General features: G+C 42.0%; 1 protein-coding gene across 1 annotated transcript; it reads left to right on the top strand.

Annotated features, from left to right (window-relative positions):
- Positions 1-7,338: 7,338 nt before the first annotated feature.
- MYL3 (myosin light chain 3) lies at positions 7,339-38,349 on the top strand. The gene is made up of 7 exons (XM_070729811.1): positions 7,339-7,439; positions 20,977-21,004; positions 27,028-27,177; positions 28,396-28,569; positions 29,379-29,456; positions 31,697-31,733; positions 38,021-38,349. The coding sequence occupies exons 1-6, from the start codon at positions 7,416-7,418 to the stop codon at positions 31,723-31,725; spliced, it is 483 nt and encodes a 160-aa protein (XP_070585912.1). The 5' UTR covers positions 7,339-7,415; the 3' UTR covers positions 31,726-31,733; positions 38,021-38,349.
- Positions 38,350-71,873: the final 33,524 nt, after the last annotated feature.

Raw genomic sequence — 71,873 nt, forward strand, 5'->3', positions numbered from 1 at the left:
ACCCGTAGCAACTGGCTCACTTTTATGACAGTTGTGGTGCCTGGGGGTCATGTGATTCCGTTTTGTGACCTTCTAACACAGCAAAGTCCACAGCCAGATTCACTTAACAACCGTGTGACTCACTTAACAACGGTGGCAAGAAAGGTTGTAAAATGGGACGAAGCTCACTTAACAAATGTCTCACTTAGTAACAGAAGTTCTGCTTGCAACTCGGGGACCCCCTGCATTTAATGACATATTTTTGAGTTTTGGGACACGCATCCCAGCCAGTCTAGGATGATTCGAAGAGCACATTTTTATTTTTATTTTTCTGCAGTTTTGCTCTGTAAGCAAGAACTAATCCCACTAAGTACATCTCCGAATAAGGAAATGCAAGATTGATTCTCTTTAGTGGGTTGGGGCCGTATCTGGCTTGACTCTTTCTTCCCATTAAAAAAAAATTCGATAGCTACATCCTTTTTTGATCTGCGCTAACTCTGTTTATCCGCTGTTATCAGCCGGTGGAACAGACTGATCTGGTTGTCTCATGGGGAACTGTTTAGAAAGCAGAGTAAACTTAAAAAGACAAGTTGCATTTTAATCATGAGTTATGGCCAGATGGCCAGGGGTTTGGGGGCAGCTGGGTTGAGATATCCCAGGGTTCACTAAAAATATGTGGAGAGAGGGGGGCAGAGAGAGAGAGAGAGAGAGAGGAAGGGAGGGAGGAGGAGAGGGGGAAAGAAAGGGAGGGAGGGAGAGGGTGGGAGAGAGGGAAGAGGAGAGAGAAGGAGGGAGGGGAAGGGAGAGAGGGGGAGGGAGATTGAGAGAGAGAGGGAAGGGGGGAGAGAGGGGGAAAGTGAGAGGGAGAGAAGGGGAGAGAGAGGAAAGGAGACAGGAAGAGAGGGAGAGAGAGAGAGGGAGAGAGAGAGGGGGGGAGAGAGAGGGAGGGAGGGAGAGAGGGAGAGAGAGAGAGAGAGAGGGAGAGAGAGAGGGAGGGAGAGAGAGAGGTAAAGAGAGAGGGAGAGAGAGAGGGAGGGAGAGATGAAGAGAGGGAGGGAGCAAGGGAGACATCTAAGATTAAAAAAACATACATATTTTCCTGCATAAATCATATTATCTGCCTTAAAGGCAGACTCCCCAAGTTCAAATCTAGGAAAGGGTATGGCTAACTGACGAGAGCAAAATAGCTTGAAATAGATCTATGCTAATCTGTATATATAATCATGATTTATGTAGAAAAGGAAGTACATTTCTCTCTCTCTCTCAGATGCTGTTTAAGACAGCCACCTTCAAATCTGCAATAACGAAATGATTTGATCGGAATACAATACTCCTCAACTTACAACAATAACCCAGCCTCAAATTTATGTCACTAAGTGAGTTTTGTCTCATTTTATGACCTTCCTTCTCAGAGTTCTTAAGTGAATCATTGTGGATGTTAAGTGAGCCTGGTTTGGCCATTGACTGACTGACTTAGTTATTGTTGTGGTTAGCTCTGGCCCAGCTCCTGCCCCAAGGACTGTGGATGTGGGGGAGACATCCACATGCTGCAGGCCTGTTTTGCCCCCCGGTGGAATCTGCTGATGAAGGCTCCTCTGACCAAGAAGACATGAGTGACAGGGAGGAGGAGAGTGGGGCAGACAGCTCAGAAGGAGATCATTTCTCTAGCTCCTCCTTGGATTCAGAACAAGAGTTAATGATACAGCCACGCATGCGGAGAGCGATGCATAGGCAGCAACAACTGAGACATTATTATCAAAGAAAATGAGGTCACCTGTGGTTGGGTGGGGCTGTGGTCATTAGTGAGGCTGCTATAAAGAGCAGCCTGTGGGTTTGGCCATTGTGGAGGATTATCTGATCCTTGTGTTTCGTGGCTGCTTTACTGACTTTGACCTTTTGTGTGCTGATTTTTCCCCACTTTGAAACTAAACCAGAGCAAAGTGTGTGTCACTTTGTGAAAGAAGAAGGACTGTGAATTGTCTCACAGCTGCAAGCTAAGTATCACAGAACTGATAAGGGACTTGTACAAATTACCTGTTTGTTTGGAGACGAGGGCTCTTTGCTATACCAAAAGAGGGCTTGGTTTAAGGGAATTTTCATTATAAAGAACATTGTTTTGAATTTTCAAACGTGTGTGTATCTGAAATTTGTACCTGTGAATTTTTGGGAGGATTCTACCAGAGAGCCCGACAGAACAGTTATATATTTATTTATTTGTTTGTTTATTTAGAAACATAGAAACATAGAAACATAGAAGACTGACGGCAGAAAAAGACCTCATGGTCCATCTAGTCTGCCCTTATACTATTTCCTGTATTTTATCTTACAATGGATATATGTTTATCCCAGGCATGTTTAAATTCAGTTACTGTGGATTTACCAACCACGTCTGCTGGAAGTTTGTTCCAAGGATCTACTACTCTTTCAGTAAATAATTTGTTTAGCTTTCTATGCCGCCCCTCTCAACTGACTCTTTGCTGGCCAGAAGGTCGCAAAAGGGAATCACACGACCCCACACGACCATCATAAATATGAGTCTGAAATAAAACAGCATGAATTTTGACCTCACAACAGTTGTAAGTATTAAAACAATGGTCCCAAATCCCTTTTTTCAGCATCGCCGTAACTTTGAACGATCACTAAGTGAACTGTTGTAAGTTGAAGACCAACTATAACCAGGGGTGGGTTCTAACTTACCTCGCTGCTGGTTTGCTTCCTCCTGCACCGCGTGGCTGCCGAAAAATCCCAAAAAGATTTTTTTTAAAAGAAAGCCGAAAACAAGATGGCAATGTATGCGCAGTGGTGGAAATTTGGATGTGCAAAAGAAAAAAAAAGCTGGAAAAAATTCACCCCCCCCCCCCAAAAGATGGCATTGACCACGGACCGGCACCGACAGAACTGGTCCCGTCGACGAAACAATGTCATTTGGCAGGGCCTAGGGGAAGAGCCTTCTCTGTGGAGGGCCCGGCCCTCTGGAATTGACTCCCCCCGGAGATTCACACTGCCCCCACCCTTCTTGCCTTTCGTAAAAACTTGAAAACGCACCTATGTCATCAGGCTTGGGGTCACTAGACCCCCAGCCTCTGCTCAGTAAATGTATTGAATGTGGTAGTATGGATGTGATTGTTCGTTTTTAATATGACTAGTTTTTAGAATAGAATAGAATAGAATTTTATTGGCCAAGTGTGATTCGACACACAAGGAATTTGTCTTAGGTGCAGATGCTCTCAGCACACACAAAAGAAAAAGAGACATTTGTCAAGAATCATGTGGTACAACATTTAATGATTGTCATAAGGGTCAAATAAGCAATGAAGAAACAATCAATATTAATAATTAATTATGTCAAGTTGGCCACCTTTAAGCCAGTCACAAGACCTTTAAGCCACCCCGTCACATGATTGCCAAGCCACTCCCACCCAGTCACATGGCTGGCAAGCCACACCCACAAAATAAGCCACGCCCACAGAGTGGTAGTAAAAAATGTTGCAGCCCTTCACTGCTTAGCGACTGTGTGACTCACATAATAATAATAATAATAATAATAATAATAATAATAATAATAATAATAATAATTTATTCGATTTGTCTGCTGCCCCTCTCCGAAGACTGTAGGGATTCACTGAACAACAAACAGTGGTGAGGAGGCCGTAAAATGGGGCCAAAGTCACTTAACAACTGTCTGGTGTAGCAACAGAAATTTTGGGATTGATTGTGGTTGCAATTTGAGGACTGTGAGTGGTTCAGATGGGCATCGTTGTTTGTCGCAACACAACACTGTCCTTCGGTCAAAGGATGCTGTGCAACATTTGATTTTTTTTTCCCACATAGGTGTTGCTTTTTCTTAGAGATTTCCATTTCTTCTTAATTCTGGAAAATAACTGGATTGATTTAAATTTTTGCAGCAAGGGGCAATGGTGTCCATCAGTCTTTAACGGTCCACGAATCCTATGTTGTCCTGACTTGACACAGCTGTTAAACCGTGTTCAGCTCCAAACCGCGGTAACTGAAACCTTAGATGTAAACATTCCATAGTAAGCCATTTATTAATACATTTAAAAAATAAATAAATTATTCACCTGCCATTTTATGCTGAACGGCAGCTGTTTGAGAAAGGCTTGGAAGTTGGCATGGTCTCTACTAAGAAGCTACTAAGTGAAGAATTCAGAATCCTAGGGCTAGTAGGGTCTGTGGAGGTCTGAGAATTTCCTGGTCAAATGGTTGTCTGGTCTATTTTGCAAAATTCAGCAGCCAATAGAGCAGCACCAGGGAGCATGTTGTTTAATTATCAATTTATTTCACTGTCAGGAAATTTCTCTTTAGCTCTAAGTTGGTTGTGTGTGATTTTTCCTTCCTTCCTTCCTTCCTTCCTTCCTTCCTTCCTTCCTTCCTTCCTTCCTTCCTTCCTTCTTCCTCCCTCCCCTCTCCAAAGACTTGGGGAGGCTTACAATATATAATTAAAATATTATTTGTGATTTGTGATCTATCTATCTATCTATCTATCTATCTATCTATCTATCTATCTATCTATCTATCTATCTATCTATCTATCTATCTATTTGATTTCTATGCCCCTCTTCTCCTTAGACTCAGGGCAGCTCACAACAAGGCTTTATACAAAAACATGTAAGGAATCTCAATTAAAACACTCTAAAAACCCCAATACTTAAAATTAATCAATCACATTTATCCCATCATGCCTCAACACTGTCAGACTTTTTACTAAATCTGCACTTCTATTTCTACTAGTTTTTCTCATCACTCCTATCATCCTTTTCCTCCCACTTAGGACTATATGGCTGTCACCTGTTGCTTGTATCCTAAGATTTTTATTAATATTGATTGTTTCTTCATTGTTTATTTGACCCCTATGACAATCATTAAGTGTTGTACCCCATGATTCTTGACAAATGTATCTTTTTCTTTTATGTACGCTGTGAGCATCTGCACCAAGACAAATCCCTTGTGTGTCCAATCACACTTGGCCAATAAAATTCTATTCTATTCTATTCTATTCTATTCTTTACCTCCTTTTTTCTTTCTTCCACCTCCTCCCTGTCATCTCCTCTTTCTTCTTCCTTTTTGTTGTGTTCCATTTCTTCTTCTTCCTCCTCCTCTTTTTTCTCTTCCTCCTTCTCATCTCATCTTTCTTCTCTTCCTCCTCCACCACCTTTTCTTCCTCCTCCTCGTCTTTCTGCAATCAACAGAAAGCCAGGTTTGCTAAGCCTAGTGAAAAAAAAAAATCCGGATTCTGACCACCCTCGGTAATAATAATAATAATTAAAATAATAATTAATTAGATTTGTATGCCGCCTCTCTCCAAAGACTCGGGGCAGCTCACAACACAATACACAATGTACAAATCCAATACTAAAAAACAGATTAAAACCCTTATCATAAAAATTAATCACACAACCCAAACAAACCATACATAAATCATAGCAACTAAGGAGAATATCAACTTCCCCAAGCCTGGCGACATAGGTGGGTTTTTAGGAGCTTGCTAAAGGAAAGGAGGGTGGGGGCAGTTCTAATCTCCTGGGGGAGTTGATTCCAGAGGGATGGGGCCACCATAGAGAAGGCTCTTCCCCTTGGTCCTGCCAGACAGCATTGCTTAGTCGATGGGACCCGGAGAAAGCCGATACTGTGGGACCTAATCATGCGGCAGAAGGAGGTCCCGAAGGTATTCTGGTCCAATGCCATGAAGGGCTTTATAGGTCATAACCAACACTTTGAATTGTGACCGGAAACTGATCGGCAACCAATGCAGACTGCAGAGTGTTGGTGTGACATGGGCATATTTGGGGAGGCCCATGATTGCTCTCGCAGCTGCATTTTCTTCAGTAGCTGAAGAAAACCTCCATTAAACCAAGGTTTGTCTCAACTTCCCCTTTTGGGTGGCAAGTCGGAGAAATTTAATTCGTGGGTCAATGGTGTTTCCGATTTCACAACTTTCCAGTTTGTTTTTCAGTTCAAAACATCTCCAAGGCAGTTTGCAATTAGGCGTCTTAAGAAATTAATTAAAAAGAGATGGTTGAATACGACTTTTTAAAAAAGAGTAAAACGGCAACAGCAAATTGCCACGAAAACAAATCACGACATTTTTTCCTAATGAAAGACTCTAAATTCCATGATTATCATTTGTTAAAAACCCAGAGAGATTTGGCAGCCAAATCAGTCAAACTCAAATATTTTCCATTCTGTTTGTTGACAGTTTTGCCTCTAAAGCCAGATCTAAATAGGAGGGGAGGACTTCAGTTCTCAGAATCCCCCAAGCAGTTTGCTGGTTTGAGCCCTCCCCCTTTAAAGCATCCTGGCTGGGGGATTCTGGGAGTAGGGAGTCCTCCCTACTTATAGTATGCTGGATGGTGGGATTCTGGGAGTGGAAGTCCTCCCCCCTTAAAGCATCCTGGCTAGGGGATTCTGGGAGTGGAAGTCCTCACCCCTTAAAGCATCCAAGGTGGGTGGATTCTGGGAGTGGAAGTCCTCCCCCCTTAAAGCATCCTGGCTGGGGGATTTTGGGAATGGAAGTCCTCACCCCTTAAAGCATACTGGCTAGGGGATTCTGGGAGTGGAAGTCCTCCCCCCTTAAAGCATACTGGCTAGGGGATTCTGAGAGTGGAAGTCCTCCCCCCTTAAAGCATACTGGCTAGGGGATTCTGGGAGTGGAAGTCCTCCCTCTTAAAGCATACTGGCTAGGGGATTCTGGGAGTGGAAGTCCTCCCCTCTTAAAGCATACTGGCTAGGGGATTCTGGGAGTGGAAGTCCTCCCCCCTTAAAGCATCCTGGCTGGGGGATTCTGGGAATGGAAGTCCTCCCCCATTAAAGCATACTGGCGAGGGGATTCTGGGAGTGGATGTCCTCCCCTCTTAATGCATGCTGGATGGGGGGATTGTGGGAGCTCCCACTGCAGTGTCATTTACCTAGCAGGCTTAGTGAAGGCTTCCAGGCCATGTGGCAGCAGTGGGGGTGGGCTAGCTATCCTCAAGGGGCCCCTCTGAATTCCAGGATTCCGCAGCCTAATTTTTGACCTGGGTATTATGGGATGGCGTGTCCTTTAACGTATCCGATGCACTGTCAGGAAAAATGAAAGGAGGATAAACAGTTGCAACCCCCATGAGGAATTTTTCATTAAGAAAGGATTGGGGTTCAAAACTCAGTGGAGGGGAGTTGGGGCAGCAGAAAAACGCCCTGCAAAAAATGAAATTTAAATCTGGATAATCAAGGCCGGGCATCTCTGATTCTCTCTTCTTGCTTCCCAACTGGCAGCAATCAAGAATTATGAATGCTGTGGGTTTTTTTCTTCCTTTCACCTTAATCAAGGCTTATTCTTACAAAAAAGGTGGGGGGGGGGTTCATCCAAGGCCCCCCTGGCTGGGAAGTTCAGCCTCCTATTGTGGCTCCTGTTTTTAAAAAGAAGTCCAGAAGAGAAGAAAATGATTGGGAAAAATATTGGCAAGGTAGGACCAATGGGGCAAAACTCACAGAGCCATTGTCTTGCTTAGCAACGGAAAATTGTGGCTTAATTGTGGTCATAAGTTCAGGACTAACTTTATAATATGGTCTTTCTTTGTTCTTTTCTCTTCCCTTACTTTTCCTTACCTTTCTTCTTTTCCCTCCTTTCCTTTCCCTTTCCCTAACCTTCCCTTCCATCTTCCTTTCCCTTTCTTTTCCTTCTTTCCTTTCCTCCTTTCTTTTCCTTTCCATTGCTTTCCTTTCCTTCCCTTTCCTCCTTTCCTTTCCTTTCCTTCTCTTCCCTTTTCTTTTCTTTCCCTTTCTTCTTCTTTTCTTTCATTTCTTTTTGTTTTTTCCTTCTTTACCTTCTTCTTTTCTTTTCCTTTCCTTTCTTCTTTTCCCTCCCTTCCTTTCCCTTTCCCCAACTTTCCCTTCCATCTTCCTTTCCCTTTCTTTTCCTTCTTTCATTTCCTCCTTTCTTTTCCTTTCCTTTCCTTCCCTTTCCTCCTTTCCTTTCCTTTCCTTTCCTTCTCTTCCCTTTTCTTTTCTTTCCCTTCCTTCTTCTTTCCTTTCATTTCTTTTTGGTTTTTTCCCTTCTTTCCTTTCCTCCTTTCTTTTCCTTTTCTTTGCTTTCATTTCATTCCCTTTCCTCCTTTCCTTTCCTTCCCTTTTCTTTTCTTTCCCTTCCTTCTTCTTTCTTTTCATTTCTTTTTGTTTTTTCCTCCTTTACTTTCCTCCTTTCTTTTCCTTTCCTTTCCTTTGCTTTCCTTCCCTTTTCCCTTCTTTCCCTTCCGTCTTCTATTTCCTTTTCTTTCTCTCCCCTCCCTCACCCTTTCTTTCCTTTCTTCTCCTTTTCCCTTTCCCTTTCCATTTCCTTTCCTCTCCTCTTCTCTCCTTTCTCCTTTCCTATCTCTTCCTCCTTCTTTCTTTTCTTTCTCTTCTTCCCTCCCCTCCCCCCCTCTTTAAATTTCCTGCTCCCTTATAGCCTATTTCCGTAGCCTTGAATTCAAAGCTTTGCTGCCCCTAGCTAGGGAGGCTCTACTCTCAGCCTTTGGGGCGACCTCCGCAGGTATTTTCCCCAGGGGCACCAAAGGACTTCAAACAGGTGGGTCTCTCTGCGGATGTCTTTTTAAAGCCCGGCTTCGCTGCCCAGGTCCCAAATCTGTCCTATGAGGTCACACCTTTGCAGGGACTCAAAATATAGCCTCCTTTTATATTGGTTGAAACGTTACACGGCCTGGAAATAGGATCTGATTGTTAGCTGCCCAGAGAAGGCTGCAGAACAATGCTTGCCCGGTGACGTCTCTTTTCCCGGAAGGGGGTAGGGGTGGGGGCAGATCCTAGAGGACCCCAGAGAGAACTATATTAAGGTGACAATGAAAAGGAGGACAAAAAAAAAAGTGCAACGTAAATAAATGAAACGTTTAGGACATTATGAATAAATAAAATTAATAAAACTATAACTTTAATAACAAAAGCCATAAGACTTTACTAAACCTATATTTAAATTATTTTACACTTGTGTTGAAATCAAGGGTGTATGAAATAGAATGAATGGATTATTTTTTTCAAATTATATTTATTGATTTATGTATATATGTTTTCGTAGATTTTCACGCGTATATGTATGTAGATTGTTCTGAGTTCGGGTTTTGCCCCGTATAATATTTTGAGTGTCTATGCGATGTTTTGGTGAAATCACATTCACCATCATCAGGCTGAATTTGTAAGCTTTGTGCTGCTGTAAATATAGTTTATATTTATATTAAACTATATTTACAGCACATGTTTTTTTGCTGAATTTGAAAATTAAGGGAGAATAGGATAGATCTATTTCGGCCTTATTTTGGCCTCATCAGCTAGCCATACCCACTGGGACTTGAACCTGCAACCTTTGCCTTGTAAGGCAGAGAATTATCCTCTAGGCTACAGTATCTAATCCCTTCAGTTCTGCACCAGGGAAGGGTTACATATTTTTGTGTCGAATCACCCTGATGTATTGAAGGAACATCATACACACATATATATGTATATATATAAATATATATATTTACATTTTTATATTTACATTTTTTAAAATTTACATAATAATTTATTAGACTTGTATGCTGCCCCGAGTTTTGGGAGAATAATAAATTATTATTATTAAATTATAATGCTTACAGGTGGGTCAACATCCATATATTTACATTCATCTCAATATGTTCTATAATTATACATTTGTACATATGATTCTTTATACTATTCCATCTCTTATTGTGAATTCGCATTCCATTTTTGCATCCATATGTACCACTTTGTCCCGATTGAATAGTAATTAGAGTCTTTTTGATCATTTAACTCCATAGTTGTTATTATTATTATTATTATTATTATTATTATTATTATTATTTATTATTATCTATTAGATTTGTATGCCGCCCCTCTCCGTAGACTCGGGGCGGCTCAGAACAATAACAAAGACAATGTAAGAACAAATCTAATAATTTAAAAAACACTAAAAAACCCATTATTAAAAGCAAGCATACACACAAACATACCATGTATAAACTGTATAGGCCCGGGGGAGATGTCTCAGTTCCCCCATGCCTGACGGCAAAGGTGGGTCTTAAGAACTTTACGAAAGGCAAGGAGGGTGGGGGCAGTTCTGATCTCTGGGGGGGAGCTGGTTCCAGAGGGTCGGGGCCGCCACAGAGAAGGCTCTTCTCCTGGGTCCCGCCAAACGACATTGTTTAGTCGACGGGACCCGGAGAAGGCCAACTCTGTGGGACCTTATCGGTCGCTGGGATTCGTGCGGCAGAAGACTGAGATATTCTGGTCCGATGCCATGAAGGGCTTTATAGGTCATAACCAACAATCTGTCCATTTCTGCGCATTCATATATATTTTTTGATTACATCCTTATCGTCAGGTACCTCTGGGTTCTGAATGAATGAATTATTAAAACGTGAATTGTACTTACCTGAGTATAATATTCACTGGGAAAGAAATAATTTTGTATTTCTATTAGAAGTAAACACATATAGAGAGGCAATTGTAGGAGACAAGAGCGAGACACATGAAGTTCTCCTGCGCCCTGCGCATACATTTCATAATTGCGCCTATGACGTGTAACAGTTCAGTGCGGCATCTCTGATTACACAGATTAACAGATTAGTTTTGAAATATCAAAAGCGAGGACAGGTAGGAAAGAGAGAACCAGCGGTGGGCTAAGAGCCAGAATGCTAAATTGCGCTCACCGCGGCGGCTCATAAGTTCTTGTGGGAACAGCGCGATTTTGCTGCTGCACCTGTGGAGGTAGCAAAATTGCGCCTGTGTTTCGGTGAGGTTTTACCTGCGGCTTCGCGTACGATTTTGCTACCTCCACAGGTGCAGCAGCAAAATCGCGCTGGTCCCGCAAGAACTTATGAGCCGCCGCGGTGAGCGCAAACAAAAAGAGCCAGGGTGGCGCAGCAGGTAGAGTGCAGTACTGCAGGCCTCTAAAGCTGACTGTAGATCTGTAAGTCAGCGGTTCAAGTCTCATCACCGGCTCAAGGTTGACTCAGCCTTCCATCCTTCTGAGGTGGGTCAAATGACGACCCAGATTTTGGGGGCAATAGCCTAGCTCTGTTAAAAAGTGCTATGGCTAACATGTTGTAAGCCACCCTGAGTCTAAGGAGAAGGGCGGCATAAAAAAATTGAATAAATAAATTTAGTGTTCCAGCTCGTAGCCCACCTCTGGAGAGAACCTATAAAAGAAGGACCTATGATTGCTCACCTTTTCTATATGTTGTTTGCTCCCAAAGGAAGCCTTACTACAGTTAGTCCTCAACTTACAACTTAGTCCTCAATTTACAACCGTTCATTCCGTTACCGTCTGCAATGATATTAGAAATTTATGGAGGTTTTTTTTCCTTTTGGTTTCTTTATCAAAATGCCCATGGGCTCCAATTCTTTGCATCTTCCTACCCCCCTAAACTTAATCTTCGACTTACAGCAGTTCATTTCCTTGGAAGTTACAATGGCATTGGGGAAAAAAACAGACTTATGATCCTTTCCCACACTTGTGACCGTTGTAGCAAATCGATCAAAATTTGCAACTGACTCGTATTTATGAGCGTTTTGGGGGTGGCCACGTGATCCACTTTTGTGAGTTTCCGATGAGCGAAGTCCTTGGAGTAGCCAGGTCATGAAATGGGGCAGAACTCAACCAAGGCCTTGAATCCGCTGCGGTCGTAAATCAAGGACTATTTGCAAAGTCCACTTTTCTGCCACCTTAAAACATCCTTCAGTTTTCATGAGTGCTGATTAATTATGAGTTCCTCTGCATTCTTCATCTCCGGGGTGACTTTGCTAGCTGCTACAGAGGTAGTGTGTTGCTACTGGTATGGTAGGGGACGGCGCACCGATTGCGCAATTTGCGTGTGACTGCCTATAAGAGCCGCCATCTTTTTCCTCCAATTTTTCATATTTTTGTTTTGTGCACATGCGCAGAAGCAAAATCTTGCGAGGGGATGTGCGTGTGAGCAAAATTTCAGTGGTTTTTTTGCTTCTGCACATGCGAGAAAGCAAAAAAAAAATTGCCAAAATCTCTTGTGTGTGCATCTCCTTGTGAGATTTCAGTGCGTTTTTGTTGCCTGCTCATGCGCAGAAGCAAAAATGCGCTGGGACACAGCACGCACATGAACCAAAGCTGTGCATGCAACGCCCTAGTAGCAGCGGTAATGGCAATCCGCCCCAGTGCTACATGCAGTCCTTGACTTACAACCTTTTGTTTAGTGACCAAAGTTGCAACAGCACTGCGGAAAAAACAATGACTTGTGAACGTTTTTCATGCTTCCAATAGCATCACATGCAGAAGATAATTCCTCCCGGTTTGCACAAATTCTATAGAACTGATAGTAAACTGGTAGTATGTCACAGAGCCCTTTCTGTCAGTGCTAATAAAGAATTCTATTCTATTCTATTCCATTCCATTCTTGACAAATCTGTATTTTCTTTTATGCACACTGAGAGCATCTGCACCAAAGATAAATTCTTCGTGTGTCCCATCACACTCGGCCAATAAAGAATTCTATTCTGTTCTATTTATCTGGATATTGTAAACTGCAGGCAATGTCCACCCTAATTGGGCAACAGATTATGATTTTCATGTTCAAAAAGGTGTACAATTGTTCTATTCTGTTCTATTCTCCGAGTGTTAGAGATGGGCAGCATACAGATCTAATTAATAATAATAATAATAATAACAACAACAACAACAACAACAACTTGTACCCTTTACCAGTGGCAAAGAACTGGTGGGATCATAAGCCTGAAAAAGTGGTTGAAAATGAGCAAGCAAAACTACTGTGGGACTTCCGACTTCAGACTGACCGAATTCTGAAGCATAACACACCAGACATCCTGATTGTGGAGAAAAAGAAAGTATGGATCATCGACATCGCAATCCCAGGAGACAGCAGAATTGAGGAGAAGCAGCTAGAGAAATTAGTGAAATACGAAGATCTAAAAATCGAGCTGCAACGACTCTGGCATAAGCCAGTGAAAGTGGTCCCAGTGGTACTTGGCACGCTGGGCGCAGTGCCAAAGGATCTCAGCGGACATTTGAAAACCATCGGAATTGACAGAATCTCCATCTGTCAATTGCAAAAGGCCACTTTACTGGGATCGGCAAACATAATTCGCTGCTACATCACGCAGTCCTAGGTGCTTAGGAAGTGCCCGACTGGTGAGGAAATACGAAATCCAGCATAGTGATCTCGTTTACTGCATTGTATTGACATAATAATAATATTCTATTCTAACTAAAATACCCAGGAATACAGAAAGTCCTTAACTTGCAACCGTTCGTTTAGTGACTGTTCAAAGTTACAACGGAACTGGGGTGGGGGAAATTGGCTGTAGTTATTCCTGGGAACAGAGGCCTCCCAGCCACATTGCTCAAGGCATGGGGGTCTGCAACCACACCCTCCCCCTCCTCCTCTCTCCCTCTGCTGTTGCATTGTCTTTCCAAACCCCATTTGGGTGCCCTTATCCGAAATAGCCGAGCTCCCTGCCTTTCCCTTTTATAGCCAGGTTGCTATTGTGTGACCTGGTATGTGGGATGCCTGACGGGGAGGGGGCTTTGGGAAGGGGCTGGAGGCCAACTGACACCCGCCTGCCGTGACATTCAGGGGCCGGGAGGCGGATAAAGACCCTGGGCCAGGGGGCTCCCAGCTGCCTTGCCTTCTGCCCCTCGACGTGACCAGCTTTGCCTTCCTGTGGCCCCGGCCCCCCAGTCTCCGGCACAATGCCCCCCAAAAAACCCGAGCCCAAAAAACCCGAGCCCAAAAAACCCGAGCCCAAAAAGGAGGAACCCAAGGCCGCCCCAAAACCAGCTCCTCCACCTGAGCCACAGCGCAAAGAAGTGGAGTTCAACCCTGCCAACATCAAAGTAAGGGGGTCTGGAGAGTGGGTGGAGGGCGGTGGAGGGGAGGGGGGTTGGGTTTTAAAGGGGTGAATTGATGGAGGTACAGTGGGGTCTCCAGTGCCTCCACTGCGCTTCAGTTCAGGAGTCTGGCAAGCAGGCAGTGGCCGGTTGGGATGGATGATCTCACGGGGACCCCAGGCGGCTCTTAAGATTCCGTAGGTCAATTTACAGAGGAGATTCCAACGTGGCTTTAGATTATTCTGGGCAGTTTCAGGAGTGACAGAGCAATCATTGTCAATGTCTGTCTGTCTGTCTGTCTCTGTATGTGTGTGTGTTTGTGTGTGTGTGTGTGTGTGTGTGTGTGTGTGTATACAGAGAGAGAGAGAGAGAGAGATCTGTCTCTCTGTCTCTCTCTCTGTATATATGTGTGCTTTTTAGATGTTTTTTAATATTAGATTTGTTCACATTGTAACACTGTTATTATTGTTGTTGTGAGCCGCCCCGAGTCTTCAGAGAGGGGCGGCATACAAATCTAATAAATTATTATTATTATTATTATTGTTATTATTGTTATTATTATTATTAATAATAATAATAATAATTATTATTATATATACACACACATACTGTACACATGCATCCTCTACTGACGTCGTCATAGTGTTAAAATCCCCATTGAAGAAAGTTGGGTTAAAATCAATGGGGATTTTAACACTCTGACAATGTCAGTAGAGGACTAACAAAGGCTTAGTTAATTTTAGTAGTTTTTAATAAATTTTAAATGTTCCAGAAATCGCAATGGCTGTTGCCTCTTCCTTTATAAATACACCCGGAACTCACATTTTTAGGACAATTTCTTTCTTTCTTTCTTTCTTTCTTCCATCTTTCTTTCTATTTCTTTCTTTCCTTCCTTCCTTCTTTCTTCCTTCCTTCCCTCTTTCTTTCTTTCTTTCTTTTTCTTTCTTTCTTTCCTTCATTCCTTCTTTTTCCTTCTTTTCTTCCTTCCTTCTTCTTTCTTTCTTTCTTTCTTTTTCTTTCTTTCTTTTCTTTCTTTTTCTTTCTTTTTCTTTCTTTCCTTCTTTCTTTCCTTCTTTCTTTCTTTCCATCCATCCATCCATTCATCTACCTACCTACTTCTTTCATCATTATCATCATCGTCTCTGTATTTCTCTCTGTTCATTCCTCTCTCTCTGGCTCTTATCTTTGTATCTCTCTCTCCATCATTCCTCTGTCTGACTTTCTGTCTTTCTATCCATTCTCCCCCTCTCTATCACCTCTGCCAGAAATTTTGACGTCCATTGTGGTGGTAAGTAGAAGACGACCTGCATTCCCTCTTAAATATTCTTCCAACAGACAGACCAGTGAGCTTATTAGAAATCCTGCATCTCATCAGGATTGGAATCCAGATCCCCTTCGTTCTAAGCCAGCCCTTTCACCCCTTATGGGTTTCTCAAGTCCTCCCGTTGACCCAGTCAGAGATAATGCGGTGTAGTGGTTAAAGCCCTGAACTTAAAAATGGGGAAGACTCCGCCTCCTTATTCATTCCTGATATCTGATTGGGTGCCACTGCCCAGCCTACCTCGCAGGGGTGTTAAGGGGATGAGATGAGGGCAGTGTAGAATACAAAGTACATTTTCATTTTTAAAAAATATTTCTTTTCATTGATCAGATTTATTTTTCGTGGCAGAAGGAAAACATTAAAGACGACAAAGTTAATCACAATTTCTTTCCCCCCTCCCCAAACCAACCAGAGCAAAGGGGGCAGGATAGGTGCAGGAAATGCATATTCAAAATTCCATAATTTGAGCCCCGTCCACCATTTTGACTTTTTTGACTCCTTGTCGGTCAGTCTGCAGGGAGGAATGGCAGCTATTTGGCACAGGCTCTTAACACCCGACAACTGCTGGGTGGAGGGAGAGGGGGGCATTGTCTTCCCGATTACCTGATGCCTGTTGGCTTACCTTGACCTTTGTCGCTGTCCAAAATAGAACCATGGTTTATTAAGAGCGCCATCAGCGCATTTTCTCCAACATTGATCCCTCAGGGGCTTCTCTGGTTTCCTCATTGCAGCTGTCCTTTCTTTGTCTTGATGAAGAGGGTGGGGGTGAGTAGTAGCCTTTGTGGGGAAGGGAAGGAAGATGGAGGAGGAGGAGGAGGAGGAGGAGGAGGAGGAGGAGGAGGAGATAGAGAAGGAAGAGAAGGAGAAATTGAGAACAAAAAGAAGATGAAGAAGAAAAGATGGAGAAGGAATAGATAGAGGAGGGAGGAGAACAGACAAGGAGGAAGAAGAGAATGAAAAGATGAGAAGGAGGAGAAAGAGAAAAGAGGAGGAGAAGATAGAGAAGGAAGAAAAGGAGAAAAGAAGAATGAAAAGAAGAAGATGATGGAGAAATGAGAAGATGGAGAAGGAGTAGACAGAGGAGGGAGGAGAACAGACAAGGAGGAAGAAAAGAAGAAGAAAGAAAAGATGAGAAGGAGGAGAAAGAGAAAAGAGGAGGAGAAGATAGAGAAGGAAGAAAAGGAGAAAAGAAGAATGAAAAGAAGAAGATGGTGGAGAAAGGAGAAGATGGAGAAGGAGTAGATAGAGGAGGGAGGAGAACAGACAAGGAGGAAGAAGAGAATGAAAAGATGAGAAGGAGGGGAAAGAGAAAAGAGGAGGAGAAGGAGGAGATAGAGAAGGAAGAGAAGGAGAAAATGAGAAGGAAAAGAAGAAGATGGGGAGAAAGGAGAAGATGGAGAAGGAGTAAGTAGAGAAGATGGAGGAGGAGAACAGAGAAGGAGGAAAAAGAAGAGAAAAAGAATGTAAAGATGAGAAAGAGGAGAAAGAGAAAAGAGGAGGAGGAGGAGATAGAGAAGGAAGAGAAGGAGAAAAGAAGAATGAAAAGAAGAAGATGGTGGAGAAAGAAGAAGATGGAGAAAGAGTAAGTAAAGAAGATGAGGGAGGAGAACATAGAAGGAGGAAGAAGAGAAGAAAAATGAAAAGATGAGGAGAAAGAGAAAACAGAGGAGGAGGAAGAAAAAGAGGAGATAGAGAAAAGAAGGGAAAAGATGAGAAGGGGGAGAACATAGACAAGGAGAAGGAAAAGATGAGGAGGAGAAAGGGAAAATTGAGGAGGAGGAACAAGGCAAGAAGGAGAAGGAGAAGAAAAGTAGAAGGGAAAAAAGATCAGAAAGGGGAGGAGAAAACAAGGAGAGAAAAAAAGAAAAGATGAGAAGAACAAAAAGAAGGAAAGAAGAAGGAACTGAAGGGGAAGAAGAAGGAGAAGAAAAAGGGGAAGGAAGGGAGGAAATAAAGAAAGGAAGAAGAAAGGAAGAAAGAAAGAAAGAAAGAGAAAGAAAGAAAGAAAACCAAATCTCCCAATTATCTATAAATCCCAGTGGAAAATATTTGCTGGGGTTTTGCATTGTGTGTCCCTGAGACAATTACAAAGGTGTGTATCTAAAGGCCACAAAGCCAGCTTTCAAGCTTAAGGTAGAACTTTCTATCACCCAGTCTCTAAATTCCCAACTTATCAGAAACTAGAAAGGTAACCACAAAAACATCCCACACATCAGATAAACAATGAATCAAGGCTAGTGTAACTTAAAAAAACCCAAAAACCTTTTAAAAACTTCCCTACTTTACCTGGCAGGAAAAAAACCCTCCCTTTTGCCGTTGTCGTTGTGTAGAAATTTTGCTGGCACCTGAGGAAAACGAACAACAACAACAACAACAAAAATCCACTGAGTCAGTGGGAGATGGCAGACCGTGTTAATACTCATTTGGTTTGGATAAACATGATTGTCCTGTAATTATTGCTCCATTTAAAGCAAAAATTAGCCACCATCAGCTCTTTTGGAGCACAACAATCTGTTTTCCCTTTTATTGAATGTGTAACTCTAATTAAAGCTTAATAATGTCCTAGAATAAGTCGTCTTATTATTCAGTGAGCCCCTTGATCTAATGACCCAATTTTTCTGGGGCATCTAAAAAAATGCAAGATCTTCATAATTTTTCCAATTTATTAATTTAATTTCCATGTTTTTTAAAAAATAGTCCAGGTAGATTTCTCCTGGGGCAGAAATAGGGATTTTAGGAGGTTCCCAGGGCTGCATCAGGTCCTTTTATCCTGGATGGCCCTTGTGAGACCAAAAAATTGAAATTTAATCTAAATAAATGTCTGTTATTTAAGCCATACAACTGCACTGGTTCTGGAGGTGGTCCTAGATTTATTATTATTATTATTATTATTATTATTATTATTATTATTATTATTATTATTATTTTATTAGATTTGTATGCCACCCCTCTCCGTAGACTCGGGGCGGCTTAAAACCACATTAAAATATTTCTGTTGCTAAGTGAATCAGTTGTTAAGTGAGTGTTGACCCATTTAACGACCTTTTTTGACACATTCGTTAAGTGAATCATTGCAGTCCTTTAAGTTAATCACACGGTTGATAAACGAATCTGTCTTTTAACTTTGAACGTCACTAAATGAATGGTCATAAGTCGAGGACCAATGACTTTTTTTTTTTTTGCTAAAAATGACTTACCTGCAGTGCCCATAATTTGCAAAAGGACTGTAACCAGTCCAGATTTAGGAAAAGTTAACATTCCTGGAGTCAAAAATGAGAATAAAATTAGCTAGAAAAACAGACACAGATCTCTGCAGATCAAAATTCTGCAAAATTCTTGTTTTTCCTCCGAGCTGTTGCAACTTTTTAAATGACACTCTTCGCTGTACGTTGGAGGGATTTCTTTATTAAGTGTTCATTCCTGGAAAAAACCCTACAAGACAGGAAGGAAGGAGACAATTCCTGGATAATTTAATTTTATCCTGTTTGAAAAGCCTGACTAATTGACTTGGCCTCTTCTTCCATTCTTTCCCTTCGCAGTTAATTCAGAGAAATTTTGATGATAATTCTGTAGTTAAGGAAGCCTGGAGACTTGACTTTTTAAAAAAAAGAGAAAAAGAAATCAGAAAGCAATTATTGGGGAAGCTAATTTTGCAAAGCAATTAAGTTTGGAGGAGTCACTTAAATCAGTGCAGCAATTGGAACTCCCCGAATTTCCAAACCATTTTGTGTGAAGATGTGTGGACTTCAATTCTTTCTCACTTTTTCTTTCTCTTGCTTTTCCATATTTTTTCTCCCTTTCTTTCTTGTTCTCTTTTTTCCTCTACTACTCTCATTCTTGTCTCTCTCCCTTTCTTTTGTCTCTCTTTCTCTTTTTTCTTCTTTCTCCTTTGTCCCTATTTTTCTTTTTTTTCTCTTCCTCCCTTTCTCTCTTCCTCTCTCTTCCTCCCTCCTTTTCTTCCTTCCTTTCTCTCCTTCTCCCTCTCATTTTCTCTTTTTCTCTTTTCTCCACTTCTCTTGTTCTCTCTCTAACTTTCTTTCTCACTTCCTCTCTCCCTCTTTCTCTCTTTTTTCTCCCTCCCTCCCTCCCTTTCTTTCTTTTTTTCTGTTTCCCTCTTTTCCCCTTTTCCCCTCTCCCTGCCTCTATTTTTCCTTTTTTGTCTTCCTCTCCTCTCTCCTCCCCTTTCTTTTTTTCCCCTCCTCAATTTCTCCCTTTCTTTCTCTCCTTCTTTCTCTCATTTTCTCTGTCTCTCTTTTTCTCCACTTCCCTTGTTCTCTTTCTCCCTTTCTTTCTCTCTTGCTTTCCCTCTCCATCTTTCTTTTTTCTCCTTTTTTTTCTCTTTCCCCATTTCTATTTTTCCTTTTTTCTCTGCCCTCTTCTTGCTTTCTCTCTCTTTTTCTCCCTTTCTTTCTGTACTTCTCCCTCGCATTTTCTCTCTTCCTCTCTTTCTCTTTCTTTTTTCTCCACTTCTCTTGTTCTTTTTCTCCCTTTCTCTCCCTCCCCCTCTTTCTCTCCTTCTTTCTTCGGAACAGGAGAAGGGGCAACCTCAGCTCAAGGCAAGGGCTAATTTTAAATCAGGCCAGATGGCCAATTCCTGACTCCAGGCATATAAATTTAAAAAATGCTTGGGGGGGCAAATCCTTTTTGAAGACAGGGAAAGAACTTAGCCAACATTGTTATCGAAAGAAAAAAAAACACAGAGAGACAAAAACGAAGTCGGAGTTGTGTTTCTTGCTGAGGAAAAGTGAAGAGAACGCAGAAATAGCCCCCTGCTAGGGAGGATATTTGAGCTGCATTAGCAAAAATAACCCCGGCCCGTTTGTCTCTAATGGTTCACATTTCTGAGTAAGGTTTTACAATAGTCCTCGAGTTATGACCACAATTGACTCCCAGGGCGAAGAACAGGGCGGGGAAATCAAGAGCAGATCCTCTTACAGATCAGAAGTTTGCACCAAATTGATTGATTGATTGATTGATTGATCTTTCTGTCTTCCTTTCTCCCTCTCTGTCTCTCTGTCTCTTTCTTTCTCCGCATCTCTCTCTTTCTTTCTCTTTCTCTCTCTTTCTTTCACTCTCTTTCTCATATATTCTTTCTCTCTTTATTATTTCTCTCTCTTTCTCTGACTTTCTCTCTTTCTTTCTTTCTTTCTTTCTTTCTTTCTCTCTCTCTTTCTTTCAGACTCTCTCTCTTTCTTCCTTCCTTCCTTCCTTTCTCTTTCTTTCACGCTTTCTCATTTATTTATTTATTTCTCTCCCTTTTAGTCTCTCTCTTTCTTCTGACTCCCTACTTTGCTTTCTTTTTCTTCCTTCCTTTCTTTTTCTTCCTTCCTACATTCCTTCCTTTCTTTCTCCTTTCTTTCTTTCTTTTGTTCTTTCTGCCCCTCTCTTTCTTTCACTCTCTTTTTCACATTTTCTTTCTCTCTTTTTCATTTTTTCTCTTTCTTCTCTTCTCTCTCTCTCTTTCTCTCTCTCTTCCTTTCTTTCTCTATCTCTCTTTCTTTCTTTCAGACTCTTTCTCTTCCTTCCTTCCTTCCTTTCTCTTTCTTTTACTGTCTTTCTCCTTTCTTTCTTTTTCTGTTTCATACTTAAAATGAACCCAAGAAGTTGTTCATGTATGATCACAACAGAAGACAAAATTTCAAGTGTGTTTTGCCTCATTTTATGACCTTTGTTGGCACAATGGTTTGGTCAGTCACTAAACAAATGGTTGTAAAGCGAGGACTCCCCGCACCTTGTCACAAAGGGATTTTATTCGGGTTTCTCGTTTGATGGGACGTGTGAATAATTCTCTTTCTCTCCTCTTCTCTTTCAGCTGGAATTCAATCATGATCAAATTGAAGGTAAGAAGCTGTGGGTTTTTTCCCTACTGCTTTCCACCTGTAATTAAGGGGTTTTCCTAATTAATCAATTGCTAATTACTTCCATAGTTCAGCCTCAAGGGGATCTTGGCATGAGCTTCCTTTACAAAGAAAAGAAAAGAAAAACCTGAGAAAAAAGGGAGTTTATCAAAACGTAGGCTTGGGTACGAATAATCCTCCCGTGACTCATTTAATGACTGAGGTTACAATGGCATTGAAAAAAGGGGGGTGATGACCGGTTCTCATACTTATGACTATTACATCATCTCTGGGGGTCACAGATTTAATCATTTGCAACTGCATTTCTGTCGCTATGCAAGGCAGTTGTTAAGTGAATAATGCCCGGTTTTGCAAGCTTTGTTGCCATGACTGTTTAGCAAATCACTGCAATTATTAAGCAAACCTCCTGCCTAAAGGGGGGGTTGGACTAGAAGACCTCCAAGGTCCCGTCCAACTTTGTTATTCTGTTGTGTTCTATTCTATTCTATTCTTAATTCTATTCCATTCCACTCCACTCCATTCCATTCCATTCTATTCTATTTTTAATTCCATTCCATTCCAGTCTTCGGAGAGGGGAGGCATACAAACCTAATAAATTATTATTATTAATTATTATTCTATTTTAAATTCCATTCCGTTCTATTCTATTCTATTTTTAATTCCATTCCATTCCATTCTGTTCTTATTCTATTCTATTCCACTCTATTCTATTCCATTCCGTTCCGTTCTGTTCTGTTCCTATTCTATTTCATTCCATTCCATTCTATTCCATTCTGTTCTGTTCTGTTCTGTTCTGTTCCTATTCTATTTCATTCCATTCCATTCCATTCTATTCTATTCCTTTCTGTTCCTATTCCATTCCAATCCATTCCATTCCAGTCTATTCCATTCCATTCCGTTCTGTTCTGTTCCTATTCTATTCTATTTCATTCCATTCTATTCTATTCTATTTTATTCTGTTCTGTTCCTATTCTATTTCATTCCATTCCATTCCATTCCATTCTATTCTATTCCATTCTATTCTATTCTATTCCATTCTGTTCCTATTCCATTCCAATCCATTCCATTCCGTTCTGTTCCGTTCCGTTCTGTTCTGTTCTGTTCCTATTCTATTTCATTCCATGCCATGCCATTCCAATCCATTCCATTCCATTCTATTCTATTCTATTCCATTCTGTTCCCATTCCATTCCAATCCATTCCATTCCAGTTCTAGCTCCCTGTCCCTCAATGAAGGCAAATCCTGGGAGCTGACGTCCACCCCTCATGAATCTCTGAAGACTGAGGATTCTTCCCTGCTGGGAATGCTCTGGACTCTCCGCGATGCTTCTTCCTTTCCCACATTGCAAACCCCTTTCGCGAAACCTCCGTCAGAGCCTTCCCTTATTTTGGACCCTTCCTCCCATCGAAGACACCCGGGGTTCTCCTCCTGCGTCTTCCACCCCAAAACCTTCATCCACAGCCATGACTTGCTCGGTGGTATTTTGAAACGGAGGAAGGCAGCGAGAGAAGCTGGGAGCGGGTTGGTCTCCAGATGGAGCAAAGCGGAGTGTCAATCAATATGCTGCTTTGTTTTCTGGGCTTGCTTGCTGGAAAAAAAGTTGTTTGAGAGCAATAACAGAATAACAGAACAACGGTGCTGGACGGGACCAACCTCCAGCTCCAGCAGAATTAAGAGAAGGACAGAATTGAAGAGTCGTCCAGTTCAGCAGGAGGCCCCACATTCACTACTCCACTTGCCACCACAATTAAACCCAAAGCTTCCACTGCTAAGTGAGGCATTTGTTAATTTTGTCCCATTTTGCGACCTTTCTTGACCAAGTTGTTAAATGAATCACTGCCATTGTAAGCCCTTACCTTTGTTCCCCCCTCCCTCCTTTCTTTTTCCTTCTTTCCTTCCTTTCTTTCCTTCTTTCTTTCGCTCTCTCACTCTCTCTCTTACTCTTGCTCCTTCCTTTCTATTGTTTTCCTTCCTTCCCTCATTCTTTCTTTCTTTTGCACTTTCTCTCATCTATCTATTTATCATCATCCCTTCTTTCTTTCTCTTTCTTTTTCTCTCTCTCTCCATCTTCCTCCTTCCTTTTCTTTACATTCGGTTCCTTTCTTCCTTGCTTGCTTGCACCCTTCCCTTTTCTATCTATCTATCTATCTATCTATCTATCTATCTATCTATCTATCTATCTATCATCTATCTATCTATCATCTATCTATCTATCTATCATCTATCTATCTATCTATCTATCTATCTATCATCTATCTATCTATCTATCTATCTATCATCTATCTATCTATCTATCTATCTATCTATCTATCTATCTATCATCTATCTATCTATCTATCTATCTATCATCTATCTATCTATCTATCTATCATCTATCTATCTATCTATCTATCTATCTATCTATCATCTATCTATCTATCTATCTATCTATCTATCTATCATCTATCTATCTATCTATCATCTATCTTCACCATCATCATCTATCTTCTTTCTTTCCCCCCTCTCTCTTTTTCTCTTGCTCTTCCATTCCATTCCTTCTTTCCTTCCCTCATTCTTCCTTCCTTGCACCCCCCTCTCTCTATCTCTCTATCTACTTCATCATCATCATCATCCTCTATCTTCTTTCTTTCTCTCTCTCTTTCTCTTGCTTCTTCCTTTCCTTTCCTTTCCCCCTCATTTCTTCCTTCCTTGCACCCTTTCCTTATCTACCTATATCTATCTATCTATCCATCCATCCATCCATCCATCCATCCATCCATCCATCCATCTATCTATCTATCTATCTATCTATCTATCATCCCTCCCTCCCTCCCTCCTCCTTCCTTCCTTCCCTTCCCCCCTCTCTCTCTCCCTCCCTTCTCTCTCTCTCTCTCATAGCTGGCTATAACCGACCCCTGCAGTGCAGAACCCTTTGACTAATTATCAAAGTCACCCTCGTTTTATTTCTCTGCGGCTCCCGAATGCCGTGATATTTCAAATGTGGCCCCCGGGGTGATTCACCCACAGAGGCTCCGAGGAGCTGCAGAGGCAAAGAGAAGCTTTGAAGGCTCAGCTTCTGTGGTTGGGAGACACCTGGGACAAAACCCCCTTTTGTCATTTTGTTTAGTGCAGCTCAGTCCTCTCACCTACTGCGAACTTGTTGTGCATGTAAATGTCAAAAACTAGAGCAAAGCGATTAACGGATCGAAGAAGAACCAAGGAAAGCCGCCAGCTAGGAAAAAAATCTGGGTTAACAATTGTGTGAGCCATTAATCCTCGACTTGCAACCATTCGAAGTTGCAATGGTGCTGGAAAAAAGGGACTTATGATCGTGTTTCACTCTTAGGACCAAAAGTCAGACTTTTGGCAACTGACTTGTACTTGTGTCGGTTACAGTGTCACGTGATCCCCTTTTGCAAACTTGGGACAAGCAAAGTCAATGGGGGAAGCGAGATTCGCTTAACAACTGTATTCCTAACTTAACAACTGCAGTGATTTAATTAACAACCATGTTCCTAACTTAACAATTGCAGTGATTCAATTAACAACCATGTTCCTAACTTAACAACTGCAGTGATTCAATTAACAACCATGTTCCTAACTTAACAATTGCAGTGATTCAATTAACAACCATGTTCCTAACTTAACAACTGCAGTGATTCAATTAACAACCATGTTCCTAACTTAACAATTGCAGTGATTCAATTAACAACCATGTTCCTAACTTAACAACTGCAGTGATTCAATTAACAGCCATGTTCCTAACTTAACAACTGCAGTGATTCAATTAACATCCATGTTCCTAACTTAACAATTGCAGTGATTCAATTAACAACCATGTTCCTAACTTAACAACTGCAGTGATTCAATTAACAGCCATGTTCCTAACTTAACAATTGCAGTGATTCAATTAACAACCATGTTCCTAACTTAACAACTGCAGTGATTCGCTTCATGACCGTGGTAAGGAAGGTCACAAAGTGGGGGTAAAACAAACTGATGTCCTGGGGTCACATGACCCCCTTTTGCAACCTTCTGATGAGCCCAGATTCACTTAATGACTATGTTGCTAACTTAATAATTGCAGTGATTCGCTTAACAACGGTGGCAGGTCGCAAATGGGGCAAAACTCATGGGCTGTCACTCATCCAATTCTCGATAAGAACTTTGGGAATGTAAGGCTTCTGGAATGTCCTGTACCAGAGGTCTATAAACTTGCCAACTTTAAGACTTGTGGACTTCAACTCCCAGAATTCTCCAGCCAGAAAAGCTGACGTCATCGTGATGTCACCAGCAAAGCTGGCTGGAGAATGCTGGGAGTTGAAGTCCACAAGTGTTAAAAGTTGCCAAGTTTGGGGGATCCCTTTGCAATGCTTAAATACTTCAAATTTTATGGGGGGTGGGTGGGTTTCTGCATCTGAGATGCACAGCACTGCTTTCAGCTAAATATGAAGATGGTGTTTTTTGCCTCCTCTTCGAATCCCACATTCTTGGGCTGTACAAATCTTATTATTATAAGCTGGGTGATCTGTCATTTGTTTTCTTTCTTTCTTTCTTTCTTTCTTTCTTTCAATCATAACCAGAGGTGGTATTCAAACTGGTTAGAATAGAATAGAATAGAATAGAATAGAATTCTTTATTATTATGATTGGACACACATGGAATTTGTCTTTGGTGCAGATGCTCTCAGTGTACATAAAAGAAAAGATACATTTGCAAGAATCACGAGGCACAACACTTAATGATTATAGGAGTCAAATAAGCAATGAAGAAACAATATTAATACAAACCTTAAGGATACATGCAACAGGTTGCAGTCATTAGTGGGAGGAAATGGGTGATAGGAATGATGAGAAAAAAATAGTAATAGTGCAGACTTAGTAAATAGTTTGACAGTGTTGAGAGAATTTGTTTAGCAGAGTCAAGGCATTTGGGGAAAACTGTTCTTGTGTCTAGTTGTCTTGGTGTGCAGTGCTCTGTAGCGATGTTTTTTATAGAATAGAATAGAATAAGAATAGAATAGAAAATAGAATAGAATTCTTTATTGGACAAGTGTGATTGGACACACATGGAATTTGTCTTTGGTGCAGATGCTCTCAGTGTGCATAAAAGACAACATATATCATATTTTTGGAGTATAAGATGAACCGGAATATAGGACACACCTTAGTTTTTGGAGAGGAAAATAGGAAAAAGAGGAGATTATTTGTTTAACAGAGTGATGGCATTTGAGGAAAATGTTCTTGTGTCTAGTTGTCTCAGTGTGCAGTGCTCTATAGCATGTTTTGAGGTTAGAAGTTGAAACGGTTTGTGTCCAGGATGTGAGGGGATCAGTAAATATTTTCAATGCCCTCTTTTTGACTCATGCAGTATATAGGTCCTCAATAGGTATAGAATCAAGATTACGTGAAGTGTTAATATCAGTTTATAAGGCCTTGGTAAGGCCACACTTGGAATGCTAGTTTTGATTGCCACAATGCAAAAAGGAGGTTGAGACTATAGAAAAAGTGCAGAGGAGAGCAACAAAGACGATTAGGGGGTTGGAGGCTAAAACATATGAAGAACGGTTGCAGGAACTGGGCATGGCTAGTTTAATGAAAAGAAGGACCAGGGGGGACAGGATATCAGTCTTCCAATATCTCAGGGGTTGCCACAAAGAAGAGGGAGTCCACTTATTCTCCAAAGCACCTGAAGGCAGAACAAGAAGCAATGGGTGGAAACTAAACAAGGAGAGAAGCAACTTAGAACTAAGGAGAAATTTCCTGACTGTTAGAACAATTAACCCGTGGAACAGCCTGCCACCAGAAGTTGTGAATGCCCCAACACTGGAAGTTTTTAAGCAGATGTTGGATAACCATCTGTCTGAAGTGGTGTAGGGTTTCCTGCCCAAGCAGGGGGTTGGACTAGAAGACCTCCAAGGTCCCTTCCATTCCTATTATTCAGTATTATACTTGACAAATAATTTCGTGATGCAAAGCACAATGTTTTTCCTGATCACATTTTGTTGTTTTTCTTGCCCTTTTCAGAATTCAGGGAGATCTTTGAACTCTTCGATCGGACCCCAAAGGGCGAACTGAAAATCACTTACGCACAATGTGGGGACGTCTTGAGATCCTGCGGCCAGAATCCCACCCAGGCAGAAGTCCATAAAGTCCTCGGGCGTCCGAAACCAGACGGTTAGTCTCATCTCAATGGTGTGGAATGATTTGAAAATCGAGTTTTTTTGAGGATTTAACAATTAATGACTGCAGTGTTTAAATATGGCAGTGTTCGCTTAACGACTGTAATGTTTGCTTAACAACAGCAGTGTTTGCTTGCCAACTGCAATGTTCAGTTAATAGCTGCAGTGTTCTCTTAATGACTGCAGTGTTTACTGAACAACAGCAGTGTTCTCTTACTGACTGCAGTGTTTGCTTACCGACAGCAGTGTTTGCTTACCAAATGCAATGTTCAGTTAATCACTGCAGTATTTGCTTAATGATTGCAGTGTTTGCTTACAGACTGCAGTGTTCACTTAATGACTGCAGTGTTCACTTAACAACTGCAGTGTTTTTAATAGCTGCAGTGTTTGCTTAATGACAGTAGTGTTTGCTTACTGACTGCAGTGTTTGCTTACTGACTGCCCTGTTCGCTTACTGACTGCAGTGTTCACATACTGACTGCAGTGCTCGCTTAGTGACTGCGGTGTTCACTTAATGACTCCAGTGTTTTAATAGCTACAATGCTCGCTTACCGATTGCAGTGTTTACTTAACGACAGCAGTGTTTGCTTGCCAACTGCAATGTTCAGTTAATCACTGCAGTGTTTGCTTAATGATTGCAGTGCTTGCTTACCGACTGCAGTGTTAACTTAATGACTGCAGTGTTCACTTAACAACTGCAGTGTTTTAATAGCTGCAGTGTTTGCTTAGCGACTGCAGTGTTCGCTTACCGACTGCAGTGTTCAAATACCGACTGCAGTGTTCAAATACCGACTGCAGTGCTCGCTTAATGACTGCAGTGCTCGCTTAATGACTGCGGTGTTCACTTAATGACTGCAGTGTTTTAATAGCTACAATGCTCGCTTACCGACTGCAGTGTTTACTTAACGACAGCAGTGTTCGCTTACCAACTGCAATGTTCAGTTAATGGCTGCGGCATTTGCTAATGGCTGCAGTGTTTGTTTAATAACTGCAGTATTCACTTAACGACTACAGCATTTGCTTAACGACTGCAAAGGCTTCCCTCCCTGAGTTGCAGGAGGCTCCATCCCTGGAGTTTTCCAGGAAGGGGGTTAGACTACAGGACCTCTGAGGTCCCTCCCAACTCTGTCGTTATTCCGCTAAGGGTTTGTTTCCAAATGTGGTAGGTGAGCCATGTGGAGTGAGACGCATATTCTCCTTTCTCTTTCGGCAGAAATGAACAGCAAGATGTTGGACTTCGACACGTTCCTGCCCATGCTCCAGCACATCGCCAAGACCAAAGACACGGGGACCTACGAGGACTTTGTGGAAGGCCTCCGAGTCTTCGACAAGGAAGGAAACGGCACTGTCATGGGAGCCGAACTCCGCCACGTCTTGGCAACTCTTGGTAAGGCTGGCCCCACGGGAGGCCTCGAGCGTGGCCAGGAATTATTATTTATTTCCAAAGGTTTTTTTCTTTTCTCCACAATCAACATACAGCTTCTGCCGCACGAATCCCAGCGACCGATTAGGTCCCACAGAGTGGGCCTTCTCCGGGTCCCGTCAACTAAACAATGCCGGTTGGCGGGCCCCAGGGGAAGAGCCTTCTCTGTGGCGGCCCCGACTCTCTGGAACCAGCTCCCCCCAGAGATTAGAACTGCCCCTACTCTCCCTGCCTTTCGTAAACTCCTTAAAACCCACCTTTGTCGTCAGGCATGGGGGGAACTGGATCACCTCCCCCGGGCATGTACAATTTATGCATGGTATGTTTGTGTGTATGTTTGTTTAGTAAATGGGGTTTTTTAAAAAAATATTTTAAATTATATTTAGATTTGTCATGAATTGTTGTATCCTGCTGTGAGCCGCCCCGAGTCTGCGGAGAGGGGCGGCATACAAATATAAATAGATAGATAGATAGATAGATAGATAGATAGATAGATAGATAGATAGATAAATAAATAAATAAATAAATAAATAAGCTTCATATACCTTCAATACAGCACCAAAGGTTTTCCACCACTGGTTTAAACCTTTGATTCTGTTCTCCCCCTATTTGAGCGATAGAAGATAAATCCTCTCGTTCCTTTGAGCAGAGGGAACTCTGAAGACTTCAAAGACTTGAGAGCATTCCTCAAATTCTGAATTATTTTCTCTTTTCCTCCTTTTTAATTTTTTTTTTTTTTTTGGTTTGTGTGTGTGTGGTTTTTTCTTTCCCAGGAGAAAGATTAACCGAGGAAGAAGTTGACAAATTGATGGCGGGTCAAGAAGATTCCAACGGGTGCATCAATTATGAAGGTGAGATGGTCCTCCAGCAGGTGGCCTTCTCCTTTCTCCTGCTGTTGGGGTCGGGGTTGCGGTCCTTGATGTTCTCCTTGGGATTTGACCTTCTTCAGAAATGACAGGTGTGGGTGGTGTGTTTGGTGGTGGTGGGGAGACGCAGATTATAGATCGCTTTCATGAGAAAGATCAATAGGGAAGAGAGGACAGGATAAATGATGGCTCGCCGGTTCCTGCCCAGACATGAGGGACCAGAAAGAGTGGCCCCCTGGGGACATAAATTATTCAGGACTAGTCTAAGTGATTTTAAAGTCCAGGTTATAGGAGGGGGGTTGGAGCATGTCACACACCCGTCATGCCTTGTGCTTCTCAGACAGAAAATGGAATGAAAGATGAAAAGTGCACCAGAAAAATGTAATGAGTGTGTGTGTATGTGTGATTGTGTGTGTCTGTATGAGAGAGAGAGAGAGAGAGAGATATTGTGTGTGTGTGTGTATTTTTAGTATTTATTGGATTATTATTGTACATTGTTTTATTACTGATGTTAGCCGCCCCGAGTCTGCGGAGAGGGGCGGCATACAAATCCAATAAATGAATGAATGAATGAATGAATGAATGAATAAATAAATGTATATGTATGTATATATACTGCTCAAAAAAATATAGGGAACACTCAAAGAACACATCCTAGATCTGAATGAATGAAATATTCTCACAGAATACTTTGTGTGGTATGATTAGTTAGTATTGACTGTTTTTAAAGATAGTTTTGGCTTTACTTTTTAATTATTGGATTTGTAATACATTGTACATTGTTGTGAGCTGCCCCGAGTCTTCAGAGAGGGGCGGCATACAAATCTAATAAATTATTATGATTATGATTGTGATTGTGATTGTGATTGTGATTGTGATTATTCTTATTCTTATTCTTATTCTTATTCTTATTCTTATTCTTATTCTTATTCTTATTCTTATTCTTATTCTTATTCTTATTCTTATTCTTATTCTTATTCTTATTCTTATTCTTATTCTTATTCTTATTCTTATTCTTATTCTTATTCTTATTCTTATTCTTATTCTTATTCTTATTCTTATTCTTATTCTTATTCTTATTCTTATTCTTATTCTTATTCTTATTCTTTCTTATTCTTATTCTTATTCTGTACAGAGTTGAATGCGCACAACAGTCTGTGAAATTGATTGTCAATCCAGTGTTGCTTCCTAAGTGGACAGTTTGATTTCACAGAAGTTTGATTTACTTGGAGTTATATTGTGTTGTTTAAGTGTTTCCTTTATTTTATTTATTTTTGAGCAGTGTATACAGTGATACCTCGTCTTACGAACTTAATTGGTTCCAGGATGAGGTTCGTAAGGTGAAAAGTTTGTAAGATGGAACAATGTTTCCCATAGGAATCAATGGAAAAGCAATTAATGCGTGCAAGCCCAAAATCTACCCCCTTTGCCAGCCGAAGCGCCTGAAAGAAAGAAAGAAAGAAAGAAAGAAAGAAGGGAGGGAGGTGGAAAGGGAGGGAGGGAGAAAGAAAGGAAGAAAGAAAGGAGGGAGGGAGGAAAGAAGGAAGATGTAAAGGAGGAAAGAAGGCAAGAAAGAAAGAAAGAAAGAAAGAGAAGGGAGGAAGAAAGAAAGAAAGAAAGAAAGAAGGGAGGGAGGTGGAAAGGGAGGGAGGGAGGAAGAAAGAAAGAAAGGAAGAAGAAAGGAAGAAAGAAAGAAAGGAGGGAGGAAAGAAGGAAGATGTAAAGAAGGAAAGAAGGAAAGAAAGAAAGAAAGAAAGAAAGAGAAGGGAGGGAGGGAGAGAGAAAGAAAGAAAGAAGGAAGGAAGGGAGGGAGGTGGAAAGGGAGGAAGGAAGGAAGGAAGGAAGGAAAGAAAGAAAGGAAAGAAAGAAAGAAAGAAAAAAAGAAAGAAAGAAAGCAGCCAGTAAGGGAGGGATGCATAGATGGTAGGAAAAAAGAAAGAGAAGGATAGGGAGATAGGGAAGGAAATATTTCTGACGGGTCCTCTCAGTTCCCAGAAGGAAAGCCATTGGGGAAACCCGCAGGAAACCAGAGCTCTCCCCCAGTCGTTCATTCCATTTGCTCAGTTAAGCAAATATCTCCAAAACAATTACTTAGTTGTTTCCTAATGATGGTATAAAATAATCTGCAGGAGATCTGGGAGGTTTGGGGATTTATAACATGCAGAAAAATGTCATTCTTGCAATTGTTCAACCTCCCTTGTCCTTCTTCCCCCTAATTATTTTAGCCTTTGTGAAACACATCATGGCAAGTTAAAAAGGCAGGTAAGAGGATCCTTAATTTAATTCTTCTTTTTCTTTATGTATTTTCCAGTCTCAGCTTGAGAGCTGATTGAGGCTGGAAATAATGCAGGACCTTCCCCCAGAGCAGTGAAGGGCTGCAAATGTTTTTACTACCACACTGTGGGCGTGGCTTATTTTGTGGGGGTGGCTTGCTGGCCATGTGAGCAGGTGGGAGTAGCTTGACGATCCTGTGACTGGGGTGTGTGGCTTAAAGGTCATGTGACTGGCTTAACAGTGGCCAACTTGACATCACGCACGTCAAGGGTTTGGGTTCGGGTTAGGGTACCTGGCCTCTCCTTGACTCTATTTACTATTGCTGAACATCCAAAATATACTATTTAATTCTATGTATGTATGCCATATGTGTACATACATGTTACACACAGGCACACAAAAATATACGTTATCTACTATACAAATTGTGTGTGTATGCACACATGCACAGCTCTTCTAAAATTACACACATTCAACATCATTTACTGCGATAGGAAAAACAAACCGAAAGATTCAAAAATTTTCTACCAGTTCTGCAAACCTTACCGTACCCATAGGAGCCCATCACTGCCTCGGAGGTCTTCAGATTTGGCAACTTTGAGACTTGTGGACTACATTTCCCAGAATTCTCCAGCCAGCATAGGTGGAGCCTAGCATAGCTGGCTGTGGAATTCTGGGAGTTGAAGTCCACCAGTCTTAAAGTGGCCATGTTTGAAGACCTCAGCTGTGCGTCACTCAAAAACCTATGTTTGTTACTGCCGTCTCTTTTCCAGTGAAACACAGGAGGTCCTCATCTTACGACAGTCTGTTTAGTGATTGCTTAAAGTTGCAACAATGGTGGAAAAATGTGACATAGTCTTTTTTTCATGCCTACAACCTTTGCAACATCAATCACCTACGAAAAGATATTGACAAAATTGAACGTGTCCAAAGATGGGCTACAAAAATGGTGGAAGGTCTTAAGCATAAAACGTATCAGGAAAGACTTCATGAACTCAATCTGTCTAGTCTGGAGGACAGAAGGAAAAGGGGGGACATGATCGAAACATTTAAATATGTGAAAGGATTAAATAAGGTCCAGGAGGGAAGTGTTTTTAATAGGAAAGTGAACACAAGAACAAGGGGACACAATCTGAAGTTAGTTGGGGGAAAGATCAGAAGCAACGTGAGAAAATATTATTTCACTGAAAGAGTAGTAGATCCTTGGAACAAACTTCCAGCAGACGTGGTTGGTAAATCCACAGTAATTGAATTTAAACATGCCTGGGATAAACATAGATCCATCCTAAGATGAAATACAAAAAAATAGTATAAGGGCAGACTAGATGGACCAGGATGTCTTTTTCTGCCGTCAGTCTTCTATGTTTCTATGCTCAGGGTGCTCAGACACTTGGCAAATGACTCATATTTATGACAGAAGCCAGATTCACTTAACAACGATGTTACCGACTTACCAACCGCAGTGACTCACTTAACAACGGTGGCCAGAAAGGTAAAATGGGGCAAAATGAACAAATGTCTCACTTAGCGACAGAAATTTTGGCTCCTTTCTAGTCGTAAGTCGAGGACTGCCTGTGTTCTCATTTTTCCATCAAAGCAGCTACAATGAACCATGTGATTTCTCCTGAAGTGATGTCGATGCACATTTAAACGCTGAAAATGGAGATGAACCCAAATGAATAATTGGGGATAATTCGAATCCAAGACTGAAATCGCACACGGATATTCCTTGACTTACAACCAACAGCTGAGACCAAAACTTCCGTTGCTAAGCGAGACAGTGGTAAAGTGAGTTTTGCCTCATTTTGCAACCTTTCCTTACCACGGTGGTTAAGTGAATTGCTGCAGTCGTTATACGGTCATTAAGTGAATCTTGCTAACCCCATTGACTTTGCTCATCAGAAGGCCGCCAGGACATTGCAACGGTCATAAATATGAGTCAGTTGCCAAGAGCCCGAATTTTGATGATGTACAGTGGCTGCAATCATCATAAGTGTGAAAAAAATATCATAGAAATATAGAAACATAGAAGATTGACAGCAGAAAAAGACCTCCTGGTCCATCTAATCTGCCCTTATACTATTTCCTGTATTTTATCTTACAATGGATATATGTTTATCCCAGGCATGTTTAAAATCAGTTACTGTGGATTTACCAACCATGTCTGCTGGAAGTTTGTTCCAAGGATCTACTACTCTTTCAGTCAAATAATATTTTCTCAAGTTGCTTCTGATCTTTCCCCCAACTGACCTCAGATTGTGTCCCCTTGTTCTTGTGTTCACTTTCATATTACAAACACTTCCCTCCTGAACCTTATTTAACCCTTTGACATATTTAAATGTTTCAATCATGCCCTCCCTTTTCCTTCTGTCCTCCAGACTCTACAGATTGAGTTCATGAAGTCTTTCCTGATACGTTTTATGCTTCAGACCTTCCACCATTTTTGTAGTCCGACTTTGGACCCATTCAATTTTTTCAATATCTTTTTGTAGGTGAGGTCTCCAGAACTGGACACAGTATTATTCCAAATGTGGTCTCACCAGCGCTCTATACAGCGGGATCACAATCTCCCTCTTCCTGCTTGTGATACCTTTAGCTATGCAGCCAAGCATTCTACTTGCTTTCCCTGCCGCCTGACCGCACTGTTTACCCGTTTTGAGACTGTCAGAAATCACTACCCCTAAATCCTCCTCTTCTACAGTTTTTGCTAACACAGAACTGCCAATACAATACTCAGATTGAGGATTCCTTTTCCCCAAGTGCATTATTTTACATTTGGAAACATTAAACTGCATTTTCCATTGCTTTGACCACTTATCTAGTAAAGCTAAATCATTTGCCCTATTACAGTCTCTTTTTTCAGGGCTGTTGTAACTTTCACTTTGAACGGACAATAAATGAGCGGTTATAAGATGAGGACTATCTGTACTACACAAAACCTGCCCTGTGTCTTGGGATGCACCCAAGACAATTGACACCCCTGCATTTGAAACAATGATGTAGTCACAGACTAGTCCTCGAGTTATGACCGCAATCAGGGTCCGAATGCCTGCCACTAAGCAAGGCGGTTGTTAAGTGGGTCAGGTCCGATTTTGTGACCTTTTCTGACCACGGGTGTTGCGTGAATCACTGTGGTTGTTAAGAGAAAAACACAAAAATCAAAAACGGGTATTTCAAGACCGAGAGAGACTCTTTTGCAACCCAAATGGTCCTTATTCGCAATTGTTGTGTCTTTCCATCGCAATGGCTGAAATGGGTTTTTTTGGGGGTGGATTTGTTTTGTTTTACAAGTCAACAACCAGCAACTCTTTGCCCCAGTCTTGGGATGACTCAGAAGCCGTGTTGATATATAGATTTATCCGCCCCCCCCTCCTCCTTTTGGGAAAAGTTTGACCTGACTTTTTTCATACAAAAAATGAATATGTGTGGGTACATTCCCTAGATAAAAAACAGAGAGAAAACAGCTGGCTTTATCAGTTCATGTTGTTTATCCGTTCTGGTTTGTTTATCACCTCCAAGTTCCGGGTCTTGTTTGCTTAGTGAAATCTGGAATTACTCAAGTTATGACCAGTTCAGATTGGTGGGATGGGGCTGTTATTTTTGTGTTGGTGTCCTCATCTATTCACCCAAAGTCCCAGGGAGTGAATGAATGGAGTGAAAAATCAGGCCAGACACATTATTTGCAGGGCTAAGCCTTTCCTCCTTCTTTCCCTCCTTTTCTTTTTTTCCTTCCTTTTCTCCTTCCCTCCCTCTTTTATCCCTTCCTTCTTTCCCTCCTTCTCTTTTTTCCTTCCTTCCTTTTGTCCTTCCCTCCTTCTTTTATTCCATTCTTCCTTCCCTCCTCTTTTTCCTTCCTTCCTTTTGTCCTTCCCTCCTTTTTTATCCCTTCCTTCTTTCCCTCCTTCTCTTTTTTCCTTCCTTCCTTTTGTCCTTCCCTCCTTCTTTTATTCCATTCTTCCTTCCCTCCTCTTTTTCCTTCCTTCCTTTTGTCCTTCCCTCCTTTTTTATCCCTTCCTTCTTTCCCTCCTTCTCTTTTTTTCTTCCTTCCTTTTGTCCTTCCCTCCTTCTTTTATTCCTTTCTTCCTTCCCTCCTCTTTTTCCTTCCTTCCCTTTGTCCTTCCCTCCTTTTTTATCCCTTCCTTCTTTCCCTCCTTTTCCCCTTCCCGTTTCTTTCTCTTTTTTCAATTGTCCTCCACTTTTCCCCCTCCTTCCCTTCCTTCTGCCTCTCTCTCCTCCCTTCTCTCTCTTTTCTTCCTTCCTCCTTTCTTTGCTTTTTTCTCTTTCTTCCATCTCCTCTCTTCTTCCCCCCCGCTTCCTTCCTTTCCTCTTCCCTCCCTTCTTTTCCTCTCTTCTCCTGCTTATCTCTCTTCTCTTTTTCCCCTTCTTCCTCTCTTCTCCTTCCCTCCTCCTGTTTCTCCATCCTTCTCCTTTCTCCCTTCTTCCCTCTTTTCTTTCTCGCCTCGCTTTCCTTCCTCCTTCTTTCTCTTCTTCTTCCTTCTTCCCTTCCCTTCCTTTCATTGCCCTGCAGACAGCGTGAAAAATCAAAAGAAATTGTAAGAAATTAAATCCGGGCATGGGGGGCGTGGGGGGGGGCAGGGGGCAGTCCTGGCTAAGCGAAGGGTTCTCCTCTGTCTTCAACCCGCAGCCGTCCTCCCGTGTCCCTCCTGCTCCGGTTGCGCTTTGCAAAAAGACCGATGTTTTGTGTTTGTTTTGTGGGTACGTGTTGTGTCTTCACCAGAAGCTGAGAGATGCTCAGCCCACCCACTGCTTTGAGCACAGGTCGCAACAACAGGCTCAGAGGCAACAATTGGCTTCCTCCGCCCCCGAGTATTTTTGGGACAGCAACCCTGCCCCCCCCCCTTTCTGTGCCTGGAAAGCCGCCAGCCGAGAAATTGGCCATTTTCCCAGGATTTAAGGGTTTTCAAGTACTGGCTGAGAGCAATTAAGAGAAAATGTAAATTTACTTTTTTTCCCCTTCTCTCTCTTTCTCCATCATCTTCCTTCCTTCCCCTTTCTGTTTCTTTCCCTTCCTTCTCTTCCTTCCCACCTTTCTTCTCTTTCTTCTCCTTCCTTGCTTCTGTCCTTTCCTCCCCCCTCTCTCTCATTCCTTCTCTTTCTTCTTTCTTTTTCTTTCTTCTTCCTTCCTTTGCTTCTTTCCTCCCTCCCTCCCTTCTTCCTTCCTTCCCTCTTTCTCCATTCCTTATTCCTTCCTTCCTTCCTTCCTTCTTTCCTTCTATCCTTGCTTCCTTTCTTTCTCTTTCCCTTCTTTCCTTTCTTCTTTATTTCCTTTCTTCCCTTCTCTTTCCCTTCTCTTCCTTCCCAGTTTTCTTCCATCCATCCTTCTCTTTCTTCTCCTTCCTTGCTTCTGTCCTTTCCTCCCCCCTCTCTCATTCCTTCTCTTTCTTCTTTCTTTTTCTTTCTTCCTCCTTCCTTTGTTTCTTTCCTCCCTCCCTCCCTTCTTCCTTCCCTCTTTCTCCATTCCTTATTCCTTCCTTCCTTCTTTCCTTCTATCCTTGCTTCCTTTCTTTCTCTTTCCCTTCTTTCCTTTATTCTTTATTTCCTTCCTTCCCTTCTCTTTCCCTTCTCTTCCTTCCCAGTTTTCTTCCATCCCTCCTTCTCTTTCTTCTCCTTCCTTGCTTCTGTCCTTTCCTCCCCCCCTCTCTCCTTCCTTCTCTTTCTTCTTTCTTTTTCTTTCTTCCTCCTTCCTTTGCTTCTTTCCTCCATCCCTCCCTTCTTCCTTCCCTCTTTCTCCATTCCTTATTCCTTCCTTCCTTCCTTCTTTCCTTCCTTCCTTCCTTCCTTCTATCCTTGCTTCCTTTCTTTCTCTTTCCCTTCTTTCCTTGCTTCTTTATTTCCTTCCTTCCCTTCTCTTTCCCTCCCTCCCTTCCTTCTCATCTTCCTTCCTTCTCCTCTCTTTTCTTCTCTTCTCTTCCCTTTCCTTCTCTCCTGGCTAGAGAATTCTGGGAGTTCATCCATCTTCAACTTGGCCAAGGTTGAGAAGTTCCAATTTTAGTCCTCAACCTTCAATCACAATTTGGGCCAAAATTTCTGTTGTTAAGAAAGACGTTAAGCGAATCACGGTTCTTTTTACAATGTTTTCCACCACAGTTGATTAACAAATACCTGGAGTGGTGGAACCTCAGGGGGCGGAGTAAATGTGGAGTAGTGAACTGAGGAATGTGGAGTAAACGTGAATTGCAGAGAAGAATAGAACAGAATAGAATTAAGAGTCTACCTGGTGTAAGTTGGCTAACTCTTCGTCTCTTGGTTTTCAGGATTGTTTACTTCCTTACGGGACGGAGGTTTTGGACGTCTTTGGATGGGCTTCTGTCCTTCTGGAATGGGATTTTAAACTCCGCCTAGTTATTCCTCACTCCAACCCTACTATCTTTTCCTATCCTCCCTGCCTGAGTCCTCTGCGGGCCTTGCAAATTGTATCTGTCCAGCCTCTGAGGAAGACGTCCACTACTCCACTATTCGTCATGGGGACCTTGCGACAACTAAGTTCTCGGCAGGACGCAATTTGCAATTACATTGCCTGCTCTACCTGTAGTAGTGAATGAGTTGTTTACTACTCTGAAAGTTGGTCCTTGAAACGATTAAAAGTGCTGAATATGACTCTCTCACGTATCTATTAAATCTACTTGCTAGTAGTAAAATAACACTTTATTACTATAAACAACCTCCCTGTGGTATCTACCTAAACATGGTCTGCCCGCACTAATAAGTGAATATATTTGGAATAATTATCCTTGTAACTATGAACAAAAGTAACAGTCTACCTATACCTATTACATCTACTGCCCGTAGTACTAAATGAGTAGCTTACTACTATTAGTAGCATTTCTTCTATTAAGAATTTCAACCCTATTTTTCTACCATCTATTTCATTCATTACTGTAGTAACACACAATTAGCTTACTACCATGGGAAATAATCCTGGTAACATAATAGTTTTCAAAATAGTTTCCACTATGATTCACCCATATCCCTATTACATCTTCCTGTAGTAATAAATGAATGGTTTAGTACTAGGAAAAATACCGGTAAGTCTTAATGATCTTAGCTATAACTGATTATATCTACCACCAGCAGTAATAATTACTTTACTAGTATGAGTACTACCGTAGTATGAGAAATAATTCTCCGAATAATTTCAATTACAATACAACTACATGTTTACATCTACTACCAGTAGTAGTAAATGACTAGTATACTGCTATGACTAATAATCTTTGTAACTATTAATGGTGAGCTGATTAGAGCTTTTCCCTATTTTTTTTGCAAATCGTTTGGAAAAGGTGAGCAAACATGGTGTAAAGGTTGGAAGTTTTGTGCATGTGTGCATGTAAGTCGTTGTGTCAGTGTGCAAGACAACCGGTAAGGCGATTGATGGAGTGTTGTGGGTTGTAAGTATTTGAAGTTGCACCACTCACCCAATTTGTGCCTTGGCTTATTCAGAATAAGTAGTCCTTGATTTATGACTGTTCACTTAGCAACTGTCCTAAAAAGGGGACTTACAACCTTGATCCTTTCTGACAGTCACAAACTGGACACACTAGTGAATGATGCATTCCCACTTACGTCTGCTCTGTTCGCTTAATGGCCACTGCAAAAAAAAAAAAATCATAAAAATCAGGTCGGTTCTATGACTGGCCTGTTTTACAACTGTCACAACTGATGACTGTGATGGGCAGGCTCCGTTATGGCCGCATGGTTCTCGCTTCTGCCTTGGGAATATCGCTGATTGCAAAACGGGACTCCAACAGTGCTAAATAAGACCAAGCCCCCCCCTCTTAATTTCTCCCTTAATTATGAGCCAAACTGCTCCTTCTCCATCCAACATAGAGGCCCCCCTCCCTCTAAACCCCTTCGTGAAGGAGAAGCTTTGCAAGATCCTGGCTTAAGAAAGGTTTGCTAATTTCGCGGGAGACTTTTAAACCCTGAATAGGGAAAGAGATGGTCCTCCCCTCCCTCCCTTTCTTCTCTTCCTCCTTCCTTTCACCCTTTTTTCTCCCTTTCCTTCTCTTTCTCCTTCCTTCCTTTCTTTGTCTTTTCCACTTTCCTTTATTTCCTTCCCTTGCTTCTTTATATATCCTTCTCTCCCTCTCTCTCTCCCTCCTTCCCTTTTATTTTTTCCTTTCCTTCCTTTCTCTCCCTTTCCTTCTTTCTCTCCTTCCTTCCTTCCTTTATCCTTAACACTTTCCTTTATTTTCTTCCCTTGCTTCTTTAAATATTCTTCCTTTCTTCTCTCCCTCTCTCCTTCCTTCTTTCCTCCCTCCCTTTTATTTCCCTCCTTTTCTTCGCTTTCTCCTTCCTTCTTTCCTTCCCTCCTTTTCTCTCCCTTTCCTTCTCTTTATCCTTTCTTCCTTTCCTCCTTTTTTTGTCCTTTCCACTTTCCTTTGTTCCCTTCCTTCCCTTGCTTCTTTATATATCCTTCCTTCTCTCTCTCTCTCTCTCCCTCCTTCCGCCCTTCCTTCTCCATTTTGCAAAGGACTGCAACTCCCCAAATGTTTACAATAAGTCTTTCTTAAGAGGGGTCCAATCTGAACCACATCCTATAGTCCTTGGCTTCCAACTATTCATTTGCACTGGAAATGTCACCTAGAAACAGTGTTCACACTTACTTACTTACTTACTTACTTACTTACTTACTTACTTACTTACTTACTTACTTACTTACTTATTGTTAGAGTTGAAAGGGACCATGCAGGTCATCAAGTCCAACCCCCTGCCTGAGTAGGAATCCTAAAGCACCCCAGCCAAATGGCAGTTCAATCTCCTGTTGAAAGTGTCCGTTATCACCAGACCTATGACTGTTGCAACATCCCTGTGGTCACGTGATAAAAATTCAGATGCTTGGCCAACTATAGTTACGACAGTGACAATGTCCCTGATCTCATTTTGCAACTTTCTGATGCGTAAACATAAGAACATAAAAACACAAGAACATAAGAGGAGCCCTGCTGAATGGGGCCAAAGCCCATCGAGTCCAGCATTCTGTGTCCCACAGTGACCCACCAATTGTCCATGGGGATCTTGAGCAGAAAGAGAAGGCAAGACCCTCCCTTTCCTCTGACCCCCAAGAAATGGGACCCAAGGGAACCCTTCCTGCCTCAACCATCATAGAGGCAGCACATGGACATCCGTTTCAATGATCACCTATGATACGCTTGGCATCCATGAATCTGTCTAATCCTGCCTTGAAGCTATCCAGGCTGACAGCTGTCACGACCTCTTCTGGAAGTGAATTCCATCAACCAAGGACCCTCTGGGTGAAGAGATATTTCCCTTGATTTGTCCTCACTTTCTGACCTATGAGCTTTAGGGAGGGCCCCCTCATCCTAGTATTGTGTGATAGAGAAAATAATTTTTCTCTATCCACCTTTTCTATCCCATGCATGATTTTATACACTTCGATCAAGTCACCTATTAAATGCCGTCTTTCAAGGCTGAAGAGACCAAGGAGTTGCAACCTGGTTTCGTAAGGGAGGGGCTCCATTTCCCTGATCATTCTTGTTGCCCTTTTTAGCACCTTTCCCAGTTCCATTCTATCCTCCTTGAGTTGCAGTGACCAGAAGTCAAGCCAGATTCACTTAATGACCGTGTTACTCATTTAACAAATGTAGAGATTCCCTTAACAACAAGGAAGAAATAGTTTCTGAACATTGGGATGACTCCCTTAAAAAAAGGGAGAGAAAAAATGTGAAAAGATAGATGGTTCGCACAAAGAATCGATCAAGGAGGTTGCTAGGAATGAAGAATGACTTGATGACACAATATCAGCCTGCATGGCTCCTTTCGTGTTTTGGGTTTTCACTGAAATTGTGCAACTCTTTGGGGTCTTTTGAGTTCCTGGAATCATAATGAGAGGAGTGGCCAGTTGGCCACTCAACTTAAGTGGGATGATGAGTGGGGGAAAAGGGAGCGGGGAGGAGAGAGATTGACAGAGAAAAAGAATTAGAGAGACAGAGAAAGAACAAGAAAGATTGATACCTACAGACAAACAGGAAAGAAAGAGGGAAAGAAGAAAGGGAAAGAAAAAAAGAAAAAAAGAGAAAGAGAAGAAAGAAAGAGAAAGAAAGAAAGAGAGAGAGAGAAAGAAAGAGAGAGAGAGAAAGAAAGAGAGAGAGAGAGTGAAAAGGAAGAATTGACAGAGAAAGAAAGGGAAGGAAGGAAGGAAGGAAGGAAGGAAGGAAGGACCAGCAAGATTGAAAGGCAAACAGTAAAAAGGTAAGAAAGAGAGAAAAAAGAGAGAAAGAAAGAAAGGAATAATTGACAGACAAAGAAAATAATAAAGGAAAAACAAGCAAGATTGACAAATAGGAAAGAAAGAAAGAAAAGGAGAAATAAATAAATAAATAAAGAAAGAAAGAAAGAAAGAAAGAAAGAAAGAAAGAATTGACAGACAAGGATAAATAGAATAAAGGAAGAACAAGTAAGATTGACAGACAGAAAGGAAGGGAAAGAAAGAAAGAAAGAAAGAAAGAAAGAAAGAAAGAAAGAAAGAAAGAAAGCAGGAAGAACAACCAAGGCAAGATTGTAAGACAGAAAGAAAGAAAGAACAAGACAGATAGACAGGCAGGCAGAAGGAAAGAAGGGGTGAAGGAAGGAAGGAAGGAAAATAACACTTAGACTTATTTATTTATTTATTTATTTTATTCTTTGTCCAATATACAATACATATGGAAGAGAGTAATAATTAAGTAATATATATAAAGATAGAAGGAAAAAGAGGATATATATGATATAAGAAATAAGGAGAGAATATATATGATATATGTATATATATATGTAGATAGATAGATATATGTAGATAGATAGATAGATGATAGATAGATAGATGGATGGATGGATGGATGGATGGATGGATAGATAGATAGATAGATAGATAGATAGATAGATAGATAGATAGATAGATAGATAGATAAGGGAAGACAATTGGACAGGGGACGATAGGCACATCAGTGCACTTATATACGCTTCATAGTGCTTTCCAGCCCTCTCTAACCAGTTTACAGTCAGCCTATTGCCCCTGAGAACAAGACAGAAAGAAAGAACAAAAGAAAAAAAGAGAAAGAAAGAAAGAAAGAAAGAAAGAGAAAGAAAGGAAGGAATAATTGACAGACAAAGAAAGAAAGGAACAAGGTAAGAACAAGCAAGATTGACAGACAAAAAAGAGAGAGAAAGAAACAGAGAGAAAGAAGAAAGAACAACCAAGGCATAGATAATAAGAAACAATAAGCAAGATTGATAGACAGACAGAAAGAATGAAAGAAAGAAAGAACAAGGCACAGACAGGCAGACAGAAGAAAAGAGAGAAGGAAGGAAGGAAAATAGCACTTAGACTTATATATCACTTCACAGTGGTTTCCATCCCTCTCTAAGAGGTTTACAGCCTATTGCCCCCGACAATAAGAAAGAAAGAAAGAAAGAAAGAAAGAAAGAAAGAAAGAAGACAAACTCCCCTTATGAATTCCCCAAGAGACCCTCTCCTCTCTCCCCTATTCTGCATTCTTGGCAGCCCCTCCGAATTCTTCTCCCCTTCCTCACTTTGTCCCAAGGACCCTCCGCATTCCAGTAACCCGACACCCTCCCCAACCAGCCTCCATCATGTTCCCTTCTTGACCTGCCGAGTTATTTCGGGACGCTCGGCTCTGGCCCGCCCTCCCCAAGACCCTTGACCTACGACCCCCCATCACCCCCCACTTCCAAAATATCTCGCCTCCCTCCCCCATCGCAGCCCCTTCTGGGCTGTCTCCACCCATCTATGGCCCCCCTTCGGGCTGATATTTTGAGCGCTGGAGTGACAGGCACAGTTGGCAGATGCCCTGGTAGTAAAAGTTCACACACACACGCAACCTGTGTGTTTTGTGTCGGAGGGCCAGATGTCTTCCAAGGGGGCTAAAAATAAGCTTAAAGTTTGGATATCCACGTTGTCTATATTTGAAGGCACCTCGTTCATGGGTCTTTGCAGGGACAATTTATTTTATCTTTTATTTTTATTTATTTATTCAATTTTTATGCCGCCCTTCTCCTTAGACTCAGGGCGGCTTACAATTAAGGGGTTTCCACCATACCCTTCTTTCTCTCTCTCTCTCTCTCTCCCTCTCTCTCTCCCTCTCTATCTATCTATCTATCTATCAATCACCCACAGTATCTATCATCTACCTACCTACCTACTGTTGTGATTCCGTCTGAGGCCCCTCAGGGAACGGCTGATCCTCTGCCGGCTTCCTGCTCAGAGGGGGAGGATGAGGAACAGGAGGTTCAGGCAGACGGGGAGGAGGAATCTCAGGCTGAGGGAGAGGGAGGACAGCCAGAGTCCCCCAAGAGGGAGCTCTCCCCAGCAAGCAGCCTGGATTCCTTAGATGAAAATGCACAAGCAATCATCAATCTCCGGCAGAGAAGAGCAACACAACGAAGGGGACAATTAGCCAGGTACTTTCAGCACTAAAGAGGCAACAGCTAGGTTTGGGTGTGGTGCTCTCTGGAAAGGCTGAAAAGGCAGACCCACCCTTCCTGGCTTGTGGAGTATTTCTTTTCTTGTGGGTGATTCGACTGTTAGAGGTGTTGATTTGGGACAGAGTAAGGACGTGGTGAAGGTGCTGAGGTGTCTCCCAGGGGCCACTGCCAGCAGGGACAGGAGGAGGATTACAAACATTGTCAAGGCTGTGAGTAAAGGTAATAACATTGATGTAGTGGTGCATCTTGGCACAAATGATTTGTCCCAGAGAAATGTCAATGTAGTAAAAAGAGATTTTCAATGTCTAAGTGTGGAGCTGGGTAAAATAGCAGATTCAGTGACTTTCTCAGAGGTGTTACCGGTTTGTGGCCAAGAGGATAAAACAACGTGTATCATAGAGTTTAATGTGTGGTTAAAGCAGTGGTGTAAAGCTGAAGGTTTTGGCTATGTAAGTCATGATGTCAGTAGGTGGTCTAATAGGGAGTTGTTTAAGAGGGATGGTTTGCATCCATCATACAGAGGTACCCAGGTACTCGGTGAGGAATTCAGAACTTTTTTGGACAGGCATTTAAACTAGGTAAAGGGGACAGAGATGTAACTGATGTGGGTGATTTCTGTCCCCGATCAATGAGGATAAAGCAGTTTTTGGAAGCTTATGAAAAGGGAGCTGCAAATAAAATAGATGTAGTTGTTGATGATAAGGGGCAAACTAATAATGAAAATAATGTTCTTCGTGTAATGTGCACGAATGCTCGAAGCTTGAGCAACAAGCTCTGTGAATTAATGGCCATAATATCTAGAGATAATTTGGACCTGGTTGCCATAACTGAGACATGGTTTAAGGATTCTAATGAATGGGAAATATCCATACCAGGATATACACTGTATAGGAAGGATAGAATAGAGAGAAGGGGAGGTGGAGTAGCCATTTATGTTAAAGAAACTCTAAAAACAACACTAATTCAAAATACATGTCAAGATCTAGAGACCCTCTGGATTTGCATGCAAAATAAAGACGGTTCTGTCATTAGAATTGGGGTGATCTATAGGCCTCCAGGGCAATCTGAGGAATATGACAACAAGATGGTGGATGAAATTACCCAAATGGCAGTAAAGGGAGATATTGTGGTTATGGGTGATTTCAACATGCCTGATGTTGACTGGAATATCCCCAGTGCCCTTACATGCAAAAGTAAGAATATAGTAGAGGCCTTTACAGGAGCAGCTCTGGCACAGCTGGTTAAGACACCAACTAGAGGGGAGAATATTCTAGATTTAGTTTTTACGAATGGGAATTGGGTTTCAGATGTCAAGGTGGGAGAAAATTTAGGTTGCAGTGACCATCTATGTTTGTGGTTTGATGTAAAAACTCATTGTGAGCAATCCTATAATGCAACCAAAGTATTGGATTTCAGAAAAACAAATTTTAATGCAATGGGGGAATATTTAGATAATGAATTAAAGGGGAGGGATAAAATGGCAGGAGCGAGCACCCAGTGGACTGTATTTAAAAAGGCCATCTTAAAAGCCACTGGACTGTATGTAAGACAAATAACTAAAGGTAAAAGGAAGAAGAAACCGCTATGGTTTAGCAATGATGTAAGGACTATAGTCAATGAAAAAAAGGCTGCCTATAGGAGGTATAAAGAGTCTGGAAGTATAGCTGATAGGGAGGTGTATAAAATGAGACAGAAGGAGGCGAAACAGATAATATATGCTGCTAAAGCCTCAAAAGAGGAAGAAATTGCCAAATCTCTAAAGAAGGGGGATAAAACCTTCTTCAGATATATTAGTGATAAGAAGAAGAAAAACTGCGGCATCACGAAGCTTAGTACCGGGAAAAATACATGCATTAATGGGAATAAGGAGATCGCTGACCATTTCAATAGCTACTTCTGTTCAGTTTTCTCAAAAGACACCTTACAAAATAATACTATAGAGGGATATAGCATTGCTTCCAACTGTACGGATTCAGTTCCAGTGATCTTAGAAGCCGATGTCTTAGAAGAACTTGAACGATTAAAGATAAATAAGGCAATGGGTCCAGATGGCATCCACCCCAGAGTTCTTAAAGAACTCAGATCTGTCATTGCTACCCCCCTGACTGATTTGTTTAACCAATCCTTGTTAACAGGAGATGTTCCTGAGGATTGGAGAATGGCAAGTGTTGTGCCTATCCACAAGAAGGGCAGTAGAGAAGAAGCTGGTAACTACAGGCCAGTTAGCTTGACATCAGTTGTCGTTAAAATGATGGAGACTCTACTGAAAAAGAGGATAAATCAGCACCTAAAAAACAATAACTTATTGGACCCAAATCAGCATGGCTTTACTGAAGGCAAATCATGTCAGACTAATCTCATTGATTTCTTTGACTATGTCACAAAGGTGTTGGATGAAGGTGGTGCCGTGGATATTGCCTACCTGGACTTCAGCAAAGCCTTTGATACGGTTCCACATAAAGAGCTGATAGATAAATTAGTGAAGATTGGACTTAATCCCTGGATAGTTCAATGGATTTGCAGCTGGCTGAAGCATAGACACCAGAGGGTTGTTGTGAATGGCAAGTATTCTGAGCAGAGTCAGGTTACAAGCGGTGTGCCACAAGGGTCTGTTCTGGGTCCTATTCTTTTTAATATGTTTGTGAGTGACATAGGGGAAGGTCTGGTAGGGAAGGTTTGCCTATTTGCCGATGACTCTAAAGTGTGCAATAGGGTTGATATTCCTGGAGGCGTCGGCAATATGGTAAATGATTTAGCTTTACTAGATAAATGGTCAAAGCAATGGAAACTGCAGTTTAATGTTTCCAAATGTAAAATAATGCACTTGGGGAAAAGGAATCCTCAATCTGACTATTGTATTGGCAGTTCTGTGTTAGCAAAAACTTCAGAAGAGAAGGATTTAGGCGTAGTGATTTCTGACAGTCTCAAAATGGGTGAACAGTGCAGTCAGGCAGTAGGGAAAGCAAGTAGGATGCTTGGCTGCATAGCTAGAGGTATAACAAGCAGGAAGAGGGAGATTATGATCCCGCTATATAGAATGCTGGTGAGACCACATTTGGAATACTGTGTTCAGTTCTGGAGACCTCACCTACAAAAAGATATTGACAAAATTGAACGGGTCCAAAGACGGGCTACAAGAATGGTGGAAGGTCTTAAGTATAAAACATATCAGGAAAGACTTAATGAACTCAATCTGTATAGTCTGGAGGACAGAAGGAAAAGGGGGGACATGATCGAAACATTTAAATATATTAAAGGGTTAAATAAGGTCCAGGAGGGAAGTGTTTTTAATAGGAAAGTGAACACAAGAACAAGGGGACACAATCTGAGGTTAGTTGGGGGAAAGATCAAAAGCAACATGAGAAAATATTATTTTACTGAAAGAGTAGTAGATCCTTGGAACAAACTTCCAGCAGACGTGGTAGATAAATCCACAGTAACTGAATTTAAACATGCCTGGGATAAACATATATCCATCCTAAGATAAAATACAGAAAATAGTATAAGGGCAGACTAGATGGACCATGGGGTCTTTTTCTGCCGTCAGACTTCTATGTTTCTATGTTTCTATGTATTATCTTTGGGAGTCCTGGGACCTGGCTGTGATCTTTGGCGTCTTGGAATTCTGGTTTGTGACTTTGAATACTGAAACCTTGGGGGAAAAAGGTGTGGGTCTTATTCTCTACAGTGGTGGGTGTGCCAGCAAGAAGTCTGCTGTATTGTCTGGCCATCAGGACTCTGCTGTGAAGTCTCATAGCCTGCCTGTTGGGAAGAACAGGTTTTTCTCTGTGTTTATTTTTCAAACTATAAAGTGCTTTTGCTTTTACCAGCGTGTCTGGCTGCTTTTTCCAGTTGGTGTTGAAGTCTGGGGGCACCCAGACAGAACACCTACCTACCTACATCTCTCTCTCTCTCCCTCCCTCTCTCTCCCCCTCTCTATCTATCAATCACCCACAGTATCTATCATCTACCTACCTACCTACCTACCTACCTACATATCTCTCTCTATCTCTCTATCTCTCTATCTCTCTAGATTTATATGCCACCCCTCCCCAAGGACTCGGGGCGTCTTACAACACATAAAAAAGAAGAATACAATATAATCGTCTAAACCCAATTAATTTTTGTGTGTTTATGTTTGTGTGTATGTTTGGTTTTTATAATAAGGGTTTTTAGTTGTTTTATTAATTGGATTGTTACATGCTGTTTTTATCATTGTTGTTAGCTGCCCCGAGTCTGCGGAGAGGGGCGGCATACAAATCCAATTAATAATAATAATAATAATAATAATAATAATAATAATAATAATAACAACAACAACAACAACAACAATAATAATAATAATAATTTAAAACTAAGTGTACTAGTCTATAAAACCCAGTATTATTTAAAAAAAACAATCATACCCTCTCAAATAACAATCATAACATTCATCAGCCAAACGGCCAGGGGGCTAGGGATGCATAATGAGTCTTAAGACTCTTACGGAAGGCAAGGAGGATTAGGGCAGTGCAAATCTCTGGGGGGAGCTGATTCCAGAGGGCTGGGGCCCCCACAGAGAAGGCTCTTCCCCTAGGCCCCACCAAGCGACATTGTCTGGTTGACAGGACCTGAAGAAGGCCAAATCTGTGGGGCCTAAGCAGTCACTGGGACTCATGCAGCAGAAGGCAATCCCGTGGGTAATCCGGCCCAATGCCATGTAGAGCTATAGTCCTGTCACTCATCTTCCCTACCCACTGTTCTGTCTAGATGAGCCACCGGCAGTAATTAAAGATCACACACGCTCAACGAACAGGCTACATACTATATATTGTATTAAAAAAACCATCAAGGTATAAAATGATTAATACTCAAAGGGAAGTTTTAGTCCATTCTGGCAGCGTCTCCAGATTAATGGCTCTCGGATAAGAACCGTCCTGGACTGGAATCCAAAAGCTCATTAAGAAAATTTCTTTGAAGTGATTCTGTCCATCAACCAACTCACACTTTCCTTCCTTCCTTCCTCTTCCTTCCTTGCTTGCTTTTTCTTTCTTCCTTTATTGCTCTTCCTTCCTTCCTTCCTTTTCCTTCCTTCCTTCCTTTTCCTTCCTTCCTTCCTTGCTCTTCCTTCCTTCCTTTCTTGCTCTTCCTTCTGTCCTTCCTTCCCATTCCTTCCTTCCTTCCTTCTTCCACCCTCCCTTCCTTCTTTTCTTCCTGCTTCCGCTCCTCCTTATTTTCTTTCCTTCCTCCTCCTCATCTATTTTCTCATTATCCTTTTTCTCTTCCTCTTTCTCCTCCTCCTTATCTCTCTTCTCCTTCTTCATCCAGTCCTCCAGAAGTCATCTAGAGTGAGACTTATGGATCAGTTGGGCAGTTGATGGGCCCCTAGTCAAGGAGATCTCTGGACTAGATCAATCTGCTGGATCTACTTGCTTGTTCTGCTCTTTGTGGACCTTTAATGTTGGTTGAGGATCAACCCATCTTCACAAAAGAACAAGAACCAATTGGGTGCTCATCAGGTTTATAAGTCTTTATTGAATTTATTGAATTTATATTGAATTTATATTGAATTTATAAGAGAACCCCAAAGGCATGGTAGATTTAGGGGACTAGAAACCAAGACTTATGAAGAGAGATTGCTGGAACTGGGCATGGATAGCCTAGAGAAAAGAAGGGCCAGGGGGGACATGATAGCAATCTACAGGTATTTGAGGGGTTGCCACAGAGAGGAGGGGGTCAAGCTGTTTTCCAGGGCACCAGAGGGCTGGATGAGGAGCAACGGATGGAAGCTGACCATTGGGCCTTGAAAGTTTAGAACTAAGATGCCTTAAACAAGATCTAAGTATTGCCCACAAGATCATATGCTGCAACGTCCTGCCTGTCGGCGACTACTTCAGCTTCAACCACAACAACACAAGAGCACACAACAGTTTTAAACTTAATATTAACCGCTCCAAACTTGACTGTAAAAAATATGACTTCAGTAACCGAGTTGTTGAAGTCTGGAACTCATTACCGGACACCATAGTGTCATCCACAAACTCCCAACACTTTACCCTTAGATTACCTACGGTTGACCTATCCAGATTCCTAAGAGGTCAGTAAGGGGAGAATACAAGTGCACTAGAGTGCCTTCCGTCCCTTGTCCTATTGCTCTCCTGTATCTCCTATACCTTTCTTCTATTCCTAGATCTCTTCTTCTATTCTTTCATGGATATGTTCTATTACTATACCTTCTTTTCTATTCTTTCTTAGATATATTTTACTATGAGTATCTCCTCTATACCCTTCATCATGTATTTTACTATGTGTGTATAGATATATACCCACTAAAACCCTCATTGTGTATTGGACAAAATAAATAAATAAATAAACCTGGAAATAAGGAAGAACTTCCTGACAGTCAGAGCGATCAACCAGTGGAACAGCCTGCCAATGGATGTTGTAAACTCCCCAACTCTGGACATTTTCAAGAGGAGATTGGACTGCCATTTGGCTGGGGTGCCGTAGGATTTCCTGCTTGAGCAGGGGGTTGGACTTGATGACCTGCAAGGTCCCTTTCAACTCTAATAAATAAATAAATAAATAAATTTCATTACTTAGGAAAACAGAAGGAAGGCCCTTCTAGCAAGAACACGGATGACTGGAAAACTAAGCAGAAGCATTTCCTGAAACTGAAGTTCATGGGTGGTGGTGGACCTCCCACTGAGATTGACCTCTCCTCTCCTTCTTCTCCTCCTCCTCCTCCTCCCTGATTGACTTCTCGTGGGAAGGAAGAGCCAGGAAAGGCCATCAAAGAAGCAATGGGAAGATGACCAAAGAGATTATCCATAAAGTTCCTCGGGGGCTGAATCGGGCAAGGCACGTTGACCTCTCTTGGTGGGCGAGTTGTCATTTCAGCCCTTTGTGGTCCAGTCGGTGGGCTCCAAATTTCTGGAATGGAAGGTCTCCATGAGTGGCCTTCAAGGTTACCAAAATAGCCTTGGAAGAAGAAACGGATGTGACAAATGACAAATTTCTCTCTCTGGGCTGAAGGGTGACATCTGTTCATCCAGCCACAATCCTTCTTCAGCTGTTTTTTTCCTCTCTCTATCTATGAATGGCAATACTAGTTAAAAGCAATGCGATGGGAGAATTTAGAGAAATAAAAAAAGCAGCAATAGAAAGCGCTCAGGCAGTAATAGTTTTGGGTTGGAAGGATGCGACAAAATGGACAATGCAAAATTGGTATAGGTACATGGTGGACCATATTCAATTTGAAATTATGGAAAAAATGATAAATTTGGATAATGAAACTGAGTTGGGACAGCTGATGGGACGGTGGGACAAGGTAAGACGATATATGACGAGCAGAATCCGAGACCAAGCTACAAGAAATAAATTGGAATCACTCTATAATATGTAAAGATATATTGCTCTTGGGTTAAGTGGACTATACAAGAAACACCCCCGATTTGGTGGTGGGGAATGTGTGTATGTCGGGGTGGTGGGCACAATTCACTACGCACTGTTTTATGTTGTGTGATGTTAAATTGTTAAAAATCAATAAAAAATATTTTTTTAAAAAATCTATCTATGAATGAGTGAATGAATGAATGAATGGACAGGAAGAAGAAGAAGAAGAGGAAGAGGAAAAGAAGGAAAAAGAAGATGAAGAAGAAGAGGAGGAGGAGGAAGAGGAGGAGGAGGAAGAAGAAGATGAAGGAGAAGGAGAACATGAAAGAGAGAGAAGAAGGAAGGAAGGAAGGAAGGAAGGAAGGAAGGAAGGAGTTTATAGAGCACTGCACATCAAGACAACTAGACACAAGAACTGTTTCTTCCCAAACACCATCACTCTGCTAAACAAACAATTCTGTCAAAGTATTCTTGATTGCCTATTTGTACCCTAGGACAATCATTAAGGTTTTTTTATCTCTTGATTCTTGACACATCTATATTTTCTTTTATGTACACTGCACCAAAGGCAAATTCCTTGTGTGTCCAATCACTCTCGGCCAATAAAGAATTCTATTCTGTTCTATTTATCTGAATATTGTAAACTGCAGGCAATGTCCACCCTAATTGTTGTTTGTTTGTTTGCTTTGCTTTGGGCAATGAATGTCATTTTCCTGTTCAAAAGGGGGTAAAATTGCTCTTCTGTTTAAAGAGACAGGAACGCTTTTTCATGGTGCACCAGATGCAGACTTGTTCTCCAAAGCGCCTGCAGACAAAGGAAAGAAACAACGGATGGAAATTAATCAAGGAGAGAAGCAACCTGGAATTAAGGAGAAAATTCCTGACGGTGAGGACAATTAAATCAAAGGAATAATTTGGCTGCAAAAGTTGTGGGTTTCCAACACTGGGAGGTTTTTTTTCCAAGAAGAGCCTGAAGGTCACTTGTCACCCATTCCGTGCCTAAGGCGGGACTAGAACTCCCAGTCTCTTGGTGATTGGCTCAAAGCCACCCAGCATATTTTCATGCCTAAACCGGGACTAAGAACTCACCGTCTACTGATGATTGGCCCAACATCATCCGGCTGTCTTTTGTGCCTAAGGCGGGACTAGAGCTTACCATCTCATGATGATTGGCCCAACATCACCCAACCATCTTTTGTGCCTAAGGCAGGACTACAATTCACTGTTTCCTAGTGATTGGCCCAAAATCATCAAGCCAGCTTTTGTGCCTAAGGCGGGACTAGAACTCCCAGTCTCCTGGTGATTGGCCCAAAGCCACCCAGCATGTTTTCATGCCGAGGGCGGGACTAGAACTCACTGTCTCCTGGTGATTGGCCCAAAGTCACCCAGCCATCTTTTGTGCCTAAGGCAGGATTATGGCTGGGCCCTTTTTACCATCCACTCCGCAGACAGACAGCAAGGGGCAACAGGTTCATCTATTGGAACCAGGTTAAGGCTAAGCCATTTTTCTTGTTTTTACCTAGCCTGGTTCAGTACGTTGTCTGAACGCCATCCGGTTCCCTCTCATGGCTTTTTTTACCCAACTGTAAAATCGCTTTATTTGGATTATTCTTCCCTCCATTTGTTGATGCTTTGCCCGTGATGAATTCTTTGGTTTTGAAAAGCCTGTCCGATTCTATGTTATTTTTAATCGGGCAGTTTCAGAAGGTGGCCAGGGTTTCACGTTCTCGTCACATCACAATTTCTTGCACACTTTCCATATTTATACAGGTCTTCGAAAGAAGCGAATGAGTCATGTCAAACCATCCGCTTCAAAGTATTTCTAGGAATTATTTGCAAGGAGATAACTCTATTTTTTTCTTTCGTGCCGCACCACTGAAAAACCTCGCAGGACTAAAAACACGGCTATAATTTGCAATGTTTAAGAAATGTTCGGACGATTAAAAAATTCCTGTCTTGGTTGAAAAACAGACACACAGGTTGTCCTTAGCTTATAATCAGTAATGGGCAGCCAAAGTTTTTACTGCTACACTGTGGGCGTGGCTTATTTTGTGGGTGTGGCTTGGTGGTCATGTGTCTGGGTGGGAGTGGCTTGCTGGCCATGTGACCAGGTGGGAGTGGCTTAAACGATCATCAGAACTGTTAAGTCCTCAACTTGCAACCTCAGCGAGTGAAATCTCATCCAAGGACGTGCGCAAGTGAGATTTCGGCAGTTTTCGCATGCGCAGGAGCAAAAAATCGGCAAAAATAGATGAAATCTTGCCTGCTGAGCATCTTCGCATGGGATTTCGCTTGCTGTGCGTGCTCAGAAGCCAAATCTTTCACAGGCGTGTGCTCTCCTTGTTTAGTTTCCACCCATTGCTTCTTGTTTCCTGAATATAATTTCCAACATAGACTGCCCCGTTCAGCGTCCCATCTCAGAATATTTGAAATTTTGCGAATTCCTCCCTTAATCCCTGGAACAGAAACATCTTAAAATAGAAGCTGTACCAAAGTCATGTTCTTGGCCGCACCGATGTTTTAAATAAAAAAAATAGGCAGGAGAAATTGCAAAGCCAGCAAAAAATTGGACGAAAACTTGGAAGCGGGGTCTGAGCTCAGCCAAGTCTTACACACATAACACACACACACACACACCAAAAAAAGAAAGTCAAACCCACCAGGATGGCCGTTCAAACTTTTTTTTCAAGCAGTTTAACGTAGGTCAGGCTTTTGCTTAACTAAATACATATTTGGGATTAATTACGGAGGCCACGGAGGGGGGGAAATTGATACGTATATGTTGGAATTTGAGGACTCTTTGCCAACTTTAAAATCTAAAAGCATAAGAAACGGCTTCGTATTAAGGCAGATTTTTATCTCTTTGTGTCGGCCAAAAAACATTTTTGCATTGTTTAGCTTAGGAGTGCAGAGACTCCCCGATTTACGACCCCAATCCGAATCTGAATTTCCGTCGCTAAGTGAAGTAGTGGTTAAGTGAGGTGGTCTGATTTTACAGCCTTTGTTCGGCATGGTTGTTAAGCAAATCACTGCGGTTGTTAAGTGAATCGTGTTGTTAAGTGAATTATGTTCACATAAATCTGTAATTTATAACTCCAGGACTGTGCAAGCAATGATGTGCTGCCAAATTTTTTACTGCCACACTGTGGGTGGGGCTTATTTTGTGGGCGTGGCTTGATGGTCATGTGACCAGGTAGGAGTGGCTTGACAATCAAATGGCCTGGAGTGGTTTAAAAGTCATGTGGTTGGGTGGGAGTGGCTTACCGACCAAGATAAGTTTTCATATAGGTGCTTGGACTCTTTTTCAGTGGATGAAGTCACATTATTTGAATACAGTGATCCCCCGATTATCGCGAGGGTTCCGTTCCAAGACCCCTCGCGATAATCGATATTTCGGGATGTAGTGGTGCGGAAGTAAAAACACCATCTGCGCATGCGCGCCCCTTTTTCAATGGCCGCACATGCGCAGATGGTGGAGTTTGCGTGTGGGCGGCGGGGAAGACCCGGGGAAGACCCAGGGAAGGTTCCTTCGGCCGCCCAACAGCTGATCTGCTCCGCAGCACGGCAGCAGCGAGGAGCCGAAGATGGGGTTTCCCCGTTGCCCAGGCAAAGCGGAAACCCCAAGATCGCTTGCCGCTTGCCCGTTCGGCCGCCCGGCTGCTCGCTTGCCGCTCGCTTGCAGCGCGGCAGCAGCGAGGAGCCGAAGATGGGGTTTCCCCGTTGCCCAGGCTTGCCGCTTGCCGCTTGCCCATTCGCCCGCCCGCCCGGCTGCTCGCTTGCCGCTCGCTTGCAGCGCGGCAGCAGCGAGGAGCCGAAGATGGGGTTTCCCCGTTGCCCAGGCTTGCCGCTTGCCGCTTGCCCGCTTGCCGCTTGCCGCTTGCCCGTTCGCCTGCCCGCCCGCCCACCCGGCTGCTCACTTGCCGCTCGAGAGCAAGAGGGGGAGAGATAGAGAAAGAGAGAGAAGGAAAGAAAGAGATGAGAGAGGGAGGAAGAGAGTGTGAGAGAGGAAGAAGCAAGATAGAGAAAGAGAGAGAGAAAGAAAGATGAGAAAGGAAGGGAGTGACGTCATCGGGTGGAAAAATCGCAATATAGCCTTTCGCAATGATCGGGATCGCGAAACTCGGGGGATCACTGTAGTCACAAAAAGGACAAATGGTAGACAACCTTATTTATCGGGGAGCACAGCAACATTTAAAGGTTTTGCACTGGGCCCACAAGGTTCAGTAGGATAACAGATTAGGCAAGTAGCTCAATTTTCTTTCATGGCTATAAAAGTTCAGTTCTAGATAATGATTAAAATGATTAAAGTGTTTATGCGTAAAAAACATACTATTTAATTATTTCCAATTTTAAAAGTACAGTGATAACTCGTCTTACGAACTTAATTGGTTCCGGGACGAGGTTTGTAAGGTGAAAGGTTTGTAAGATGAAACAATGTTTCCCATAGGAACCAATGGAAAAGCGATTAATGCGTGCAAGCCCAAAACTCACCCCTTTTGCCAGCCGAAGCGCCCGTTTTTGCGCCGCTGGGATTTCCCTGAGGCTCCCCTCCATGGGAAACCCCACTTCCGGACTTCCGTGCTTTTGTGATGCTGCAGGGAAATCCCAGCAGGGGAATCCCAGCAGCGCAAAAATGGGTGCTTCGCTGGCAACGGAAGTCCGGAGGTGGGGTTTCCCAGTGAGGAGAGCCTCAGCGAAATTGCAGCATCGCAAAAACACCGAAGTCCTCGAAACCCCACCTCTGGACTTACGTGTTTTTGTGATGCTGCAATTTCACTGAGGCTCCCCTCACTGGGAAACCCCACCTCCAGACTTCCATTGCCAGCGAAGCACCCGTTTTTGCGCTGCTGGGATTCCCCGGCAACATCGCAAAAACACCGAAGTCCGGAGGTGGTGTTTTCCATGGAGGGGAGCCTCAAGGAAATCCCAGCAGTGCTTTGCTGGCAACAGAAGTCCAGAGGCGGGGGAATCCCAGTGGCGGCGGCTTGGGTTTGTAAGGTGAAAATAGTTTTGAAGAAGAGGCAAAAAAAATCTTAAACCCCGGGTTTGTATCTCAAAAAGTTTGTATGACAAGGGGTTTGTAAGACGAGGTATCACTGTAATTAATGATTATACGAAGGTACTAGAGAAGGAAGGACAATAAAAAAAATATTATTATAGTGCATAAACGTACTATCCACACTGCGTCCCATCCCCCCATGGGGGCAGGAGCCCATCTCTGGGTGCAAGTCATATATACAACCCAATTGCTGAGCCCCCAAATTTTCATTAGAATAAAGCTAGAAGAGACTTGGAGGTCTTCTGGTTGAGCCCCCTACTCAAGATCCTATACCTCATGTTGCTGCAAGGGTTGTAACTACGAGGACCACTGAAAAATAAACTTTTTCATTGTTGTAACTGCACACAGTTCCTAAATTAATGGTCCTTACATTAAAGTTCCTTAATGGTCCTTAAGTTAAATTAGAGTTGAGGACTGCAGATCTTATGAATGTGGGATCTTTGTGTTCTGTCATTAAACAGGAACAGAGACAGTCAGATCAATCCAAAGAGCAAAAACAAAAACCTAGCATTAAGTTCACGAATCAAGACCACAGAAAGTCCTCAAGTTATGACCACAATTCAGCCTGAAATCTCAGTTGTTAAGCGAGACACTTGTTAAGTGAGCTTTGCCCCATTTTATGACGTTTTGTTGCCAAACGTTTTAAGCAAATCGCTGTGGTTGTTAAATGAGTTGCACATGGTCGTTAAGCGAATCTGGCTTCCCCCATTGGCTTCGTTTTGTCAGTAGGTTGCAAAGGAGATCATGTGACTCTGGGACATTGCAACCGTCATAAATATGAGTCAGTGGCCATGTGAATTTTGACCGCGTCAAACCGAGGTCTTCAAACTTGACAACTTTGTGGGCCAATTGTGGGATGTGAAGTCCACAAGTCTTAAAAGTTGCCAAGTTTGGGGACCCCTGACATAAGTATGGATGCTGCAATGGTCATAAATGGGAATAATGGTCCTAAGTCAAGACATCTGTATAAATCTGGGGAAGCCAGGCTAAACAATTGCCCAAAATTGGTCAGGCAAGTCAGGGAAAGCAATTAGAATGCCTGGCTGCATAGCTAGAGGTATCACAAGCAGGTAGAGGGAGATTGTGGTCCTGTTGTATAAATCGCTGGTGAGACCCCATTTGGAATAATACCTCACCTACAAAAAGGTATTTGATATAATTGAAAAGGACCAAAGATGGGCTACAAGGATGGTGGAAGGTCTTAAGCATAAAACATGTCAGGAAAGACTTCATGAACTCAATCTGTGTAGTTGGGAGGACAGAAGGGAAAGGGGGGGATATGATCGAAACATTTAAATATATCAAAGGGTTAAATAAGGTTCAGGAGGGAAGTGTTTATAATAGGAAAGTGAACACAAGAACAAGGGGACACAATCTGAAGTTAGTTGGGGGAAAGATCGGAGGCAACATGAGAAAATATTATTGAAAGAGTAGTAGATGTTTGGAACAAATTTCCAGCACACGTGGTTGGTAAATCCACAGGAACTGAATGTAAACATGTCTGGGATAAATATAGATCCATCCTAAATAAAATACACAAAATAGTATAAAGGCAGACTAGATGGACCATGAGGTCTTTTTCTGCTGTCAATTTTCTGTTTCTATGTTTTTAAGATAGAGGAGAGAAGAAGAGGAGGAGGAAGAAGAGGAGAAAATAGATAAGGAGAAGAAGATAGGGGAGGAAGAAGAGGAGGAAGAAGAGATGGAAGAGGAGGAAGAGGGGGAGAAAAAGGAGGAGAAGGAAGAGGTGGAGGAGAAAATACATAAAGAGGAGGAGGAGGAGGAAAAGGAGGAAGAGGAAAAGTGAACACAGGAACAAGGGGACAGAATCTGAAGTTAGTTGGGGGAAAGATCAGAAGCAACATAAGAAAATATTATTTGATTGAAAGAGTAGTAGATGATTGGAACAAACTTCCAGCCGACATGGTTGGTAAATCCACAGTCACTGAATGTAAACATGCCTGGGATAAACATATATCTATCCTAAGATAAAATACTGGAGGGCAGACTAGATGGACCATGAGTTCTTTTTCTGCCGTCAATCTTCTGTGTTTCTATGCTTCTATGTTTCGGTGTTTCTAAAAAAGAGCCTGGGAAAGGATCAAGATGGATCTTCTGTAGTTTACACAATTGCTCATCTGGCGTCTCTCTCACACCCTTCTTCTTTGACAGTTGTGAGCAACACTCTCATTTTTATCTAAAATATGCTTGGCTGATCTTTACGGGGCGATTCTGCTTTGTAGATTTTCCCTCCCCCTATTTCTCTCCCTTTATTGGGGTTCCCAGGAGGCCCCTGAGATGATGACCCTTTGGGCCTGGTCCCTGGCACGACATTCCCAGCCTGTGACGGGTTCGAGACAATGTCAGGGAAGATCAAGATCTGAGAACAGGGAAGATTACAAAAAACAAAACCCTCCTCACTAATGCCTGGTTCTTGGCTTAGATGAGGGTTTCTCAGCCTTGGGACTTGTAAGGAAGGAGGACTTTGATTCCCAGAATTCCCAAGCCCCCCTTAAAGCATCCTGGCTGGGGGATTCTGGGAGTGGAAGTCCTCCCCTCTTAAAGCATTCTGGCTGGGGGATTCTGGGAGTGGAAGTCCTCCCCCTTAAAGCATCCTGGCTGGGGGATTCTGGGAGTGGTAGTCCTCCCCCTTAAAGCATCCTGGCTGGGGGATTCTGGGAGTGGGAGTCCTGCCCCCTTAAAGCATCCTGGCTGGGGGATTCTGGGAGTGGAAGTCCTCCCCTCTTAAAGCATTCTGGCTGGGGGATTCTGGGAGTGGAAGTCCTCCCCCTTAAAGCATCCTGGCTGGGGGATTCTGGGAGTGGAAGTCCTCCCCCTTAAAGCATCCTGGCTGGGGGATTCTGGGAGTGGGAGTCCTGCCCCCTTAAAGCATCCTGGCTGGGGGATTCTGGGAGTGGAAGTCCTCCCCTCTTAAAGCATTCTGGCTGGGGGATTATGGGAGTGGGAGTCCTCCCCTCTTAAAGCATTCTGGCTGGGGGATTCTGGGAGTGGGAGTCCTCCCCTCTTAAAGCATCCTGGCTGGGGGATTCTTAGGAATTGGAGTCCAGAAGTCAGTCGGTCTCTCTTTGTCTCTCTCTCCTTTTCTCTTTTTCCTCTCCTTCTCGCTTACTTCCTTTTTCTCTCTCTCTCTCTCCCCCTATTGATAAAGTCATCCCCAAAACATTGAATTGGAGAACGTCCTAACTCCATTTGCACCTGCTAAAAAAAAAGTGCTGTTCATTGTAACATCTATTAATCATGCCAAAAAAAAAAACCCCCCAGAGTGTCTATGCTTAAGGAATCCTCATTTCCAATAAATGCACAGAAAGAAAATAACTCATTTGGAAACCCTCCAAAACCTCTCAAGGTGCAGGATAGATCAGCCCTTAAAAGCTCCTCGATGTGAGATATTATCGTTGAAAACAGCTGCTAATTCCTTTCGCTGGGAACTGTTTGTCTGCCTTTGCCTCCTGAAAATTATGGGGGGGGGGGGGGGAGATACACAATACACGAGCAATTTGCAAACTCTGCTAAACGTTACCCAATTTGCTATCTCCTGTAATTCAATGCAGGGGAAAGAAGTTCAGAATTTAACCCTGTGCCAGAAACGCTCTCCTGCCTGGCTCACTTGCCAGGAAACTCTTTGCAACCCGAAAACAATAAAGTGATACCTTGTCTTACAAACTTAACTGGTTCCAGGATGAGGTTCTTAATTTATTAATTTATTTATTTATTAATCAGATTTGTATGCCGCCCCTCTCCGCAGACTCGGGGCAGCTCACAGCAATAATAATACAATTTAAACAAATCTAATATTTAAGTTAATTTTAAACCCCAATTTAGAAACCAATCATACATACTAGCATACCATGCATAAATTTTATAAGCCTAGGGGGAGGGAACATGTCAATTCCCCCATGCCTGACGACAGAGGTGGGTTTTAAGGAGCTTACGAAAGGCAAGGAGGGTGGGGGCAACTCTGATATCTGGGGGGAGTTGGTTCCAAAGGATCGGGGCCGCCACAGAGAAGGCTCTTCCCCTGGGTCCCGCCAAACGACATTGTTTAGTTGACGGGACCCGGAGAAGGCCCACTGTGTGGGACCTAATCGGTCGCTGGGATTCGTGTGGCAGCAGGCGGTCTCGGAGATATTCTGGTCCAGTGCCATGAAGGGCTTTAAAGGTCATAACCAACACTTTGAATTGTGACCAGAAGTTGATCGGCAACCAATGCAGAGTGCGGAGTGTTGGTGTGACATGGGCGTATTTAGGAAAGCCCATGATTGCTCTCGCAGCTGCATTCTGCACGATCTGAAGTTTCCGAACACTTTTCAAAGGCAGCCCCATGTAGAGAACATTACAGTAGTCAAGCCTCGAGGTGATGAGGGCATGAGTGAAAAGTTTGTAAGATGAAACAATGTTTCCCATAGGAATCAATGGAAAAGTGATTAATGCGTGCAAGCCCAAAATTCACCCCTTTTGCCAGCCGAAGGGCCCATTTTTGCGCTGCTGGGATTCCCATGAGGCTCCCCTCCATGGGAAACCCCACCTCCAGACTTCTGTGTTTTTGTGATGCTGCAGGGGAATCCCAGCATCGCAAAAACGAGTGCTTCACTGGCAACGGAAATCCGGAGGTGGGGTTTCCCAGCGAAGGGAGCATCAGTGAAATCACAGCATCGCAAAAACACCAAAGTCCTTGAAACCCCACCTCCGGACCTCTGTGTTTTTGCGATGCTGTGATTTCACTGAGGCTCCCCTTGCTGGGAAACCCCACCTCTGGACTTCCGTTGCCAGTGAAATGCCCATTTTTGCGCTGCTGGGATTCCCCTGCACCATCACAAAAACACGGAAGTCCGGAGGTGGGGTTTCCCATGGAGGGGAGCCTCAGGGGAATCCCAGCAGCGCAAAAACGTGTACTTCGCTGGCAACAGAAGTCCGGAGGCGGGGCATCCCAGTGGCGGCGGTGGGTTTGTAAGGTGAAAATAGTTTGTAAGAAGAGGCCAAAAAATCTTAAACCCCGGGTTTGTATCTCGAAAAGTTTGTATGATGAGGCGTTTGTAAGATGAGGTATCACTATTGCAATGTCCTTTTTGGGGGGGGGGGTGTAAAGGTTTTTTATTTTTCTCCACTTTTAAACAGTGCAATATCATATACCTTCAATCTTTAATACAATACAGTGAATTTACATTTATATTTGGTATTTATCATCCAACAATATGCTGCCTCCTTTACTTTTATCTCTCCGAGTCTTTGGAGAGGGGCGGCATACAAATCTAATAAATTATTATTATTATTATTATTATTATTATTATTATTATTATTATTATTATCATCATCATCATCATCATCATCATCATCATCTGGAAAACTTTCATATAGACTTTTCAATATAATTATGCAAACTTACAATACTATTTGCTATTACTGTACATCTCATCTATTTGCTTTCACATTTATCTATTAAATTTTATTACATTTAGGCCAAAGTGGTTATTTTCAAATGTCATGCATCCTTATTTACCTCTTAAAATTTTCTTTATCCTTATCATATATTAAATGCTCTTAAAATAGAAAAGTTATTTCATCTTAAATATTAATTACCCACACTTAATCATCAAAATCTTATAAGATATTATCATAACCATATCATTCCCAAAGCTGGTACCAAGCTTTATGGATTGTTGGCACAAAACAATGCAACGTTTTAGCTGTTGCCGGTCTGTTTTCCCCTCTCTAATACAAAGATGTGGTTGGGTGTTTTTTTTTGCTGATCTGCCAAACCAGATGTAGCTATTTTAAAGTCCAATTTCAATGGCCCACGAAGTGCTATTTAATAAGTGACAATGCACCATTGTGTTTGGTCGTTGATGCACATAAAAATATTTCAAGAGTTGGAAAAAAGGAACTCTTTAGTTAATGAACTAGTGAATTTCTTTACTGAGCTCCGCAGGTCAAAAGAAATAGGTTAATGCACAGACCAGGAATGTTAGTTTATTATTTTCATGCATCCATCCATCCTGATAGTTGAGTTATTTTTTAAATACATTGTTTTACTATTTTCTTCTAATATTTGGAAGCAGCTCCTAGGAGGGTAGACTAGTAACAATGTGAATAATATATGTATTTTTAAACGGTGGAGGGGAAAAACATACACACAATTCTGGCATATGGTTTGACTTAAAATTTCAACAAAAACATATAAAACTAATGCAAGCTCATAAGGTCAAAGCTAACAAAAAGCAGCAAAATGCTAAAAGAAAGAATGAAAACAAGCTGAAATAAATTGCTTCTGAATTCCTTCTGAGCAATTACAACTTTATAATTACCTCTTTATAATTAGGGGGCAGGGGGGGAAGGATAGCCTTTTCCCCTATTAGCCCATATATTTCCTAGGCCATAATTATCTAAACATAACATTTTCTAAAGCTATTTTCTCTTATCATCAAAACCGGATTAATTTTTGTTCTGTTTCCTGAAAAAAAAAAGTCAGTGGAGCTTTTTTCCTGTCGCCCATAATTGCAGATATTGGTTTTTTCCTAATAAAATAAAAATATACATACATTTATGGAGGGAAGGCTAAACTCAGATTTTTTTTAAGCGACTTAGTGACCATGGGTACATGTATGACTAGAAACATAGAAGACTGATGGCAGAAAAAGACCTCCTGATCCATCTAATCTGCCCTTATACTATTTCCTGTATTTTATCTTAGGATGGATCTATGTTTATCCCAGGCATGTTTCAATTCAGTTACTGTGGATTTATGTTTATGTTTATGTTTATTTAGATTTGTATGCCGCCCCTCTCTGCAGACTCGGGGCAGCTCACAACAAAGTGAAAAACAATTTACAACAAATCTAAATTTCTACTAAAAACATTTTAAAACCCCCATTTTCTAAACACACATACATACACACATACCATTTATAAATTGTATATGCCCGGGGGAGATGTCTTAGTTCCCCCATGCCTGACGACACAGGTGGGTCTTAAGGAGCTTACGAAAGGCAAGGAGAGTAGGGGCAGTTCTAATCTCCGGGGGGAGTTGGTTCCAGAGGGCCGGGGCCGCCACAGAGAAGGCTCTTCCCCTGGGGCCCGCCAACCGACATTGTTTAGTTGACGGGACCCGGAGAAGGCCCACTCTGTGGGACCTAATCGGTCGCTGGGATTCGTGCGGCAGCAGGCGGTCTCGGAGATATTCTGGTCCAGTGCCATGAAGGGCTTTAAAGGTCATAACCAACACTTTGAATTGTGATTATTATCTACCACATCTGCTGGAGGTTTGTTCCAAGCATCTACTACTCTTTCAGTAAAATAATATTTTCTCACGTTGCTTTTGATCTTTCCCCCAACGAACTTCAGATTGTGTCCCCTTGTTCTCGTGTTCACTTTCCTATTGAAAACACTTCCCTCCTGAACCTTATTTAACCCTTTAACATATTTAAATGTTTCGATCGTGTCCCCCCTTTTCCTTCTGTCCTATACAGATTGAGTTCATTCAGTCTTTCCTGATAAGTTTTATGCTCAAGACCTTCCACCGTTTTGTAGCCCGTCTTTGGACCCATTCAATTTTGTCAATATCTTTTTGTAGGTGAGGTCTCCAGAATTGGACACAGTATTCCAAATGGGGTCTAACCAGCGCTCTATACAGCGGGATCACAATTTCCCTCTTCCTGCTTGTTATAGAATAGAATAGAATAGAATTTTTATTGGCCAAGTGTGATTGGACACACAAGGAATTTGTGTTGGTGCATATGCTCTCAACGTACATAAAATAAAATATACATTTGTCAAGAATCATGTGATACAACACTTAATGATTGTCATAGGGGTCAAATAAGCAATGAAGAAGCAATATTAATAAAAATCTTAGGATATACGCAACAAGTTACAGTCATACAGTCAACATGGGAGGAAATGGGTGATAGGAATGATGAGAAAAACTAGTAGAAATAGAAGTGCAGATTTAGTAGAAAGTCTGACAGTTTTGAGGGAATTATTTGTTTAGTAGAGTGATGGCGTTCGGGAAAAAACTGTTTTTGTGTCTAGTTGTCTTGGTGTGCAGTACTCTGTAGCGACGTTTTGAGGGTAGGAGTTGAAACAATTTGTGTCCAGGATGCGAGGGGTCAGTAAATATTTTACCCGCCCTCTTTTTGACTCGTGCAGTATACAGGTCCTCAATGGAAGGCAGATTGGCAGCAATTGTTTTTTCTGCAATTCTGATTATCATTATTATACCTCTAGCTATGCAGCCAAGCATCTTACTTGCTTTCCCTGCCTTGCCTGACTGCATTGTTCACCCTTTTTGAGACTGTCAGAAATCACTTCCCCTAAATCCTTCTCTTCTGAAGTTTTTGCTAGCACAGAACTGCCAATACTAGAAGTAGAAAAAGGACAACTCTTGTTTTAGATTTACCCTCAAAAGTCTCCTGCTAAGTGAGACGGTGAGTTTTTTCCCATTTTACGACTTTTCTTGATACCCTCATTAAGTGAATCACTGCTTTTGTCAAGTTAATCACAAGGTTATTAAGTGAATCCGGTTTTTGTTTGTCACAAGGTTGCAAAACAGGATCACGAGATCCCGGGAGACTGCGCTTTCATTATTTGTTTGTTTGTTTGTTTGTTTGTTTGTTCGTTCGTTCGTTCGTTCGTTCGTTCGTTCGTTCGTTCATTCATTCATTCATTCATTCATTCATTTATTTATTGTTAGAGTTGAAAGGGACCATGACGGCCATCGAGTTCAACCCCCTGCCCAAGCAGGAACCCTATAGAACACCAGTCAAGTGGCAGTTCAATCTTCTCTTAAAAATGGCCAGAGTGTTGGAGTTCACAACGTCCGCTGGTAGGTTGTTCCACTGGTAGATCATTCTGACCGTCAGGAAGTTCTTCCTTATCTCCATGTTGAATCTCTCCTTGGTCAGCTTCCAGCCGTTGTTCCTCGTCCGGCCCTCTGGTGCCCTATAGAATAAAGTGATCCCCTCCTCTCTGTGGCATCCCCTCGTATACTTGTAGACTGCTATCATGTCTGCTCTGGCCTCCTCTAATTTTCCCCTCCTCTAATTTTTCCCCTCCTCTAATGTTTTGCATACCCCTCTGTACCCACTGGCACACAAAGCAGCCAACAGGGACAAGCAGTGGGCTGGACTCTTAGGATTTCTTCCACATCTGTGATTCTTTATCGGAATTTTCTGTGGATGGAGGCACCAAGGAAAATTGTATTTTTAAGGCTGCTTCTGCCCCATCGAGCAAAGACACGAAGGGCATTTGCTGCTGGTTGTAAAAAAAATAATAAAACTTAATGATTTGGAAAGTTCATCCAGAACTGAGGTTTCCAGCATTCTGACATCTGCTGGAGAAAACCTCTGTGGGATAGAGTAAATGCTCCATAGGACAAGAAAGAGATAATAGAATAGAATAGGATAGGATAGGATAAAATAGAAGGGAAGAGAAGAGAAGAGAAGAGAAGAGAGAATTAGAAATAGAGAATTGAATGGGACAGGACGGAACGGGACAGAACAGAATAGAATAACGGAGTTGGGAGGGACTTTGGAGGTCTTCTAGTCCAAACCCCCTGCTTAGGCAGGAAACTACTTGAGACAGATGGTTATCCAGCATCTTCTTAAAAACTTCCAGTGTTGGAACAGTCACAATTTCTAGTGGCAGGATGTTCCACTGATCAACCGTTCTGACTGTCAGGAATTTTCTCCTTAGTTCTAAATTGCTTCTCTCCTTGTTTAGTTTCCGTTCATTGCTTCTTGTTCTACCCTCAGGCAATTTGGAAAATAGGTTTACTCCCTCTTCTTTGTGGCAACCCCTGGAAGACTGCTATCCTGTCTCCCCTGCTCCTTCTTTTCATTAAACTAGCCATGCCCAGTTCCTGCAACCGTTCTTCGTATGTTTTAGCCTCCAGTCCCCTAGTCTTCTTTGTCGCTCTTCTCTGCACTCTTTCTAGAATCTCAACATCCTTTTTGCATCCTGGCGACCAAAACTGGGTGCTAGTATTCCAAGTGTGCCCAGACCAAGGCCTTATAAAGTGGGTATTAACCCTTCGCGTGATCTTGATTCTCTCCCTCTGTTGATGCTATGACTATGGAGAGAATTGTCATGCTGACTCGCTCTGAGTCCTCGGAGAGGGGCGGCATACAAATGTAATAATAATAATAATAATAATAATAATAATAATAATGATGATGATGATGTTGTTGTTATTGTTGTTATTATTATTATTATTATTATTATTATTATTATAAAAATAAATTATAGAATAAAGAACATGACTTAGCGGAATAAAGGGGAGGGGAGGGGTATTTATTTATTTATTTGTTTGTTTGTTTGTTTATTTGTTTATTTGTTTATTTGTTTGTTTGTTTGTTTATTTGTTTGTTTGTTTATTTGTTTAGTTGTTTATTTGTTTATTTGTTTATTTGTTTATTTGTTTGTTTGTTTGTTTATTTATTTACTTATTTACTTATTTATTTATTTATTTATTTATTTATTTATTTATTTGTTTGTTTGTTTGTTTGTTTGCTTATTTGTTCATTTGTTTGTTTATTTGACTTGTATGCTGACTTGTATGCCGCCCCTCTCTGTAGACTCGGGGCGGTATTATTAGGCATGGTGTGTGTTGTATAGAAATTATAAATTGTATGGATCGTAAAATTAGTTTTTCCTCTCCTGGTGCTCCATCCAACCTGGGAAGAGACTTAGAGGCCCCCTTTGCAAAAGACTTTCTCTAAATAAACCTTTGAATTGTGAACCAGATCTGTCCCTGTATTAAAATAATTGGCTGTTTAATCTCACACAGTGGCTGTAAGTATTTTAAAAAGCAGCTATCAGTTCCTTGTTTCGGTGTTGTTGCAACGTCCAATAGTTGCTAAACGAGAAAAGACCTGCAGTGATTTTTTTCCCAATTCCTTGTTGCATACATACACACAAATACAGTGTGTATGTGTGTAAGAGAGAGAGAGAAAGAGAAAGAGAGAGAGAGAGAGAGAGAGATTCACACAACCTTTTGACCGAGACTTGAAATTTTCCTCTTTCCTACTACATTTCTTTCACGCAAACTGTGTTATTTTGTTTTCCTTCCCCAGGAGCTGAGGTTGGCTCTGTTCGGTGCTGCCGGCTGCTATCCGAGACACTGGGAAAGCCACGGGAAGCCGACAGAGGAGGCACTTCAAAGCCTCCCAGGGGGGTTGCCAAATGAACGCAGGCAGAAAGTGAAAGTGTATTTTATTCCTTTTAAATTTTATTCCTTTTTTAATTTTTTAAGAGGTGGGGGGAATGCAGGACAGGAACAGTTTGGACACGATTTTTGCAAAAGTTGGCCGGTGCATTGCTGACCTGGGTTTATTTCCAGTTCGTTGTGGTTAAGGAGAGGAGGAACACGAAACTGCACACACACACAAACCAGAGCCTTATGCACATCCACAACACACATACGTGGAGGACAAACACCAAGATTATTTTGGGTGACATTTGTGGGTTTTTTGGAGGGGTTGGTCATTAGAAATCCCAAATCAGCTTACTTACATGTTTCTATTCCTTTGCAAAAAAAAAAAAATGCTAATTTTATCAAAGTGGGTTTGAAGTTAGTCACGTACACACAAACACACACACACACACACAGAGAGAGAGAATTTTCTACTATTTAGATAATCCCCAAGGGGCTATAAATGAGCTGTGTTAGAAAATAGGAGAATTTTGCTTTTATTAAAAAAAAACGTTATTCCTTTTTTAATAATGTGTATCTCCCTTTACTTCCCAAGAGATACAAGAAATATGGCATCGGACTAGATTGCTTGCGGGACCGCCTTCTGCCCTATGAGTCCCAGTGACCAGTCAGGACCTAACAGAGTCGGCCTTCTCCAGGTCCCGTCAACCAGACAATGTTGCTTGGCGGGGCCCAGGGGAAGAGCCTTCTCTGTGGAGGCCCCAGTCCTCTGAAATCAGCTCCCCCCCCCCCGAGATTCACATTGCCCTCACCCTCCTCGCCTTCCACAAGAGTCTTAAGACTCACCTATATCACCAGGCTTGGGGCGATTAGATCTCAGGTCCCCTGGTCGATGAATGTTATATATGGCTGAGGTCTGAATGTGTATGATTGATTTTTAAAATATTAGGGATTTTAGGTCAGTTATTTTGTTAATTGATTGGATCTGCCATTGTATTTTATTGTTTTATTGTAAGCTGTCCCGAGTCTTCGGAGAGGGGTGGCCTAGAAATCAAATAAGTAAGTAAGTAAGTAAGTATTTATTTTTTTTATTTTTTATTTTTTTTTATTAATAGAGTTGAAAGGGACCATTAGGTCATCGAGTCCAACCCCCTGCCTGAGCAGGGAACCCTACAGCACCCCAGCCAAATGGAAGTCCAATCTCCTCTTGAAGGTGTCCAGAGTTGGGGAGTTCACCACCTCCCCTGGCAGGCAGTTCCATTGGTTGATCGCTCTGACCAAGTAAGTAAATAAGTAAGTAAGTAAGTAAGTAAGTAAGTAAGTAAGTAAGTAAGTAAGTAAGTAAGTAAGTAAGTAAGTAAATACATAAATACATAAATAATAAGTAAACAAACAAACAAATAAATACATACATACATACATAAATAAAAAAGTAAATAAAAAATAAAAAATAAAGTAAATAATTAAGTAAATAAGTAAATAAATTAAAAAATAAATACATAAATAAAAAGTAAATAAGTAAATAAATAAATACATACATACATACATACATACATACATACATACATACATACATACATAAAAAGTAAATAAGAATAGACTAGAATAGAATAGATTTTTTTTTTATTGGCCAAGTGTGATTGGACACACAAGGAATTTGTCTAATTTATTCCAGACAGATGGGCAGTAGTCTAGGATGGGTCTGGCAAAAGTTTTGTAGGCTCTTGTGAGTAGTGTGAGATTGCCTGAGCAGAAGCTGCGTAGGATCAGGTTAACAACTCTAGAGGCTTTTTTGGCGATGGCCTTTGGCCCCATTCAGCAGGGATTCTTAGATTCTTATATTGTTATCTTTGTATACCCCCAATACCTACTGGACAAAGTAAATAAATAAAAAGTAAATACAAAATAAAATAAATAAACTTCAATTTGTAAAACTCTCCTTGTTTGGAGGATGTGTCCAATTGCTGAGAAGCAGGAGTGCTGGCTGATGACCAGGATGTGGTAAAAAACAGGCCTTTTGAAAAAAAAATATGGACAAAATAATTTTCTGGCAGGAAAACGCTGGTTATTCCCATGTTCTGCACACAGGCAGGGCTGGAAATTCTTCCAGGGTCAAGCGAGGTGAAAAAAACAGGGGAGAGAGTTACACATCTTTGGAAAACAAGTGGAGATGCACACTATCAAACAATAAAGTGAGTGAATTATTTCTCCCACCCCAAAATGCGTGCCAGGAATTTGTTTGGTGAACGAAGTCCAACTTCATTCAGAAAAAAAAAATCTGAGGGAAGGGAGAAGAAGGGAAAGGGAAGGAAAAGGAAAAGAAAAAAGGGAAGGGGTAGGGAGAGGAGAGGAGGAGAGGAAAGAAGGGAAGGGAAGAGAAAGTGGAGGGAGGAAGAGAAGGGAAGGGAAGGGAAGGAAAGGGTGAGGAAGGGAAGAAGGAAAAGGAGAAATGAAAAGAATGAGAGAACGGGGGAAGGAATCGAAAAGAAAAAGAAGGGAAAGGAAGGGAACGGAAGGAAAAGAAAGGGAAGGGAAAGGAGGGAAGGAAAGGAAAGAAAGGAAGGAAAGATAGAAGGGAAGGAAAAGGAAAGGAAAGAAGAAAAGAAGGGAAGGAAGGATAGAAAGGAAGAGAAAGGAAAGGAGATGAACTGGAAGGGAAAGGAAAGAAAAAGATGGGAAAAGAAAAGGAAGAAGGAAGAAAAGGTAGAAGGAAAGAAAGGAGGAAGGAAAAGGAAGAAAAGTAAGGGGAGGGGAGAGAAAGGAAAAGAAAAGAATGAAGGAAGGAAGAAAAGGTAGAAGGGAGGGAAGAAAGGAAGGGAAGAGGAGATGAACTAATTATGCTCTATCGCCAGGGCTTGTTAAAAGAATCTTACAAGTTGAAAGCTGTGTCTCTCCTGCCCCATTATCTTTCCAGCCCAAGAAACGAGGGAGGGTCCCTTCTGAGATGTTTTCCACTCCCCCTTTTCTGTCTCCTGGCTCAGGTGCCTCTTATCTAACACCCCGTCTCCCTTCTCCCTGTCTCCAAGGCCATTCTCACCCACAATTTACCCAACCCTGCATCGGACTAGGTTCCCATCACTTGGGGAAAAAATCTTTCCAGTTGGGATTTTGAAAGGCAAAAGTTGTACCAAACCCGAGACAGGATTCCCGCTGGTGAGCTCCCAGAAGAAGACCTCTGCAGCTAGCCAGTCCATCTGTGGTCAGGAAATTCTTGGAAGTTCTTGCTGGGTTTTGGGGGAAGTGCTCCCTGCGCCAACGTCCATAGCAAGGACATCCAAAAGAAACAAGGGTGTAATTCGAAGGAATGTTGATTAAGATCCTTCCAGAGGTTCGATAGATGGAGATGCAGACTTGGGAGCCCCCTGCGTCTAGGTTTCTCCAGAGGTCCCTGGAGGTTCTGCGGGTCAACATGGGCAAGCAGAGCCTTGGGAGTGGATCGACACTCACCCGCCACCAGGATGGGTCTGGTCCACCTAGGTTTCCACAAGGTGGTTGACCCTGGATTGCAAACAAGGCTGCTCATTCATTCATCACTCCCGCTCGCAACAAAATACAGTGGTGCCTCTACTTACAGACTTAATTCGTTCCATTACCAGGTTCTTAAGTAGAAAAGTTTGTAAGAAGAAGCAATATTTCCCATAGGAATCAATATAAAAGCAAACAATGTGTGCGATTGGGGGAAACCACAGGGAGGGTGGAGGCCCTGTTTCCTCCCAGGAGATTCCTAGAGAGGTTCCACAGAGGCTTCTCCCCGCCTTTTCCAGCCCTGTTTCCTCCCGGGAGATTCTTAGAGAGGCCCCACAGAGGCTCCTCCCTGCCTTTTCCAGTTACACTTTCGGAGGCTCGGGTTTGTAAGTGGAAAATGGTTCTTGAGAAGAGGCAAAAAAATCTCGAACACCTGGTTCTCATCTAGAAAAGTTCGTAAGTAGAGACGTTCGTAGGCAGAGGTACCACTGTACGAGGGTTGCCCCAAAAGTAATGGTACATATGTGAAATGTTTTGAAATGGTGTCTGTAAATGATGTACATTACAAGCAACGTGTCAACATTGAATTTCTCACTGC

Source organism: Erythrolamprus reginae, chromosome Z, assembly GCF_031021105.1.
Source record: "Erythrolamprus reginae isolate rEryReg1 chromosome Z, rEryReg1.hap1, whole genome shotgun sequence".
In the NCBI taxonomy this organism is placed as follows: domain Eukaryota; kingdom Metazoa; phylum Chordata; class Lepidosauria; order Squamata; family Dipsadidae; genus Erythrolamprus; species Erythrolamprus reginae.

What these genes read in the sequence shown, in the direction of transcription:
- MYL3 (XM_070729811.1), top strand. Translation starts at nt 7,416, where the DNA reads ATGATTGGGAAAAATATTGGCAAG. An exon ending in CGGGCGTCCGAAACCAGACG is followed by an intron (nt 27,178 to 28,395) that starts GTTAGTCTCATC and finishes CTCTTTCGGCAG; the next exon opens with AAATGAACAGCAAGATGTTG. An exon ending in CGGGTGCATCAATTATGAAG is followed by an intron (nt 29,457 to 31,696) that starts GTGAGATGGTCC and finishes TAATTATTTTAG; the next exon opens with CCTTTGTGAAACACATCATG.